Source organism: Nyctereutes procyonoides, unplaced genomic scaffold (genome assembly GCF_905146905.1).
Source record: "Nyctereutes procyonoides isolate TBG_1078 unplaced genomic scaffold, NYPRO_anot_genome, whole genome shotgun sequence".
NCBI lineage: Eukaryota > Metazoa > Chordata > Mammalia > Carnivora > Canidae > Nyctereutes > Nyctereutes procyonoides.
In genome coordinates this window covers 8435388-8507476 of record NW_026575041.1, presented here as the reverse complement: position 1 = coordinate 8507476, position 72089 = coordinate 8435388, and the positions used below count along the sequence as shown (strand labels likewise).

Sequence of the window (72089 nt, the reverse complement as noted above, 5' to 3'; positions counted from 1 at the left end):
CTTTTCCTTTGTGAATAAATGAATAACTCACAAACTAGTTCAATCAGACATTCTCAAATTCCAACTCAAGGATCTATTTCATGCCCAGTTAGGCATGAGTTTTATTATGATTCTGTATAGACTTCAGAACCCTTTCTGGCTTAACTGAGGCAACCAAACACAAAGTAACCTTGTGGTGCATTTGTAATTGTTGGAATATCTGCCATGGGTTCTGGCATATGGCTGCTGTCTTTCATCCATTCTCCTGCTTGCCAGTGGGGCCAGACATGAAGAGAGAGGTCCCATGAAAAGGTTTACATCTGATCAGACTCATCTTTGAGGGGGAGTGTGCTGCTCTTCACATCTGTTCCTTTGGCCGGAGTCATTGGCAGTGACCAAAGGATGGAAAATCCACTCATCTGCCTTGGCAGCCAAGCGGACAGGGAGAGAGCAGCCTTCCAACCAGAATGTGCAGCCAGTTGGCAGAAGGCTTCATTTCTCCTCTTCAGGATACCAAGTTATACCTGGCAGGTGAACAATTCTCAGAGCACTGCTAAAACTAACAGCATGTTTTTCTTCTTTTCAAATACTCTTGAACGGTGTTGTAGAGGAGGCTACTTGGATCAAATGTCTCAGATGAACTTGTGATTGTGTTATTTATATTAAAAATTAATAGCTAAAATTATTAGGTGCTTACTATGCAGTGTACTGGTGCTGAGCACTTCAGTTACTGTATCCTGTTTAATCCTCCCAATAATGAGGGACTATAATTACTGTACCCATTATTTGGATGAGAAAATAGACTTAAAGAGGTGAAATGGATTGCCTTGGTGTTTTTCTCAAATGATGTGTATATTTTTTAAAGAATTTATTTATTTATTCATGTGAGATACACACACACAGAGAGGCAGAGACATAGGCAGAGGGAGAATCAGGCTCCATGCAGGGAGCCCAATGCAAGACTCAATTCTGGATCCCGGGATCAGGACCTGAGCCAAAGGCAGATGCTCAACTGCTGAGCCATCCAGGCATCCCGATGTGTATATTTTTTAATCATTATAGCATTCTAGTAGATGCTGAAAGAGCTATGGAATTATGTAGGAGCCCTATAAAACCGTCAAGGCAGATGCTGATATATATCCTATATTCTGATGAGGAAACTGAAACTCAAAATATGTGAGTTACTTGCCCCAGATTTCACTGCTAGGAAGTCTTGGAGCTGAATTCATACCAGGTCTTCCGATTTTGAATGCATTTTTCACCCAGTATAGCTAAGCTGCTGGAACTTTCAAAGCCTTTCTAAGGTGAAAGGTAAAAAATCCATGACCAGACTGCCTGTGTTAGAAGGAACATGGATTAGTTTTGAGTCAGCTGCATTTACCTCTCTGAACCAGAGTTTCTTCATCTTAAGAAACAATTAAATAAAACAGGGATAAAAATGCTTGTAAAGCCCTGATGGGGATTAGCAGTGGTTTATCAAAGTTTTTATCCCTATTTCTGGTATATTATGGACACTCAAAAAGTAGGAACTTCTTTCATGTTTAATCTAAGTGAAAAAAGTCAGAAATGATATGGATGCACTATTGATGACAAAGCTTTATTTGTTCACTTGCTTATTGATTATAAGTGGAGTGGTAGTAGGATCTTACTTACCATAGATCCATTCCCATTTCTTCCAGAGTTCATATTTATTTTGTGGAAGAACGAGGTAAGATTTTGAAAACACCTTCCTCTCTCACTGCAAGAGAACTACAAGACAGGTTCTCTGGCAAACGTGTTTTAACAAGTAGGGTCTATTACTCAATATATCACTCAAGATTAAGTATAGAAAACAGATGTTGCACTAGATATTTTAAGTGAGAATGGATTTTTTTTTTTTTTTTTTAGAGAGAGAAAATCAGAGGCTTACAAACTCATTGCATAGTGTAAAGGAATGCAATCTAACCTGGATCTCTAAGGACTCCCAAATAATAAAACTAACCCAGAAGGAGGCTACCACCCCCAGGCTACCCCTGGAGCTCTCATACACTCTAACGTTGCCATCACTGCCATCCCCATTGCAGACACTCGACTATGGAGACAGTACAACTGTATCTACACACCAGGGAATGAGAAGTCAGGTGCAGGAGCATCTGCCCACCAGGGTTGCCCTTGCTTTTTCTAGCCACCAAGAAAGCTGAGCATGAGGTGCTGCTTCAGAGAAACTTCATGTTCCCACTGTACATACACTTTCACAGAGACAGCCAAAAGAGAGAAGAAAACATACCTTGTGTCTCAAATCTGTCTTCAGATTTCAGGCAAATATGTCCAATACAACTCTACATCCAGGACACTAGATAAAGAGGTCTAACAAATGTTTGAGCCTTGCTTTTTAAACTTCTGAGAGAAGTGCCTGGCTGGCTCATTCAGTAGAGCATGAGACTGTTGATCTCAGGGTTGTGAGTTCAAGCCCCCTGTTAGGCATGAAGCCTACTTATAATAATAATAATAATAATAATAATAATAATAATAATAATAAATACATTTTAAAAATAATAAGAAACTGAACTTCTGAGAGAAAGAATTTGGGATGGAGGTTGAGTGACCATCCACATACTCAATGCCTTACTGTAGTTTTGTGAATGGCCCTTTTCTGGACCAGAGCCTGGTATGTATAATCATATGGAGGAATCACTTCATGATCCTGGGAGAGTGATTTCACATAACTAACCATCAGGTTATACTCATTTGCTTCTTTTTTTGAGATTTTTATTTATTTATTCATGAGAGAGAGAGAGAGGCAGAGACATAGGCAGAGGGAGAAACAGACTCCCCACAGGGAGCCTGATGTGGGACTCGATCCCGAGACTCCAGAATCATGACCTACAAAGGCTGACACTGAACTGCCCAGGTGCCACAGGTTACTTATTTCTAATGAGGGATTAGAATCTGGAGTTTTTATTGTGAAGATGACATGGGATTATGTATAAATTACCTAATGTAGAGCTTGGTATATCATATATCCTCAATAGATGGTAACCTTATATGAAATATAACATATATACAGAACTTAATACAGTAAAAATATGTATTGAAATTATGGATTGAATTATTTTGGAGTAAATTATGTTCCAGGATTTACCAGCTTTCCCAAATGTTTTGCAGGATTTATTCTAAATGCTTTTTTTTTTTAACCTTGTTTCATTTAATCTTCTATGAGTTAGGTCCTGTTTTAATTTGGTTTAAGGAAGATATGTAATCTTATGTGAAGATACAGAAGAAGTCTCAGCAATTTCCTGAGTATTCGATATTCCTCATAGCATTTTGAGGTGACTCACATATACATGAGCATGTGATTGCAAACATAGAACTTTCAAGTTGCATGCTGGCTGTTGCTGGGACATCAATCCACCCAAAAAGAGAGAAATACTCTACCTTTGTTAAAATAAGCTGTTCAGGGCATGAGGTTCAAACATGCCTAATCTATCTGAGGGCTCACTTTGAGCCTATCAAATAATTTATATAACTTAGAGAAAGTGGGCAGTAGATTTGAACAGCAACAAAAATTTCTAATATGTCTATTGGTGGGAACTTCCAGAAGCCAGCCCATCTACCTATACTTTGTAAGATTTGTAAATTGGGACATTAATGAAGCCATTTCTAGATTCATTTGCTAAGTCTTACAACTTTGATGGGTTAAGATTAATAGGAAAAACTGCATCTGTATACTTTCTATGAGAATTGGAGAAGCTGAGCTCTAATGTGCCTTTTTAACACAGGAATATGTAACTAAATTTATTAGTCAGACTCAAGAGCTCATACCAGATACCTAGTTAATACCCAACCATAACATTGTCCAGTGTAGTGGAATGTTCCCCTCTGTGAGCTCAGCATGGCATAGGAAACAGTGAGAAAGTAATGACTTTGGTTTTATATGGACCTAAAGTATTTCTTCCTTCCCCACTTCTTTGTGATCTGACATCTCACATCCTCAATGTCCTCCTATGCAAAATGGCAATATTTATATACTAAGCTGTTATAAAGATTAGCATTTTTAATGTTTATAAGATGAGTGTATGATAAAGAGTACGTACTTAACAATGTTGCTGTTGTTATTTTTATCAATAAAATGATGCAGTAAGTTTATTGAAATTATTTTTTCCTGTTTCAGTTAGGATTATATTCAATATTTAGTTAGATTTTTAGGCAAATGGCAGAAAATTCTCCTTTCAAGAAACTCTGGGTACATTTTTTTTTGAGAATGTTTAGCTTGACAATGATGGAGAAAAAATACTCAAAAATCGGCATGCACTATTCAGAATATAGTAACTAAATGAAAAACTTTATTTTCATTTTCCAGAGTATTTATCTGGAAACAGTTTCCTATTTCATATTGGCAAAATATCCTACCTCAGTGACATTTTAAGAGAAGGTGGGTGGTCCTATTTGGGATGTATCATCTCCTTAGTGAAGTCCCCTACTTCCACCTCCAAACTGTCAAATCAGAATTAATGTATCCTTCCGGCTCTCTGAAAAATGCAAGAGTATCTAGAGAGGGATCCTATTCTGGTGGAAATAAGATAGAATTTAGAACCATAACACATCAGGTCTACTTTGTGCTTGAGAATAACCTTGAAAATCCTTAAACCCCTTTGAGCCGGTTTCTTTGCCTATGATATGGTGATGAAATAAAAGCTGGTTTATAGATTTTCTGTGAGAATTAGATACAAGCCAGTGTCTCTCACAATGATGCAAGTGGTTGAAGTGCAGCCTCTGGAGTCCAGCAGCCAGAGTTTGATCTCTACTTCACAACTGACCAACTGATACACCTTGGACAAGCTACCTAACTGCTCTGTAGCCTACTTCCTCATATGAAAGAAGAAAAGAGGAGGGACAAGATTTATAATCCATAAAATATTAAGAGGATTGTTAAGGGGATAAAGGATCGAATGAGAAGATACACATTAGTTACTTAAAGCACTTACCCAGGAAGTAGGCAATAAATATGAAGTATTGCTATAATTGTTTTAATAAACTGTTGATTTCATTATGACCCTCCTCACATTGTGCTAAATGATAATTTGCTTCCATGTCTGTCATACTAGCTAGATGACAAATTCCTTGAGGACAGATGCCATGCCATATATATCTCTGTTACGCCAGTATCCAGCATGATATCTTGCACAAAATAGGGACTTAGAAATACTTAATAAATAAATGAATGATTTTTGGATCATTTTACAAAGGATTCAGAGTGAGTAAATGTTGCATTCACTGCACTTTAGCATTTGTTATTGATGCTCTGTGATGCATCCATCTCTGTGTCACATGCTGTTAAGATATAGAAAGATTGAGTGTAACTATGTACTTGGCTTGAAAATGCTTATAGTCTTTAATTGGAAGCTAGCAAGGAAAGAGATCATTAAAATGTGTGAAAGCTCAATGTTATCTTAAGGTACTTTTCATATCTACAATTGCTATTTAGGAGCTCATAAGTGTGATCTCCAGTAGCACATGTATCTCTTCTTCCATGTAAAAGTAAACCAGGAAGGGATTAAAAGGCATTGATTCTCATCTCTAATAGCCACATATTTGCTGTATAACCTTTAGTAAAATAATCAGCTTCCTTTGGATTAAATTATTTATATGTAAAACAATCTGTGACTTTATATCTTTAGTCTTTGTAAATGTCATTCATTTCAAATGCCTTCACTTAGATATCTCAGAATACTTTTCCAATGTGCTTTATTGTAATGCATATTCAAGAATTAAATATTAGGTTCTATCTTGACATTTTCTACTTAAAACCCTCCAATTGTTTTTCTTATGCCCTTAGAATAAAATCCAAATTCATATCTAGGCCTACAAATTGGTGCATGATCTAACCCTACTGGCTACCACTCTCCCCTCTGTTCACTGCTCCCCCGTTATACCAGTATTCCCTCTGTTCTTTCCGGCCCCACAAACTCTGCTTAATCTTTTCTTCCTGAACAGCTCTATCCCCAGATCCCCACATATCTCACTTTTTCCTTCTTTGAGATCTCTGCTCAAATGACACCTTAAAATTTTCTTCCTTGACCATTTTATTTTATCTATAATTGCTCCCATATTACCCCTTTATACAACTTTATTTTTATTCATGAATCCTTTCCGTTCTGTAATCTATCAATTTTTGTATACATGCATGCATTTACAAATCTGTCTTGAATGGCTGATCTGTTCCTTGTTTTGAGAGGGATCCTGTGGTTGCAATAATAAGCAGATGAGGCAAAGAATCTGTCCTCAAAGAACTGTGCCTAGTGGGAAATACAGAAAAGAAAGGACACTACATTTTGATCATTTAAGAGCTATGATGAAAGTGCAGAAACAGTGCTGTGGAGACAAGAAGTGAGCCCCAGCATCTGGCTGAAGGCTTGAAGAAGATGTCTTAGAATGTGATACCTAAAATGATACTCGAAGGTTGGGCAGGAATTAGCTTACTGAAGAAGATGAGGAGAACACTGAAGACCAGGTTCATAGATTCAGAGAAAGAAAGGGAGTATTGGCACTTTTGAAGAATTGGAAGCTACTCAATGTGGCTAGAATGCTGTGTTTGAAGAGGAAAGAAAGTGAGAAGGAAGAAGTTTCATATGGCTTGAGATGAACCATATTGTTGAGTTTGATGTGTTATTAGGAATAGTAGAAATCATTGAAGAATTTTAAAGGGAATGGCTTGATAAGATTTGCTTTTTTGTTGTTATAGGATGTTAAATGGACTAGAAGGGATACTGTTCAGTTAAGATGCTGCTGCAATGGTATGGGAGGGAAACAATAACAGTCACAATAAGGAAAGTAGTGGTGAGAATGGAGAGAAGCAAATATGTCTGAGAAGGAGGCACACAGTGGCTGCTCAGAATTGAGGCATGAGAGAAAGGCAGGGATCACCCAGGACACCAGCATTTCTGGTTGAATTCATGAGAATCACTTATCGAGGTGCAAAACACAGGAAGATAGGTGAGTTTGGGTGGGAAGATGATGAGTTATATTCTGACATTCCTGTAAGACTTCCAAAAGAAGATAGGCTAGATATCTCTAGTTTCTCGCTCCAGTTACAGATTATTACATCTTTTTTAAATGCTGAAGATGGAGCTGCTTTATGTCTTGAGCAAATCTTCCTCTGTGCATAAACTTTTATCATTAGTGCACTGAGTATTTTATAATTTCTTCATTTGCAGGCGTTTCCACTGAATATTTGAGCTGTCCTGAAATTTAGAAGCTTGTAAGTTAAACAGTCTTATATATATATATATATATATATATATATATATATATATATTACATCAATAAGACACCTAACCTTGCTAGCCTTCAAGGATCTAATGTAAAATACAATAAAAACAGACATGACGGAATTTGGGGCAAGTAGAAATTCATATAGAGCCCAGTTTAAATACCTACTAGTACTGTAGTTAAGGATAGTGGGACATGTACCCAAAAACTGCCTTCGTATCCAGCAAGTAGATTAAGGAGCTGTTATCATCATCTCAAATATTCTACTCTATTTTCCCAGTGAATGTATTCATCTTCGCCATTATGCCTGCCATCATTATAACTAACAATTATGGAGCAAATATGTCAGGCATTATGCATTATCTCTTTAAATAATCAAAATACTGTTACGAGTAAGCACTATGTCATGCCCACTTCAGAGATGAGAAATCTGAGACTTGGAAAGTATATTGTATACGATCAAAGATAATAAGCCGTATATGGTGACAGGTGGTAACTAGACTTATTGTAGGCATTATTTTATAATGTGTGTTTGAAAAAGGTAGTAAGTTGTAACATCTGAACTTAAATCATGTTTATCATGATTATTTTGTATTAAATTATTTTGTATTAAAATTGTCATAGCCCATGTAAATGATGTTACAAAGAAGCTATTAAATCTAATAATGTATAACATGTTTGATTACATAGCCTCTTCCATATATACTTAATATTTAATTCTACATGTGAGGCAGACCTGTAAATCAGGAAGGAAACAATTTTTACCTCAGACTTGTTAATATTAAACAATTTTATAAATAAAAGGAGTCAGGCATTGACTGGTATAGTAAACACCATCATCATAATTCTAAATTTTCATATTAACAAAGGAAAACAAGCTAAGTAACTTGCTCAAGATCACACAATCAGTGATGATGGTGGAGCCAGGATTTAATCTTAAATATATGGTTAAACGATCTTTACGTGGAGCCTCATCTAATGAAATTGGTTTCCTGGGCAATAAATGGCTTACATTTGGTGGTTGTCAACAAATGACAAAATCCAAATTTTATTATTGTTTTTTACTTCCTTGATGATCACCACATAATAGAGCTAAAAAATTGTGTTAAATATATTTGAATACGTATCCATTTTGCTATACACTCCAACTCAGAAGTCTAAGTAGCATGTAATTCACTGAATGATTTAAACACACACACACACAGAGTAAAAAGTCCACTTATGAATCTGAAATGCAATTTACAAAGAAAGTTCACAAAGGTGAGCTTTATGAGAAAGAGCAGGCATCTGTCTTATATATAATTGGAATTCACAACACAGTAGAGTATAGTTGTCATGCATCTGTTAAAGGCCAAAAATTTATTAGAGCAAATTAAAAATTACAGACATTGCTTTTGGATAAAGGAATCCCTCAGTAATTTGCAACATCACTGGGAGAAAACTGTTCAAGAAAGAATACTGAGGGCAGATCACAGGCAGTGATAGATCTTTATGCTCATGCAATGCTCAATATTGTTTGAGAATAATTTTATTACTTTGCCCTTTTATTCAATAAATATCTCTTAGTGGAACGCCTGGGTGGCTCAGTGGTTTAGTGCCTGCCGTCAGCCCAGGGCATGATCCTGGAGTCCCGGGATCGAGTCCCACATCGGGCTTTCTGCGTGGAGCCTGCTTCTCCCTCTGCCTGTGTCTCTGCCTCTCTCTGTGTGTCTCTCATGAATAAATAAATAAAATCTGAAAACAAATATTTCTTAGTTCTTACTACATGCTAGGCAGTCTTGTATGTAATGGAAATAAAATACACACACACACACAATTAAAGTCCCTGTCTTCACAGAGTTTACATTTTAGTACTTACTAAACAACCTTATTACTTCACTTATTATTGACATCCTTAAAATGGGAATAATACATTTTTTTTTGGAATAATACATTTGACTCTGTGGAGCTTCCTTTTTTTTTTCCTGTGGAGCTTTTGAATAGTATCTAAGGACACCCATGTGTAAAACCTCCATATACACTTGTAAAGTGTTATATAAGCATAATGCATGTGCTTTCTGGTCTGTAATATGGAGAGAAACTTATTTTCTCAAGCTACCTTATAGGTTAATGGTTAGGATAAAATATGTATGTGACAATATTACTACCAGTTAACAGTTAATAAGTTGCAGATGTTATGCCACATACTTTGGAATGTGTTAAATCTTAAAACCTGCCCATTAATAGGTGCTGTTATCCTTCCCACTATCTCAATAAGTGACAGTCGACCTTTGAATTCAGACCTATGTCATTTTATCCTGTACTCTTCCTCACTCTATTATACTCATTTATGTAAAAGCAAAACCACTTTGGAATAAATGATATTAACATAACTACACAAAAATGACATCATAACCTTCTTTCTTTGTGGCGGGAGTTCTTTAAGCTAGTGTGTATAGAGGTTGAGGACAAGATAACATAGTCTGCTAGTGAGACCACACTGCTGAATCAAAGGCTGCATCAGGCACTCTCATTTCTAGTTATGGTTACAACTAACTTCTTGGGGAACCATGGGCATGCCACATTGGTTGAATATCCTACCAACCCCCAAAGCTACCAACCTGAGTCCTCTTTTTGTAAAATTAAAGATATTTTCTTCTAACACTGACAGTCTATGATTCCATTAAAAACAACAACAACAACAACAACAACAACAACAACAACAACAACAAGGGCAGCCTGAGTGGCTCAGCAGTTTAGTGCTGCCTTCAGCCCAGGGCATGATCCTGGAGACTTGGGATCGAGTCCCATATCTGGCTCCTTGCATGGAGACTGCTTCTCCCTCTGCCTGCATCTCTGCCTCTCTCCCTCTTTGTGTCTCTCATGAATAAATAAATAAAATCTTTAAAAATAAAAACAATAATGCATAGTTTGAGGTGGATGGTATAAAGGTTTTTACTGTAGTGGGCTCAGCTCTTCCGTACCCTGAGCCTTCCTGTGCAGGAATTGTGGTACAAGAGGATGAGTACAGTCAAGTGGAATCCAAACGGAGGCAATCGTGGGGAAGTATGGTGGGACCAGCAAGCCAAATGTTTGTGTGAAAAGAGCTCATCAAGCAAAGGCTTGAGCTAGGCCAGCGCCCCATCCCAAAGAAGCCCCATCTTGATCTTCAACATAGTAGAGTCAACGGAAGTTCTGGGTAACCTGCCTGGCTTGGAACTGGATCACAAGCAGTTACTAGAGACCCAGTTGCTAGAATTTAGTCCCTGGGGAATAAAGACTGTCAAGGTGAGCTGGTTTCTGGGAATTTTTGTAGAGTAGTAATCCTAATGGAAGAGCTGAAAAACATGATCAGAGTCTGACTTGTAAAGTCAATTTGTAGAAGAGCCACAATAGCAAATGTTGGTGGAACAATGAAATCCTGAACAGTTCTGAATAACTTATTACTACCAACAAGCAAGAAATTCTAGCCCCCAAGTGCTCGAAGGGCTGATAATCCACCTACACTACTATTGAGACCCATACTTAGAATCTTAATAAGATTAGGACTATTGGCTTCACCCATGCATTCAATTCAATTTATGAATCTGTGCTTTGGCACCAGATGGCCTAAATTCAAACCTTAATTCTGCCATGAATAACTGTCTGTGGATGATATATTTAACCTCTCTAGGCCTTAGTTTCCTCATCTGTAAAATGAGATTAATAATAATAAAAACAATTAAAATAATACCTATTTCGGTAACTTTCCCTTCATTAATAAATTAATCATGTAGTCTGAATACTTAGCTACATAGCTCTCAAAAACTTCCAGCTCTTTATTTTCATTCTGTTTAGTAAATCAATGAACAGAAAAGTGAAAGAAACTAATAGTGTTCATAAATATTTCCTGGAAGCAGTAATTATTCACATGGATTTTTTGGGGGGCCAGGGAGGTGGATAGATAGGGATGTTGCATTATAAGAAGAGTTAGTAAATGCTCTGGGGGGCCAGGGAGGAGGATAGATAGGGATGTTGCATTATAAGAAGAGTTGGTAAATTCAGAGATCTGAATCAGTTTATTATTTTTCATTCCTTCCCTTATACACCATGGCATCAATGAAACGATCATTTACTGAGCAGCTACTTTATTTTAGACCATGTATTATGATGTTACATAACACACTATCTGTATGGATTGCTTTAGGCATTTACCAAAGTGTGTGCTTGGGAGGGTGTGTTCTTGGTGCTTGGGCACATGAGTGAACACAACAGGCAAAAAACCCTGCCATGGTGGAATTCTCATTCTAGTGTGCATGCCCACAGATTAATAAGGTAAGGATTCGTGTAAAAAAATAAGTTACATTGTCATTTGGCAAAAGATGCATGTATAAAAGAATACAAAGGAGTGAGAGATTTACTCTGTGGTTGGAAAATGGCCTGGAGAGAATTGGTTCCTGATGAAAGTGCCATTAGAGATAGGCTTTGAAGGGTGTGTAGAACTTCACCAGGTAGTCTAGAGAGAGGGACAGGCCTTTTTTGGAGTAGAGCAAGTACCATGTGTGAAGTCACAATTACTTGAGAGTCTACACAAAGTCAGAGCACGTGATCAAAGAAAAGGAACCAGGAAGGGTAGTCAAGAAGAGAAGGAGACCAACAGGGAGAATTAGGAAGAGAGGAGAGAAGAGAAAAAATAAAGTAATAAATTGAGTATTGGATAACCTTGAAGGTCAACTCAAAAGAAGTCATTTTAAATTGATTTAAAAGGCAATGTAGAGCCAATGGAGCAAGTGTGGCAGGAATTGGGCAGCCACTATCAAAAAAGCTATCAAAGTGTTTGGACATGATTTGTTCTTAATAAACCTGTGGTACTCTCAGCCTGTGATTCCATTGTCCTCGGAACGGTCATAGATTTTGTTGGTTGGTAATTTTCCATTAGCTCCCTAATTACTGATGCACTCCAAGAGACATTCTCTTAGACAGATAAAGGCCTGATTATGGGAGACTGGGGCTGATTTACAGTGTTTATGAATGTCCTCTGCTTCCATTCCTTCCCTAACACATTTGGGACTTTTTTTTTTTTTTTTTTGCAAATTGTAAGAAAAATATTAGAAAAGCTGGCATTTGTAATAAGTTTCATTTTAGAAACATCTCGTTTTTTCTTTAGAGTTAGGTTTTGCATTCATTTCAGGCTGCAGTGTTCCATGCTTTTGTGGATGCCTTTCAGCAAAGTATCTTGACTGTTTGAAATCCTCATCTTGAAGGATTTTGAAACTAAATGACCTGTTCCAAATTTTAATGTAAACTGCCACATTCATTTGTCCATTCATCATTCCACAAGAAGCTTTTGAGTGCCTACTAAGTTCTGGACTCTCTTATATACTCAGGAAACTGATAGAAGATAGAGTATTTTAAAAAGATCTGCAGTTTTGTGGGAAGGGAGGCCAGGAAACCTGATATCATATGTGCTGTAAGAGATATGGTGCAATGTGTTGTGAAAGCACAGATGTAGGCACCTCTCCTAGAATGAAGGCTGTGAGGAAATTGCTTTGGAGGAGGTGAAATCTCAGTTTTTGCCAGGTGTTGAGGCAGAAGATGGGCATTCTGAGTGTTCTGGGCCTAAAGGGTGAAGAAATTCACATGAAAGTTCTAGCTAATAAGACTGAACTAGGGTATAATAGAGGAAGGAATAAAAATAGGCTCAAGAGGAAAGTAAGAATGAGATACTCAAGAAAATCACATTCCACCCTGAGGAGTTGAGTTTTATCCAAAAGGAAATGAGAAACCGTTGAATTATTCTGGCAGGGAAGTACAGCGTAGAGCTGGGCATTAGGACAGTCCATCATTCCAGCTTCTCTACTTTTCCTCTGATCAACCTGTATTTTCCTGTCCATACCTGTTGTCGGCTGCCAAAGCTGGATCTCCCAGAGGACAAGGGCTTAGTCTCTTTGCATTCCAGTTCCAGGGACTTTTCTACCAAACCTCAGCTTCCTTCTTAGTGAGAGGCTTCTGAACCCCTGCTGATTGTAGAGCCTAGGAGATTCTGAGCTGCTGATTGATTTGATTTCATTCTACTGTAGTGCATGTAATTTCATGCTTCCAAATCAAAGACATTTTCTGAAAATTCTCCAATCTCCTCAAATTACTTAACTTTATATATTTATTCCTGGCCTCATTGGACTCTAAATAACCCAGTTTGGGAGAAAATGCTTGGCATGGGAAGCTCTGGTCATCAAGATTCACCAATTACTTTGATGAGCTCTCTCAGACTGTTAGAAGCTGTCCTAGTAGAAAGAAAAAAATTAAAGTTGGGGCATGTTTTCAGACCAAAAAAAAAAAAAAGCCAGTTTTCTGGTGATACCTATATACTTCTCTGCAAAGAAAGAAAGGATTGATTCTTCTTAACAATAAAGAAAAATACACTTTAGGAATAAAGTGGCAGGATGCCTCCAAGAATTTGATAGATAGATGACAGATGATAAGCTTTTCAATATAATAGTATATACTTCAATAACATTTTAAAGTCATCAAAATAGAATAAAAATAATTTAAGAAAATGTTTTCCCAAATCATATCATTGTTAATATTTTCAAGAACATTCTTTAAGATATCTATTTACATATAATCAATGACATAGTTTTAGAGTGACAAAAAATTATAAAGATCGTACAGAACATTCCTACACACCCCACATTTAGTAGTCCCTATTATTAAATCTGATTTTTAGTGTGATGCATTTGCCACAATATTAATGAACCAGTATGGTATATAATTAACTGAAGTCCATATTTTATTCAGGTTGACTTAATGTGGCTCTTTTTTGTTTGTTTATCTATTTCAGAATGCCATCTAAAATACATTATGTTTATATTCATCACGTTTCTTTAGACTGCTTTTGGCTAAAAGGTTTCTCAAACGTTGGGAAACCTTGATAGTTTTGAGGAGTTCTGGTAAGGTATTTTGTGGAGTGTCCCTCAATTGGGATTTGTCTAATTCTTTTTCTAATGATTACACTGGGGTTATGGATTTTGAGGAGAGAACCCTAGAAGTAAAATGCCATTTTCCTCCTATCCTATCCTATCCTATCCTATCCTATCCTATCCTATCCTATCCTATCCAGAATACCTACTAACAACATGGTTCATTACTGTTGATGTTGAGTTTGATCACCTGGTTGAAGCAGTATTTGTCAAGTTTCTCTTTTGTAAAGTTACTCACCCTCCCCCACTGTTCCCATCCCTGATCCATACTGTAGTCTTCAGGCTACTGCATAGCCTGGACAGTTAAAGAATAAAGAGATATGTTCCACCTCCTTGAGGGTAAAATATCCACATAAATTATTTGGTATTGGGCAGATTTATTTTTTCTTTCTCATTACTCAACTGTTTATATTAGTATGTGCTTATGGATATTTCTTTTATATATCCAGGGCTACTTTATTTCAGTTTTGTTGTTCAGATTGTTTCAGCTTTGGCCATCAAAAACTGTGTCACTTGTTTCCCGTAACCTTTTGAACTATTCCTATCAGTGTGTGTGTGTGAGTGTGTGTGTACGTGCGCGCGCGCATCTGTTTTAGCACTTTCTTACTCTCTGGCATTACAAGATGCTCCAGGTTCATTTTGTGTATTTCTATCCCCAGTCCTAGAATTGATCCTTTCCCTAAAAACCCTGGTTTCCTTACTGGAGAATGATGTTATAAACTAACTTCTGAGCAGTGTATGTGCCTGCTGCTACTGGGGTATTATTGCTTCTGGGCCCTCCCAGCTAATAGAGCAAGGAATTATATAATAATCCATGTGTGTACACATAGCTGTAAATATCTCTATACATAACCATCTGTATTAGCTATATTAAGCTAAACATGAGTTCATACTGATGTTCCCAACTCTAATCTGTTACCACAAAGGACTTCCTAGACTCCTCCTCTTGCTCATTTGTTGCCCTCCCACTCTAATGGTGGAAAACCCAACTCTTATTTTCTTCTGTCCATTTTCTCAATTGTTCAACTCCAGTATACACATGGAATGGTTTCAGAACTGTTAACCCCCAACCTCATGTAGAAGAAACTTTATCAACTGGAGTACAGTGCTTAGGTACAATTCTCTGCTGTTTCCATAATCTGTTATTTCTTAAATTAAAATAAGTAGTTGAAAATATTCTTTCAAGACAATAAATAGAGCCCTAAAATATAATTCCAGTATTTATGTGTAGGCTGCATTTGAGTAGGTTGTGTCATGTTTTGTAAGGTATTATAAGACTTTTGGCATTTTCTCTAAATGAAATAAAAAGCAACAGGGGAAGGAGAGTCCTCTAACTCTTTAAGATAAATCTGGTTATTATATTTTAAATTGAAGTCAGAAGACTAGGAGAGGGCTGTTGCCTGTAGCCAAGAGATGATGGTGTCATGGGCCAGGGTGGTAGCAGTAGATTTTTGGAATGAGGCCATATTTTAAAAATCAATAGGATCTGCTGATAGATTGATTGTGGATACGAGAGAAATAAAATTAAGGAAAACTTTTATCTTATTTACTAAAAGATAGGGAGATCAGCTGCTGACATGGGGCTAACCACAGTGGCAGGAGGGTTATGTTTGTTTTATGTTGGTGGGAGGTGGTGATAACCAAGAAATATGTATGTGTCATGTTAAATTTGAGATGGTATAATTATATTCAGGAAGGGATGATCATTGATTGGTGAATGGCCACCAGGTAGATGAGATCAAATAATGTATTTATACTAGCTAAAAACAGATTAGTGGGCCACGGAGTAGGTCTTTGGAGCCAGAATGTTCCTCATATCCAAGTTCAAGAAACCAAGTCCACCCCTTCCTCTTCAGCATCATTTCCCCTGTGTGTAAAATCCTCCCATTCCTTTCCAGAGTATCCCTCAAGGTAGACCCAACCAGGGCCTGTCGCTCAGTGGCTTGTCTTGTGATAAAACAATGAGCTGGAGTCCCATAACTGAAGCATCTGTAGTGGTACTGATACAGCTCAGCCTTATGAGTTGATTCCCTCCTCTGTTTTTGGCTTACCTCATTCCGTCAGATCCTCTTGCATTTTATCTGTTTATATGTCACAGACTTAACACATGCTGCCTTTACTAACATAGATCTTTTCCCACTTCTGAAATTTGCCTTCAGATCTGTTTTGCCTAAGCCATATTTGATGTATTTAAACTGGAGGATAGATAGAGTTATTTTTTTAAATTATCTATTTAATATTTAACACTTGTTAACTTTGGACATGCCTTTTGAACTATCTGGCCTCAGGGTTCTCATTTGTAAGATGGGACTGATGACACCTGGTCTGCCAAAGTACTAAGAGTCCTAGTAGCAATTGATATTTTATTTCAGTGTTTTCAGATGATTTCATATCCATCACTTGGCTTTCACTCTAATTCTGTGTGGCAGGTATAAATCCCTATTTAAGAGTAAGAAAAAGGTAGCTCAGAGAGATTTAGAGACTTACACAAGGCAATTCAGCTATTCAATCAACAAACATGTGCTTCATGCATATTAATAGACTAAGAGCTATTCCAGTTGCCAGTGATAAGAAATAATGGTAGAGGCACTCCCACAGCCAAGTTTACCTATGGTAAAAGAGAGAGGTACAGGGATGCCTGAGCGGCTTAGTCAATTAAGCATCTGACTTCAGCTCAGGTCATGATCTCAGGATCCTGGAATTGAGCACCCACATTGGGGTCTTCGCTCATTGAGGAGTCTGCTTGTCCCTCTTTCCCTCTTCCCCTGCTCATGCTTGTGTACTCTATCTCAAATAAATAAAATCTTTAAAAGAAAAGACACAGGTACATATAGAACATTGTCAAATGCAATATGAAAGCCATCAAACATTTCACCTCACAGATATTCTGCAAAAATTGGAGATGTAGCAAAAAGCCCTTGCACAGGTCAAGTAGCAGATATTCAATAAATGTCAACCAGTACAAGTGTCATTTGAGCAGTGGCATTTGAGGTAAGCATAATTATATTAATTGTTATTTATAGAGTGTCTACTGTGTTCTATCAGTATTTTAAAATATTCTTTTCATTAGAATCCTTTCATTGCAAACAATAGACACCAACGAGCTGGCTTATGCAGGGAAGAGGAGAACTTATCATAACAGATACAGAGCTATCTCGTGGAACCAGCTCAAGGACAGGCAGGCAGCCAAGCCTCACAAAGGAAGTAGAACCAGAAGTTGAGAAAGTTACAAGGAACCTACGGACTTTCCTCTCTAATTCAGTCTCAGCTTCTCTCTGCACATCTGTACCAGTTTTATTTTTCCACATATCAGTTTTCTCTGCTAGCTGCTCCAAATCCTGTAAAATGTCCACTCTCTGCCTCTTCAATTTTAGCTTTGGTTTTTGTTGCTGCTATTGTTGCAGTTTGTGGTGGAGTTTTTGTTTTCTGTGTTTTTTGTTTCTCCTTTTGTTTTTCATATATCCCTCCACTCACAGATAAGTCTATTTAAAAAAATATATGTTATTTATTTATTCACGAGAGATGCACAGAGAGAAGCAGAGATGTAGGCAGAGGGAGAAGCAGGATCCCTGCAGGAGCCTGATGTGGGACTTGATCCCAGGACCCCAGGATCACACCTGGAGTCAAAGGCAGATGCTCAACCACAGAGCCACTCAGGAATCCCTCAAAGATAAGTCTAGAATGAATTAACATCTCACAGGCTGAAGTCCAAACTTCTGGTGATTGGCTCAGTTTGAGGTCCACCCAACTGTGGTCTGGGGTCACAAGTAAATATTGAAAATGTACCTCAATGAAAACCTATTTTATCGAGAGAAGGAGGTTATAATTTCCAGAGTAGAAGGATGTATCTTTGTGAGTAGAATGTGTACCTTGAAAGGGTATATTGCTTTTCCAAGCCCCATAGACCCCTGCAAGTTAGAAAGGTAGAAGTCATTTCCCTTTACACAGTTGTGCAAAATGAGAATCTTGAATTCATTCCCTCAACAAATTTATATTGAATGCTGACTGAATACCAGGCATGGAGCTAAGTGCTAGGAAACAACAGTTTTTAATTGTAAAGATTACTTTTTATCAGGGATTACAGTTGTCAGATAAATTATTATATAACACATATGCAACCTAGTTTTAATAGGGGCTATGCAGAAGTGCAGGTTCTATGAGAGCGTATAGCAGAGGAAATGGACCTATCCTGGAAGTAGCAAGGATGGCATGAAAATATTACCCTATGGAAGTGAATTTGAGTTGAGCTCTACAAGATGAGTATCGACTAGTTAATGAATAAAGGATGTGTCAGGGAGATTTCCAGGCAGATGGAACAACATGAGAAGTCAGAAAATTCAACATACCCAGTGTAGGCAGAGTCCTAAAAAGAAGATGGGAAGAATGGTAAACAATTAGTAGTTGAGGTGGGAAAGGGCAGAAACATAAGTAGCTTAAGACATCTGTTCTTTAGTGCAATTGAGCACCTTTAAATCTTTAAATCAGAAAAATAACATGATGAAATTTTGTGTTCTATAAAGTTATGTGGGCTACTGTGGGGAAAATTCATTGAAAGAGGACATGAGTAGATGTGGGGAAATAATTCAGAGGCTACTTCAGTGGCCCAGGAGAGAAATGGGAGCTAGGACAATGGGAATAAGTAGTAAGGAGACAGAATGACACAGACTATCTTCTTTATCCTAATTTGACTTTGTAGAAGTAGCTCATTATAATAGGCCAAGGAAAAGCCACTGAGATACAGGAGCAAAAAATTGAACTGGAATTTAAATCTAAGTCACCTGACTCCAAGTTTTATCCCATTCTATATGACAGGATATGCCTGAAAATAATGACCATTTTTTTATTATTTATTATCATAGGATGATATGGAGCCAGTGAAAAGGCAAGTCATACACAGCACAGTATGTAACAACAGTGAATCAAGAAGGAAAGAAAAATTATCTCCTGAGACACACAATGTTGAATTCAAATTCAAAAAGGCAAGGTGTTTTGCATTCCCTCAATGTTTTTTTTCCCCCTTTGCTGCTGTATTTACTTTACCATGACACATTATGTATACATACAGATTCTTCATAAAAGAGATACCACTTTTTTTTCTACTTAAAGAAAGCTTTCTCTCCAATTTTTAAAAGAAAAGTGAAGATGAAAGACAGGGGAAAAAATTATTTGCCAACCGACAGGAAGCCCAGGAGCAGGCTGATGCAGGAGCACGCACTGTACCTTTTATTTTGTAGAGATAGCCAAGGTTTTCATCTCTGCAGGGATCTGCTCAGAAATTCCCCTCATCTCTAATGAAAGCATTCCCACTGCTGAGGCTGCTATCAGAAGAAAGCTGATGAAGGGGAAACTGCGGCTCCAAGGAATCAAGAAGTGGGAACCCTAACTTTGCCCAAAAGTCCATCCTTCCCTTAGAAGGTGGTGGTACTTTTAGGTTATGTGACTTTGGGCAAATTACTTAAGCTCTTGGTGTGTGAGTTTTCTTATCTATGAAAATGAGCATACAAATAGCACTTTCATTATAGGGTTGTATTAAAAATAGAATGGGGACCAAATGAATGATTATTGAGATGGTGATAAAAAAAAGCATTAGTTTTTGGTTCTGGATTATTTTACAGTTCATAAAACGATGGAGGGAAATATGCTGTCTCAGAGAGAAGCCCCTGGTCTCCAAGATGAATGTGTAGTCATGCATAACTCATAATCCACATAATTCAGTACATATAATGTAGCTACAACCCCAAGAAAAAAGAGATGATTTAGACGTGGTCACTAGTCTCCTCTTCTCATTCCCTCTGAACTCATTTCAGTCAGATATCCATCTCTACTCTTCCATTAAAGTAGATCCAAACAGTGTCACTGATAACTGCAGTGTTGATAAACCCAGAGGTCAATCCTTGGTCCTTGCCTTACTTGTTTTATCAACAGCATTTGACACAGGCCACAAATCTCTGTTCTTTGGAACATTTCCTTCACTCCTCTTGTTAGGACATCAATCTTTCTTCTTCTCTTCATTCATGTTCTTCTTTGCTGGCTCATCACCATCCCCTACATCTCCAAATGTTGGAAGGTTTGGGGGCTCATTTCTCAGATTTCTTCTACTTTCTATCCATGGTTACCCCTACCTGATGTCATTCAGTTAGAGAGTTTTAAAAATTACCTGCAGTACTTTGTGGTTTTTACATTTCCAGGTCAGATGTGTCCTCTTCAGACTTGTGTGTGCATCCAACTGCCTATCTGACCTCACTACTCAGCTGTCTGACAGATATCCAAAATTAAGAGCTCCAACACTGAATTTCTTATTCCCATCATTTCATAATCTCTTTCCACAGTCTATCCCCTCTTAGAAAATTTCAACTCTGTCCTTCCAGTAGATCAACAAAATCTCTAAAGTCATTCTTGATTATTCTTCTCTTTCTCTCATACTCTGCATCCAATCCACCAGCCATTAATGGTGTTCCTGTCTATAAAATATATTTGCTCCTCACCAGCTTTATCTCTATCACTCTGGACCAAGACAGTATCATCTTTAGCTTTGATCAATGGAAGAGGCTCTTAACCTGGTTCACTGCTTCCTATTTTGCCTCCTTCTGTCTATTTTCAACACAATCTAGTAATTTCTTAAAATGTAAATTTAATTATGCAGTCTTCTGCCCAAATTTCTCTAGTGGGTTTCCATTTCTCTTACAGTGAACCCCAATGCCTTATATAAAGCCTGTGAGGCTCTCTGCCGTGTCACTTGTCATACTCTATCTCGTCCTCATCTGTCTCTGTTCATTCTGTTTCAACCATACTGGTCTCCGTGGGCTACCTTTACATCAGGGCACTGAGTTCCCTCTTCTCCATAAAATCTACTCCAACCCCGGCCTCATATCTCTGATAAAATTTCCCAATATAGCCTTCTCCAACCCTGTATAAAATTTTACTTACCCCCTTAACTGGCTGACCTATCCCTGATTTATTTTTCCCCAGTATCTTTTACCATTTCATATGTTACATATTCATTGGCTTGTTTTCTCTTCTTACTAGAATGCAACCTCTAAGGGCTGAGATTATGCTTGTTACCTCTGCCTGTAGCCACCAGACTGGTGCCTGGCATAAGAATAACACACAGATAAATATTTGTTAAATAAACAAATGAATTAAGTGTTCTTTCTGCCCTTTTAGACCTCACAGGTTTTGTTCAATAAGTTCAACTGATATTTTGGGCACCTAATCAGTGCCAGACCTGGCTCTGAGGTTGGGAATGTGTAACACGTTAGGAAATGTGGCTTCTTTCTTTGGAGAGCTGACAACCTGGTAGATGAGTTGGATAGGAGTGTTGGACTGGGTGCCCCTCTCTCCTCTAGCACCACCAATACTTCAGGGCATGAGAAAGGGCCAGTATGTAGGTAGCTAACTTGTGAAATGATTCAGAGATGAGAAGAACACTGAAAAGAGTGAAAGAGGGAGGGTGCAAAAGCTAATGTGAATGTATGGTGCCAAGTTGGACATCCTATGGGAACTGGAGTTCAAACCCACTATGCTTCTCTGAGATGTATGATAGACTGTGTCTCAGAATTATGGACCACCAGCTCCCAATCCCCACTACTTGAGGGATGCCCACGGTGTGGTAGCTCCCTCATTCTTCTAGGCTACGTATGCATGAGTGCCAGAGGTGTTGCAGGAGCTCCCAGGAGAAGTGAGAGATGCCCCTGCAGATTAACAAGGTACTATTGGGCTCACATCTGAGTGCCTCTAGGCCACACCAATGGGCAGAGCACATGAGGCATCCAAAACAGTATGTAAAATAAGCAAGAGTGCAAGAGGTGCTGTAATATGTGCTTAAGATAAGTAAAAATAGGGTGTTATTCTGTATGTTGGCAAATTGCACACCAATAAAAAATAAATTTATTATTAAAAAAAAGATAAGTAAAAATAAAATGCAGTTAAAGAATAGGCAAGAAGAGATTGATCACAGCTTGGGACATAAGGGGATAGTAGCATAATTTTAGCAGGGAGCAGGAAAGATGGGTAGAAGTTAGACTGTGAATTCATTTCCATGCTTTTCATGAAGAAAAATCATGGGAAGAAGGGAATAACCCATTCATTTCAATCATTGCAATTCAACTCATTCTATAAAGTTGATCTCACATGCCTGGGCATAGTAGGAGCTTAAAAATGTTTGATGAGTGATTATAAACCATAATATGGCACAAACTACGAAGGATAGAAGAGTTAGAAGAAAGGGGGATAAAAGTCCCATTTCTTTGCATTTACAGTCCAGATGGGGGAATCAATTTTTACATGTATTTTTATCGAAATGACACCATTAAATAATTGCATGCTGCTTGTTAATTATATGTCTTTCTTCTCTACACCCTAGTTTTTAAACTCCAGGTGCTATTTACAGAGTGACCCAGTAGAACTTCAGGATACCCTTTCTAAAAATTGGTATGATGTTAGCGCTGAAGTAGATGGCTTGTGCATGTTCTCAATACCTAATTGCAACAGATATACACATCCATGTTCTACTCATAAATTGGACTACTATCACAATTACCATAGACTAGGTATCTAAAACAATGGATATTTATTTCTTATGGTTCTGTGGGCTAGAAGTCTGGGATCAGAGTATCAGCATGGTCAGGTTTTTGGTGAAGCCCCCCTTCCTGGTTATGTTTTACATGGCCTTTCCTTGCTGTGTGCATGCAAAGAGAGCTCTCCAGTCTCTTCCTCTGTTTAGAAGAGCATTAATCGCATCATAGGAATTCTCCCTTCATGTTCTCATTTAAACTCAATTACCTCCCAAAGTTCCCTCCAAATACCATCACACTGGGGGCAAAGATTTCAATATATGAATGGGGGGGTGCAAACATTTAGTCTATAGCAAAGTCTTTACCAACGTCTTCTTGTATTTCTTATCAGATTGCAAAGCTGGAATCTAAATACAACTTAAAAATGGTAGTGCATAGAAACAGCCCTCAGAAAGTGGGAATTTGGGGCAGCCCAGGTGGCTCAGCAGTTTAGCGCCACCTTCAGCCCAGGGCATGATCCTGGAGACCCAGGATCGAGTCCCACGTCAGGCTCCCTGCATGGAGCCTGCTTCTCCCTCTGCCTATGTCTCTGCGCCTCTCTCTTTCTTTCTCTCTCTCTGACTGTCTCTCATGAATAAATAAATAAAATCTATTTTAAAGAAAAGAAAGTGAGAATTTGGACTATAATAGCAGGAAAGGGATTCCAGACAATTCGACTTATAGACATAGCTTAGGAAGGGAAGAAAGATTAAGTTCAGAAGACCAGAGAACAACACTGTATAAATGCCCTTTATCCCCAGACACAGTGATGGGCACAAAGGTGCAAACATGAGCAAATGACAGCTCCTAACCACAAGGAATGTGACATCTAAAGTAAGCATGTTGTTAAGTAAACAATTGAGTATTGAGATGAGGACATTGATGTATTTTGGTCCCATAAAAAACTTTATCCCCTTCATTTTTGCTTAAAGTATTGACCAAACAATATAAACAAACAAACAAACAAATAAGCAAACAAACTGATTTTATAAATATATACTGATAGATCGCTATCACATGTAGGTACAGTTCCACCATAACCTGGATTTGTAATACAAATAGGTTTTTGTTAAATTAACATGTACACCACTTTTTTTTTTAATTCAAAGTGTTTGATTTGAGTACTAGGTAGACCTATCTTTGTTGATAGATGGATGGAAAGATAAATAGGTAGATGGATGGATGGATGGTTAGATGGATAAATAGATGATAAACAATCCTCAGCTTCAAGATGTCCCCACTCTCAACACAGAAGCAAGCTTGCTAGTCTAAACCTAACTCTTGCACCTGCCCTGATTAGCAAGAAAGTGAACGTTGTGGAGCAGGAAAAGATTGACAAACTGATGATCGAGATGGACGGGACAGAGAATAAATCTAAATTTGGTGCAAACACCATTCTGGGAGTGTCCCTGGCTGTCTGCAAGGCGGGGGCTATCGAGAAGGGGCCCCCAGTACTGCCACATTGCTGACTTGGCTGGCAATTCTGAAGTTATCCTGCCAGTTCCGGCTTTCAATGTCATCAACGGTGGTTCCCATGCAGGCAACAAGCTGGCCGTGCAGGAGTTCATGATCCTTCCCGTTGGTGCAGCTAACTTCAAGGAGGCCATGTGCATCGGAGCAGAGGTTTATCACAACCTGAAGAATGTCATCAAGGAGAAATACGGAAAAGATGCCACCAATGTGGGCGATGAAGGCGGATTTGCTCCTAATATCCTGGAGAACAAAGAAGCTCTGGAACTGCTGAAGAATGCCATCGGGAAGGCCGGCTACACTGATAAGGTGGTCACCGCGTGGAGGTAGCTGCTTCCGAGTTCTTCAGGTCTGGGAAGTATGACCTGGACTTCAAGTCCCCTGATGACCCCAGAAGGTACATCACGCCTGACCGGCTGGCTGACCTCTACAAGTCCTTCATCAGGGGCTACCCACTGGTGTCCCCTTGGACCAGGATGACTGGGAAGCTTGGCAGAAGTTCACTGCCAGCGCTGGAATCCAGGTGGGGGACGATCTCACCGTGACCAACCCGAAGCGGATTTCTGAGGCTGTGGGCGAGAAATCGTGCAACTGCCTCCTGCTTAAAGTGAACCAGATTGGCTCTGTGACCGAGTCTCTTCAGGCGTGCAAGCTGGCCCAGTCCAATGGGTGGGGCGTCATGGTGTCGCATCGCTCCGGGGAGATCGAAGATACCTTCATCGCTGACCTGGTGGTGGGACTCTGCACTGGGCAGATCAAGACGGGTGCACCATGCAGATCCGAGCGCTTGGCCAAGGACAACCAGATCCTCAGAATTGAAGAGGAACTGGGTAGCAAGGCCAAGTTCGCCGGCAGAAGCTTCAGAAACCCCCTGGCCAAGTAAGGTCCAGGTGGCCTACCCTGTGGTCCTGAGTCGGCTGTTAGACCTCTGCTCCCCTGGGCAGCTCGAGACCCCCAGCCCAAAGTGGCAGGGCCCTGTGCTAGTTAGCTGCCCTCTCCCCTCCCTGTGATGTTCTCAAAGCTTCCTTAGAATTGCTACAGAAGCCAGACTTGACCATCTGGAACCCTGCTGGGAACCCTAGCTCTGTAAACATGTGATTGGTCCAAATCATTGCTTTCTCACCTCACTTCTAGCAAGCATCTGGAGACAGGTCTGTCTACGTAATAATCTCAAGGTGTCCACAGGCAAGATCCCCAGTGGTTTTATGTGCAGAATAAAAAGGCCTCAGTGACCCATAGGAAAAAAATAATAGTAATATAGCAATTGTCTAGTAAAGATACACATAATATTTAAGTGTAAAAGAGGGAGCTACAATTTTCTGCTTGAAACTGTGAGGTATGGATCTAGAACATTCTTGTTACAGGAAATGACTTTTGGGTTCGTTCTTTCAAGGGAAGAGTTCCAACATATGAAGGATGGACATTTCAAGCAGAGGAACAGCAGAATCAAAGGACAAGTGTGAGTTTGCTTTGCGGTATGCTGAGGATCCTAGTAGGGGCTTGGCAGGAGCTTGGCAGTGCCAGCAGAGGCAAGACTATAGAGGCCTCCGAGGCTATGGAGCCTGATGTTGGGCTACAATCCCCAGTTCTCACAAGGTGCTCCTTAGGACATGTGCCAAAGACATGTAACTTGTGAAAAAAGCCTTTGTCCTGGGACATGTTGCACATTAGCATATTAAATCTGCTAAAAAGTAAAGCTGTTTAATTTACTTTAATTCCAGCATTTTCCAAAAATCCCTAAAACACACAAATATTTCTTTCTTCACCCTTCAACATCCATTTGAATCCTGTAGAACACTCAGGGGACTGTTTGGAATGGAAAGGTGCAAACAAGGCTTTATTCCGTGCTGACATCAATTTTGCCTTTTTAGATGTCACTCCAGCTACAGTGAGGGGCATGGAGAGGAAGCCTTCATTTTGGCAACAAGGAGATGACAAAGAAGCTGTCAGCACTTTAACTGGAGAATTGAAGTGGGATTTGGGTCCTGGTGACAGACGTGGGTAAAGATGCATATGGGCAAGTTTTAAGAGGTGATTTGTTGAGATCTGGTCACTTATGGGCTTTGGGGACACGGCGTGAAATTGTGTCTCGTGTTCTGACTTGTGGAATGGGTGAATGAATGAGCTGCTGGCAGGGAGAGGGTCATCTTGAGGCCCTCTGAGTTAAAGGTCTCTATAGAAAAAGACACACTAGAATACTAAGAACCTTCCATCTTTCTAAGAAAATTCCTCCTGTTTCCTCCTCTGGCCAGCCCCAGAAGGCTGGCCCTGCCTTACCTCCTTCTGCATTGCTCTCCACATCTCACTGTCCTGCTGTCCTGAGCTTGTTCTCCAACTATGCCATGCACATTCACAGCACACATTTGCTTCCATGGTTCTCTCGGTCTAGAATGATCTTCCTGACCTTATGAGTTAGGGATTGTCTTTAACTGGTAGTAATGGAGGCCCAATTACAGTGGCTTAAAAATGTGCAAATTTATTGTCTCATGTTTAAAAAAAAAGTCCAGATGATGAATAGGCTAGAGAGTGTTTTTGACCTCACAAATTTAGCAGGAATGCCACTTTTTCTATCTTTCTATCCATAGTTCTTAGCAAGAGACTTTTGTCCTCAAGGACACAGAGTGGTTGGTGGAGTTCTAGTCATCACATACATGTCAGGCAGAAAGTAGAGGGAAGAGAGACACAAATGTAATAATCTACATACTCTGTAACTGTATCCATTCAAGGATTCCCCAGTGAACTACCTAACAGTTTACCTTTGTGTCTCATTGACCGTCTCTAGATATAAGGTGACTAGGAAATGAAATCTAGTCTTTCCCTGTGATACATTGCTAACAACAACAACAACAAAAAATGCAAAAGGGCAGGGTTTTTTGTTAGAAAGAAAGAAGAAAATGCATACAGAAGAGAAGTCTTTATAGTATTAAATGCCACATTTTATAACTCTGCTCTATTGATCTAGTTTCAAATCTCCCCCCAGGTCTTTGAGAAGAACTTCTTAAAATTGCCCTTCTGCCCTTCTGCATGCATATTGCCTTCCACTCAGCGCTTATTTGTGTTACGCTTGTCTCATCCTTTCTCATTTGTTTGGCTTATTTCCGCCAGCTCATGGTGACCAAGATCCACTTTTTATTAGTCCCTGTGTCATCTTTTGATCTCTCTGAACCTGTATCTGACACCATCCCTGGCCCCTTGTAGGAACTTAGGAGAAACTGAGTGTAACCCATGGTTCTCTTGCATCAGGATGTCAGAATCACCTGGAAGGCACATAAAAATACAGATGGGTGGAGTGCCTGGGTGGCTTAGTTGGTGAAGCGTCTGCCTTTGGCTCAGGTCATGATCCCAGGGTCCCTGCTTTCTCCCTCTCCCTCTTCCCTGTGCTCCCTCTCGCTCTCACTCAAATAAATAAATAAAATCTTAAAAAACAAATATAGGTGGTTGGACCCCATCTCAGTTTCTGATTCAGGTCTTGGTCTATGACCTGAGATCATGCCTTTCTAACAAGTTTGCAAATGCTGCTCTTGCTGCTGCTACTACTGCTGCTGCTACTACTGCATCAGATCTTGTATTTTGGGCATCTTTGTTGTAAAGATCTCCTACCAAATCTTGACTCTCACCAGATCCCATGATCCATGGTACTTTCTTAGTCCCAGGCTGGCCAGCTATACATCTACCTTCTTCCCCACAGTCCCCATACTTTCTTCTTCTCTGCATTCTGACCTTTTCCCTCTCAGTAAAAGCATCCCAAATAAGTTGATGGTTTGTTGGCTGAGGGAGCCTTTTGTTGTAAATGGGAGACGGGCTGATGAAAGTCAAGAATGTAGTCCGAGTTAATCGTACTACACGTAGTCACTCAGCCTCCCAGGTTTCAGCCTCTGCCACCATGACCTTCACCTACTACGTTCTTTCTTCCTTCTTTTGGCAGTATGTTCAAAGAGTCCCATGTACACTCCCCTGTCAGCCCTCGGAGTGTTAATTTTCCTTGGGGAGGTTGTGTTAGCCCTGAGAAAGGCTGCTTGTTGCTGGGAGAACAGCTAACCCCACACAAATCCTCCCAGTGATGTTTAATGAAATATTTCAGTTAAACTAAGAGATGTTCTCCAGGCCCGTAATTATTGTCATTAACATTTAGATAAGTTGGCTGTTCCCTGCTCTGTATCACTCCGTGCTTCCATTCTCTCATAATGGAGTAAGATGGAGAGGACTGGGGAATCTCAACCCAAATGTTCTTTGCTAATAAGGCCCACTGCCTCATTGAGGATGGTTCCTGTATTCCACACAGCTAGTATCAGTCAGTCTTCCTCCTCCTGCTCCACCATATTCCTCTGCTTGGGTCCATGATGGTCCTGAACCCTCTTGCTTCTCATACATTCTCAGCCAAAAGAAGGTTCAGCTCTCTTCCTTCTTGTGAACAAAAATGAACTCAGTTGGGGCTCCCGACCTAAGTGGGTGTCTTCTGTTGCTCCCTGACTCATACCCCAGGTTCCATCTCTTACAATTGGGTAAGGAGTCGGGGACCCCAGTTTTGAGATTTGAGCACTCAAAGCACAGCAAACCTAAATCTCCTTCTAGACTTCTCAAATACCAGTACCTGTATTCTATGTCTACCACTTAGCTTCCCCACCCCCACCTCAAGTAGTTACCCATGCTTAGATATAATTCTAGCCAGTGTGTTCTTATCACAAAGCCTTAATCTAGTGGTAAATAATAGGCTTTGGAGTCAGATAAAATGAGTTTCAATGTTATATGTTAGGTGCAGCAGGTTAAGAAACTGAATTGGATTCAAGCCTGCAAAGTGGAGATGACAGTGTATAGGCTTTAGTGGCCGGCAGGTATCAAAGGGAGCATACCCTTGCAAGAAAGTAGCATTACTTGTGCAGCTCTTTTGGGTCAGACACTTTAGAGATGAGATTTGCAGGCGGGCCTACCAGTCTGTATCAAGAGCAGTCTCCTTAACTTTTAATTACCCACCTTAGAATGGGTGGCCCATCCCATGGCTGACTCCATGGGCCAACTCCAAGCAATTCTATCCACGTTACAGTTTTAGTTATTTATTTTTGGTTTTCATTTTGAAAGTATTCAAATTAACAAAAAATTTGAAAATGAAATAGTACCTTTCTTTTGTTTACCTTGTGCCTTTTTTTTTTTTAACCTTTCACCAATCATGAATATCTTGACATACTGGCTTTGAACATCTCGCTTGACTCCTAACTCTGGGAAATGAACAAGGGGTAGTGGAAAGGGAGGTGGGTCGGGGACTGGGGTGACTCAGTAACAGGCACTGAGGGGAGCACTTGACGGGATGAGCACTGGGTGTTATACTATATGTTGGCAAATCAAACTCCAATAAGAAAATGTACAAAAAATAATAAAAAAATAAACATCTCTCTCTATTTCTCTCTCTATTTCTCTCACTGTCTCTCTCTGTCTACAGACCACACACACACACACACACACATACACACACATACACACATACATGCAAACACGTTTTTGTTTTTTCTAAACAATTTGAAAGAAGTTGTAGAGTTCAAATCAGGTTAATCCCCTCCTCTGAAAACTTACCATTGAAATGAATCATTAGCTACACCAAAAAAAAAAAAAACATTTTCATGGCCTGATGTGAAAACATTTTCCTGGCCCATGGACTTAAGGGGAAGTGGCTGGGAAATGTTTCCTGTAGTTTGGGGTCTATGTCTGTAGGCCAGTCTGACATCTCCATCACTCCTTCTAAAACTTAGGAGAGATTCACAAAAGTAATGTCTGCAGAGGTAGTTGGGCAAGCAAATAATTAGTCACCCACACTGGGATACTTTTAAAAATGAATACTGAAAAAGATTGCCCCTGGTTAATGGAGAAGGAAGATCACCTTCAGGCCGCAGCACTTTTTGAGGCCCCAGAGCAGTAGGGTCAGAAGCCAGGAGATGTGTGGGTTTATGTTTAACTCATCATGTATTAGTTTGTGACCCTGACCACATTAGGCCTGGTTTCTCTGCAGTGATGCAGACAAAAACATACTTCTCACCATATTTTGAACAGGGTGAAACACTAAACAAATGTTTAGGAGGCTTATCCATGGATATTCATGCATTAATCAGCAAGGCAGCCTGATTCTATTTTAGTTTAATATATGCTCTAATGTCAAGCACAGTGGCTAGGACTTTACCATTTTCATAGAAATCCCTGCCCTTTCCCACCTCTTCACCATTTCATATGCCATTTCCTCTTCTGAAATGCCTTTATTCCTGTCATTGTCTCAGAAACTACCTGTTCCAACATCCTGCTGAATTATCACTTCCTCTAGGAAGCCTTCCTAGATTTTTACTCACAGAAAAGCAGAAAAGAGATTTTTTTACTACTCCAAACACCCATGGCACCATGGTTCTCTCCTGTCTTTGAGAACCTCTGGTTACAGGTATTTTTCTGCATGAGGAATCTTCCACAGGAAACTTGATAGTACTTGAAAGCAATAATTGCACCTTTTTTGTCTTACTTTATCTTACTTGGAAAAAATTAGACTACAGATGTCTTTCAATTATCTTTTAGCTTTAAGTAAAAGAAACTAGGCTCAAAATGCTTTAAATCACAAGGAAGTTTATTATCTCATGCAAGCAGAAGCAGAACGTGAGGAAAGCTCCTAGTGAAGACCCATCAATCAGGGCTCCCGCTTTGACCTCCTTTCATTGAAGACCACTGAGATTGCCAACAGAAACTAGATACATACATTTCCTTGTTTAATTTAGCCTACACAGAAAGAAAAAGGAAATCTCTCCCCTAAATAAGGATTATTGTCCTGTCTTTCAATCAGATTGGGTCAGTTTAGCTGAACTGTGCATGCAGACCAATAGCAGTTGCTACAAAAATGTCATGCTCCTGAAAGAAAATTCTGAAAAAATGGGCATAGAATTTTCATGACTGGAGCACATGGGTATCTCAGTAGGTTAACCATCCGACTCTTGATTTCAGCTCTTGATTTCAGTAGGTCATGATCTCAGGATCCTGGATCCAGCCTGCCATAGGACTTTGAGCTCAGTGGGAAGTCTACTTGAAGATTCTCTCCCTCTCCTTCAGCCCCTCCCCCTGTTCTCTGTCTTTCTCTCGCTCAAATAAATAAATATTAAAAAACTAAAAAAGAATTGCCATAATTGATTTAGACTTTCAGTAATGGCTGATAGGACTTTTTGCACTGGCCAGCATAGCAGCCACTGGCCACATGTGGCTCTTAGGTACTGGAAGCCTACAGGCACAATTGAGAAAATAAAGGTTTTATTTTAATTAATTTTAATTAACTTAAATAGCTAGTGGGCACCATATTGGACCAAACAGGAGAGTGATCAAGATACAGTCTGGAGCTGGAGACAGAGTCAGATTGTCCTGAGTCACATGGGCTGTAGTGGGCAAAGAGGCCCACATGGGCTGTAGTGGGCAAAGAGCCATGAGTGAAAATGAGGTTCTGTTCAGGAAGGAACAGAGGGAAATGGGCTCTGATTGGACAAGCACACCCTCTATCCTGGGGCTGCTCAGAGTGTGGTCCATAGATCAGAAGCATAGAAAGCAGCTGGTAGTTTGCTAAAAGAGCAGAACCTTAATCAGATCAATGAATCATAATCTGTATGCTCGGCATATAGCTCATGGTTTGGCATAAAAGCTCACTGTCTAAAGGACCTGGATTCCCAGCCTGACTCTGCCATTCATCAACTGTTAGTTAGGCAGCTCCCTTAAGCTAGGTCCCAGTTTCCCCATCTCTAAAAATTGTGTAACAAAATTTGCCTCACAAGGTCATTGTGATTTTTGAAAATGAAGTGTTCATGAAATGCTTGGCATAGCAGAGAATATCCTTATATGTTCATTAAATCATGGTTTTGCTGGCCTGTCCTCTAGAAGAAAGTCTGTCTTATGCATGGAGAAATCGTCAGTCGTTGCCAAGACTGTACATAATAGATGTTCAATAATGTGGGTCGAAATACTAACAGCATGAATGACTGATTGAGTGAATGATTAGATAATCCAGTGCCTCCCAACTCACAGATGGGTCAATAGTATAAAAAATTATTTTTTGTAATAAATATAATTAACTTCACATGTAATATCAGATCAATATTTGATTTTTCTATTTTGATTGAAATAATTTCTTACCTTGATTCTCTTGCCTAGAACTTCATTCTTAAGCGGAGCAAAAGTGCATTTTTAATTTTTTTATAAGATCTATGTTGCCAGGCTCTTATCTTACAGATCATTGCAAATGCCCTCTACATGCATGCCCCTGCTATCTTTGGAAGCATTTGTAAAAAGGGAAGGCACTCATGTCCATACTATAAATTAGGCATTTAGCCATGTACTCCCTAGTGGCAGCCTTCACATCCCTGGCTTTTGGGCTTGCTTAAGTATTCAGGCATTTGACCTCATCGCCCCCCATAGACTCTGATCTTCCCAGTTTTCCACAGCCAGATTAGAAGCTTGTCCAGCACATCCTTTGCCCCTCCACCTTGTGAGACAGATGCCATTCTGCTGTGAGATAATGTACTGTATACATTCTTGTTAAGCCCAGTAAGCTGAGAACTACTGTGAATGGCCTGGTGTTAAGAAAGAGAACAGATCCTGCTCTAGATGACCAGAGTTCGAAGAAGGCTTTGCCAGTAATCTGGGATATGATCTATTATCTTGAGTGACTTATAGTGTCTTCAATCCTCCATGTTCTTATCTGTAAAAGGGGCCAAGAAAAGAAACAAACAACCCCCCCCAAAAAAAAAACATTTCGCAATGTATAAAACTTAAAATATTATAAAAATGTTAGACATTTTCTATTTCTATTCCTTACTGTACCTATCTAGCATTCATTTATTCCTACAATCAATTATTTACACATATTTATTATCTATCTACTATGTAGATGATTCTATACAATGTATCAGAGTTACCAAAGTAACAAAAGACATGGTCCCTGACCTCAATTAATTAAAAGTCTAGGATAAGACTTAAGAGGATGGTGAGCACAAAGATGGAATTAATCAGGGAAACATGAAGTGGTCAATAAATGCTTTCTGAAAAAGCAGATCTCTAAGGTGATTCTTGAGAGATGAGTAGAGATTAGCCAGACAAATAAGGGTGGAATGATATACCAGACTGGAGGAACAACAAATATTGCTTTTATTTTGCTTTGTTTAAAGAGAATTATAAAACATTTTGTCTACTTTAAATAAAAATCTAAAGATTTTTAATTCCAGAGGGGCTGTTTGTCTGTAACACGGTCTCCTTTGTTTACCTGACACCTGATAGAAGTGAAATTCAGAAAAATGCACAGGCATCTTCAAGGCCACACAGGCTGTTAGTGGTTAGCCTGACAACTACCAACACCTGATCCTCACCTCTCTCTCTCTCTTACATCATTCTGCTTCTCCAGCCCGGGGGCCAGGTGACAAGTTAGCATTCCTAGTCGCATAGACTCTCTGTCAACACCAAACACAAGTGAACAACCAATACTCCTCAGCCGCATCCAGGTCATTTGTCAACAGAATCCGTGTAATGGATGTTTGCTATAAGGAAGAATTTTAAAAATTAGATCTGGGAGTTCTTAGCATATTCCCACCTGGCACTGCATTCACTTACCTTCCCAGAACTCTTAAGCTTAAGAAAAGCTTAATTAAAATCAAGTCAATGGAGAACTGTCTGAGGAACTAACAAGACAACCCAGAAATAAATTAAGCTTTTTATCTTCCTCTGCCTTTTTGTTGTTCTGTCATTCTCAACCCAACCTTTGATTCATGTATACCATATGTACATATGTACATGTGTATATATGTACATATATATATACCTTATTTCCATGAATTAAATAAATAAGCTTCATCTTTCTTTGTATGCATATTTCATTTTCCTTCTAGTCACAGACCTACCATAGTCTGATTTCAGAAGCTCATGTTTAAGTCTGAGGCATCTGGGTGGTTCAGTAGGTTAAGTATCTGACTCTTGATTTTGGCTCAGGTCATGATCTCAGGGTCATGAGATCAAGCTCCCTGTTAGGCTCTGTACTGAACGTGGAGCCTACTTAAGATTCCCTCTCCCTCTCCCCCCTCTCTCCCTCTCCCTCTCTCTCTCCCTCTCTTTCTTCCTCTTCTCTCTTGCTTACAAGTGTTCTCTCTCTGTAAATAAACAAATAAGGGATGCCTGGTTGGCTTAGTGGTAGAGCATCTGCCTTTGGCTCAGGGTGTGATCCTTGGGTTCCAGGATCAAGTGCCACATCGGGCTCCCTGCATGGAACCTGCTTCTCCCTCTGCCTGTGTCTGTACCTCTCTCTCTCTCTCTCTCTCTCTGTCTCTCATGAATAATTAAATAAAATATTTTTTAAAATAAACAAAATATTTAACAGAAGAAGAAGAAGAAGAAGAAGAAGAAGAAGAAGAAGAAGAAGAAGAAGAAGAAGAAGAAGAAGAAGAAAAGAAGAAAAAGAAGAAGCTCCTGTTCACATCCATGTCAGCTGGCTTCTGACTTCTGAATTACTTTAATTGCAACTCCTGGTCCATGAATCTGTGGGTCAGGTAGGGAGCTTCTCTATGAGTGTATGCCAAGCACCCATATCACAATCCAGAGGTCAGGCAACCCTTCTGGAAGCTCCTGGAGCTGATAACTGGTCTTGGATGTGGATAGCAGGTATTTAGACTCATCTGTCTTGAAAATAACAGTCATAGAAGAAAACACATTTACTTTAGCTGCATTCTCTGTATGTTCTGTGCAGAGGATGCCTGTAAGCCTTGCCTTAGGGGGGAAAACCGGAGAGGTGAGCTGGGAATGTCCCACTCCCACATCTCCATAACTTCTCAAGCATGCTTTGAAGAGGCAATGTTTGCTTTCATCTTACACTCAGAATAAATGCTTGGGGATCTAGTAATATGTGGACTGAGTGATCTTGGCCAATAATCCTGAAGTCTACATGTCTTTCTTCTTTCTCCACCTTCCTTTCTTTTATCCTCTGATTTCTACCTTCTTCTCCCATGCTTTCTCTCCTTCATTCCATTACTCTCTAATTGTTTTCTTTTTCCCTTTTGCTCTTTTTCTTTCCTTCTTTGTCTCTCTTTCAACATGGACACTGACAATTTAGTAGGTCCCAACTAAAAGCCAGAGACTTTTTCTGGGCACAAGAGATACAAACACAAATATCACTTGAATAACTATAGCCACACAAGGAAGAAAATGTCCCATGGTATGTGGTTTTGTGGAAACACAAAGGAAAATGGGTGGATCTTAACTGGAGTATCAGAAAGGATTTGTTTTGGCAGGCAAGGTAACTGAAAGAGGCAGATGAAGAAGTAGCAGATATTTTAGGTCAAAGGAACAGCAGGAACAAAGGTACAGAATGTGAAACACCAAGATTCATAAAGGTGAGGCTGTAAGTAAACAAGTCATGGCTTTTCAAGCCATGCTAAGGAGGATGGGCTTTATAAATGAAGGAATAGAAAGTCACTAAAGAATTTTGAGTGAGGTCATGATATAATCAAATCTCTGTGTTAGAAAACCACTCTCTGGTATGTGGAGTATGGTGTGGAACAGGCCCGTTAGGATTCTATTGTATTCTTGAAATGAGAGTTGATACATATCTCATAAAGCCAATGACATAGTAGATGGCATAGTGACACAGATAAAGAGGATAGAAAGGAAAATATATTAAGATGGCAGAAGCTTTAAAACTTGACATATGCTTAAATGGAAGAATGAGTAAAAGGAAGTGGTACAGTATGATTACAAATTTTCAGACCCTAGAATTTGGTTGGATATTGGAAAAGTTCACGAAAATGGAGATGAGGAATGAGTAGCTTCTATATGGAAGGGTTATAAGCATTTGGGGTTGAAGTACCGGTGGGACATACATTAACAGATAACTATATTGATCTGAAACTCTGGCAGTCTCTGATTTCATATTTGTAATGGAGAGATTGCATTTAGTTGTTGTTTTCATTAGAAATTGTATGTAAATCTCCTAGCAATCTCTTAGCACATAAATTCTTCTAAATATTAATTATTCCTTCCTTCTCCTTATATATGCCTGTATATATGCCGATAGTGCTCTGTTTGTACCTCTTAAGGACCCTAAGGGGCTGCATGTATTCCTTAAGAACTTTTATGAAGGGGTTGCCTCCTGGAGTGAAACCCTAAGATCAGCCACACATAGAAGGTCAGAGCAGAGATAAGTAATTGACACTATCTTGGCTCCTGGGCTGGTCTAATTAAAGGTGAACTTATCTGAAGAGTACTTTGTCATGTTCTTCTTTATCAGTAAACAGGTTTGTTCTGTGAATCCCTTCAGCCATTAATATCAGAAGAAAGGTGAGGGCCGAGGCCACAAAGATAGAGAAGGCTAGTGAAAAGGAGGGACAGAGGACTTTGAGTTCTACTTGTGATGCCAAAAGGAGAGAGATTAGAAGGTGCTTTAGCTTAGGTAAGCTGTCTGACTCCTTCAAAGAGCCCTCACCTAGAAGAGGTTGAGCTGAAAAGACAGCAAAACAGCCCCCAAGAAGCTGTAGGAGAATAGAAGAGACAGGCTGTTCCTCTTCCCTGCTCTAGGTAGCCAAGAGGGGATGGCAGAAAGGAGAGGGAGAAGCCTTCAGCGGGCTAACTCTGCAGAGAGTGCAGATCCAGGGGTTCCCAAGTGACTTGGGGCAGGAGCACCAGAGGTGTGGAGAAAATGATGGACACTCAGAGGTCAGTGGCCAAAATGAGGCAGTTACTCAGTATGGAGTATCTCAAGACAAGAGACTGTCATCCAGCACTATAGATTTTATCAGTAGATGCCAATGCCATGCTTAAAACAAAGACATACATACATAATGCATTTAAAAAATGTTTTACTTTAAAGAAGAAACAGGTGCAGAGGGACCCATTCAAACCTGGAAGATACTAGTAAGGACACGCCCCCAAGCTAGACATCCTCCCATTGCTGCCATGAGGTTGTGTGACCTTCCCCCTGCACCAAAATGCCATGTGAAGGAGAGAGTGGAGGCCAGGAGACCCTTTGGAGGAGAGAAACAGCCAGTGGTTGAATGTTGAATTTGATCAAATAGTTTCTCCAAAGAGAATGTGTTTGGTGGAAATAACCCACAATATCTTAAAGAGGATAATGGTGACTAAAGATCTCACCCTTTGACCCCACTACTTCTGGGAATAAAAGCTTGTAAAATATTTCGATCAGTTCCTTTTCCTAAAAGAACAGCCACATTCTTTTGCACACCTAGGTGGTAATGAATAAATTTTAGGCCCAGCCACACAATAATATAATAATCAAATCCAGCAAAAATGGAAGACTGTGAACCCTGGGAGTGCCGCTGAAGCAGCATTTTGGGTAGCGAACATCCTGGGCCAGTCAAAGCATTGATCTCAAAGGCAAAATGATTTTCAATGTGGAGGGGGGATTATGGCCTTGGAACTTCAAGTATTTCTGATCATCTCTGCTGTGAGAATGTTGGATCCCACCATGTTCCCTGCTACTAACTAGCTTCTGATTCATCTCACTTCTTCGTTCACACTCTACAACCACAGAGCCACTTTCTTGATCATCTCTTGGCTCATCAGGGTTATCTTCAGGAAGTAGTGTTCTGGTCACAGGAGGTTTGGAATCTGTCTTTCATGGTACACTTAGAAGTGGCTTATAATTTGGTTTCCCATGTAGCCTGACTCCAGGAAGAGAATTTGTTGATTGTCCGTCCCAGTGCAAACTTCCTACTCTCAGAAAGTTCTATTTTTCGAACTCCTCCCTGTCTCCACTGCTCCCACTCTAGTCCAAACCACTGTTCAACCCTCACCTAGACAGCTGTACAGCCTCCTGGTCATTGTTTCTGCTTGACCAAATCTTTACAACTGAACTCAGATCATGTGACTTTCCTGCTCAAAACACCCCTGGGCTCACACTCAAAATAAATTCTGAACTCTTCATGTCCCGTGTGGAGGCTGAGACAAATTAAGGCCATCCCACCTAAAGTTTAGCATTAGCACAAGTGCAGTCATCTTAGGCCCCTGTGAATAAGAGCTGAACTTTACAGGAAAAACTGCAGAATGTCCTCGGCAGGGTATCCCATATCAGAAAGACAACAGAACCCACCCCATGGCAGAAAGTTCCATATTAGAATGAGAACAGAGCTCAATGCCCTTGAAAGCCCCATATCAGAATGTAAACAGAACTTGAGAAATTCCTCCACCCCTTCTGAAAATCCCCTAGACCAGCCTATAAAAAACCCAGCTGTAACCCACCTCGGGGTCCAAGTCCCTGCTCCGCTGTGGTGTCGGGTATACTTGGACCCACGCTCGAGCTTGTAAATAAACCCTCATGTGCTTGCATCGGTGTCGGCTCCTTGGTGGTTTCTCAGATTTGCAATCTTGGGCACAACATCCCCCAGGAGGACCTTCAGGTTGTGCCCCTGCCCACCTCTGCATCCTCCCTCCTGCCTCTCTCTCTCATTCATCTCCTCTACCATATTGTCCTTGTCGCCTTGTCCCCACACCTGGATCTTCAAGGCTACGAAACTTTGCCTTTCTCCCTATAGTGTCCTAATCACAGGTGCTCTCCCAACCTTCATGTGTTTCCTCGGGTGTCATCTCATCTTCAGTTCCTGACATAGCCCCCCTTCCCCATTACTTCTGAACATAATATCCGACCTTACTCTTTTTCAAAGCATTTATCACTGCATAAAGGTATATATTACATATTTTTTATTTATTTATTTTTATTTTTTACTCCTCCACTATTGCTCAAAAGCCTAACAAAGATTAAGTTTACTACTGTGAAAAAAAAAAAAAGTTTACGACTGTGCCCTTCACTTCCAAAATAGTACTTGGTGCACAGGAGTTCAATGAATACTGAATGAATGAATGTAGAACAGTATTAGCTTTCTGATTCCACCTATGATCCTCTGTGCATGTTAGATTTCTCTCAACCCTGGGGACTATAGTGAGTCTGTCTCTAGTTTTCTAAGCCTGGAGTAAGATCCTGGAATATAGCTAAGAGAGAAATGTGGTTTCCATCTCTTACTATGAAGTCAAGATGGGTTTGAATGCCAGGACTCTACACAAGACACCCTTGTTGGGCTTCTGATACCACTCCTTATTCCTGGCCACAATTCTCTGGTCATCTCACACTCATCTATTGTGCCTGTTGGACCCAGAGTTTCTTTGAGACAAGACTTGCTTACCAAGCACCAAGCACAATATCTTGACAATAATATGTCTTCAAAGATTAGCTGTTTAAGTGATTGCCCCCTCCCTTATGGTTTACTTCTCACCCCCACTCCTCTCACATGTTCTTCTTATCTTTACCTCTCTCTTTTGCTTATAGTGGCATGCATTTAAATTTCCTCCTGTCTTTACTACTCTATGATCAAGACGATGGGTAATCAGAAAGTTGAGGAAAGGTAGCACACTTAGAGGGTAAACTTTGGACTCAGATCTGAGTTTGAATCACAGCTTCCTAATTTACTATCTGTGTGGCCTTGCACAAAATGGTCAACCTCTCTGGCTCTCTCCTTCGTGTATCAAACATGGATGATGCTAGCTACTTCTCAGGGATGTGAAAGGAATTAAAGATAACACATGCAAAGCACCTAGCAGGTGCCTGTTAACCTGTTTAACTTCCGACCACATTCAGCAATTCCAGGTATGGTTCCATGGATGGTAGACAAGTATATGCTTGGAAGCTTAGACTCTGAAGCCAGATTGACTTGGCTCAAAGCCTGTGCTCATTACTTATGCTCTCCAGTGCACGCCACATAAACTCTCTGTGCCTCAGGTTCCTCATTACTAAATAGGTAATAGCAGTACCTACATCACAGTGTAGGGCTCAGCAATTAGTAGATTCTAAACACACACACACACACACACACACACACACATTTTTGGGTATTAGTGGACATGATGTACCTTTTTAGTTGAAAATGTGTAATAAAAAAATTTAAAAAGCCCATCAGGATATTCTTACCTCTCTACATGCTGGAAATTCAGCTCTCCTCTTTTGACTTTCCCCTCTAAAACCTCTTCATTCCCTCATCTTTCAGCTTATTTTATCTCTTTAATATCTTATTGAAAAGTATGTCTTTCTCCTCGTATTCAGTATTTTTTTGTGTCATTATGAGCTGTAACTAGCGGATCCAGTCTGTGTGAATGATTCTTTATCAAATAAAGCTGAGTTACAATGTACTCTTGGGAGCAAAAGCTGAACTTTGGTGTTTTTTCATCAAATCATATTTATTAAGATCCTGTGTTCCTAGCAATATGCTATTCTTAAAAATATTTCAAATATAAAAATTCCGCAATCCCATATTGAGAGAGGCTTTAGAGACACAAGGAACAAAATGAAAACAACTGTTGTGTTATAGCTATGACCATGTAGGTCATTTAATTAATTTTTAAAATGTCTTCCATATGGTTGCTATGTTATCTGATTAATAAATTGGGGAAAATTAAATTTATATTTCTGTATCTTTTACCTAGCTAGCTCTGGCTCTTCTGAAAGAATAAAGCAAGGTGTCTTTTAATGTCTCATTATCCGAAGTTTTCTCTAAATTTAAATTATTATCAAGTAATATTTATTTGCCAGTTGTTATTTTAAAAGGTCACTGGGATGAATAATTTCTGAAGGAAAATGCTGTTGCAAAATAAACATTGCCCATCACTCTTCTATTAAGTTTATGTTAAATGATTTTTAAAATGTATCCTTGCAGTAAGCCCCCTGCAAACCTTGATTCCCATAAAAATAGTTATCTCTAGCTTATCTCTTGGAAGGGAATTACAAACAGTTATCTATATGCACAGAAATTGTTTTCTATCTTTCTATTTGCTTTGTGAGGTAGAGGAAATAATACAACCCTGGGGTCATGGAGTTCTGTCTTTGAATCCTGACTCACCACTCACTTAACTGAGTTGCCTTGGGCACACTCCAAGCTTGATTGTTCCAAGCTTTATGTTATCTGCAAAATGGACAAATAATCCCCTACTTTGTAGGATTGCTGTGAAGATTAAAGATAACGATGTATCTAAAACACCCACCTCACAGAAGATAACCAATAAATGGTAGGGGGTTTTAAGCATTGCATATATTAAATTTTGCATAAAAATGTGAACACCTGCCTGCTTCCCAGGAAACCTCATTTGAGCATACCTCATACAGTACAGCTAATGTGAAATAAATGGAATAGAATATACATGACAGAAAAAGGAAATATTGTAACAAGAACTAAGCGTTCATTCCAGCTCTCTACTTCCAGGCAGCCAAGGCAGTAAGCATAATTCTCATGAAAGAACAGAGGGAAGATGTAAGAGCAAAGAGAGAAAGCAGTGTCCTGGTAAAGTACTCTAAAACATATTTAGCATGAGGATCCTTAAATAGATCATAAAATCATCTCACCAATTAATGCCTGATTTGCAGCTTTATAAGAAACCAAAAGCATTTTTAAAGCATTTCATTTTGCCCATTTTATAGATAAAAGAACTGAGTCTCAAAAGTTTAAGCAGTATGCTCAAGATTACACTTTAATAAGTGGCAGAGGTGTGATTTTGGCCCAGGACTTCTGTCTAGCGTGTGTGTGTGTGTGTGTGTGTGTGTGTGTGTGTGTGTTGTTTTGCCTTTAGGGCTGCACAGAGGGAAAAAAATGTTCACGGACATTGTTGTCAGAGAACTGGCTTTTAGAGAATGAAGCTCAACATAGATTTACCCCTCATTAAGATTCCCAGTTTCATGAAATAGGTCATCTTGTACTAGCAAAGGGATTTTTAAAAAGATAAGTTTATTTATTTGAGAGAGAGAGAGAGAGTGCGTGTGTGTGTGGGGGCTGGGGGGTAAGGCAGAGGGTAAGAATCCACACAGACTCTCTGCTAGACATGAGGCCCAACACCAGCTCAGTCTCATGACTCATGGGATTATGACCTGAGCCAAAATCATGAGTGGATGATTAACTGAGCCACTCAGGTTCCTCCAGAAGGATTTGTTTTTAAAGATCTAAATGGCAACTTTTAACTGGGGGATGATCCTTCTGTTTGTAATATTATATATGGCATGGGATCCTTTTCAGTTTGCTTTATGTGTTTCCTGAAAAATATGATGCAAATAAGTGACTATGTACAAAACTTAGTTCTGCAGGAATAGTTCACTGTACTAGAACATGTCCATAAATATCAGACATTCATGTAGATATAGCTTTCATTCCCTCATTTAAAATACATATATTGAGAACCTGTTAAGTAGCATTCACTGTTATGAACCCAAAAGGAGACACAGTGATGAATTAAACACAGCAAACCCTTTTGAGGACATCACAGTCTAGTCAGAAAGACTGATGTATAAACAGGTATAAAGCATTGTGATTAATGCCAGCTGATCATAGTTTAAACCGTATGTTTATTGCTAACTTAACAGAATATAGGTGGCCCATGGTTAGTTCAGCAAAACAAAATAGCCATCAGGGACATGAGGTTGGATTGCCCAAGAAGCAGACTCTGAGATTGATTTTAGCTTGCAAGAGCTTATTGAAGAGTGCTACCGGGATCAACATTATAGAAGGAAAGGGGAGGAGGAAGCGTTAGGCAGAGAGAGAAATCAAGTTGTTACGAAGGCCCAAGGACAACATCAACAGACCCCAAAGAGGAGGCCTGCAACCAGCCACAGCTGTCTTCCATTGGGATGAGAAGGCTGGGATTTGTAGCCTCTGAACTCATAAGTCATGGAGTCACCATAGGAAAGGGATGTGGCCTTAGGCAAGGTAACTGTGCAGCTGAGACAATCCCCAAGTGACTGAAAGCTGAAGGTCACCTGCTAAAAACCTTCCCAGCAGCAGGGACAATTGTGTTTGGGCCCTGTAGTGACATCTGGATGGCACAACCCAGCATCCACCACAGGGACTTGGGCCCTGCATCCTCCCCTTACACCATCCTCAGTATGTTGGGGTTGTTTTGTCCTCAAAAGATCTCTTTTTGGGTTGCGTGGGTGGCTTAGTCAGTCAAGCATCTGTCTTACACTCAGGTCATGATCTCAGGGTCCTGGGACCGAGCCCCAAGTTGGGGCTTCTCTCTTTTCTGTTCCCCCCGCTTCTTGTGCTCTCTTTCTCTCTCTCATTCTCTCTCTCTCTCAGTCAAATAAATAAATAAAATCTAAACAAAATTTTAAAATCCCTTATTGCTCATAAGATCCTACCTGCATTCAAGTATGACATTCCCACACAAGAGCATACAAGATAGGGAGGAAGCAAAGGGACCATTAGCTCATACTACTCTCTCTTCAGAGAATAATCTTTTCCAAAGGGTCACCAGAAGGATTCTGTCTACATGTCATTGGCCACAACTGCTGCCAGGAGACAGATAAGTTTTGCTATCCAGGAAGACAGAAAATGGTCATTGGGTAGTGTTATGGACTGGATGCCGTGTCCTCCAAATTTTATATATTGAAATCTAATCCCCAGTGTGGTGATATTTGAAGGTAAGGCCTTTGGGAGGGTGATTAGGTTATAGCATGGAGCCTTTGTGAATGGAATTAGTGTCCTTAGAAACGAGGCTCTTAAGATATCCCTCACCCCTTCCTCCATGTTTGGACACAGGGAAAAGATGGCTACTTGTGAACCAGGAAGCAGGCTTTCACCAAACCCTAAATCTGCCAGCACCTTGATATTGAACCTCCCAGCCTCCAGAACTATGAGGCATGAATGTTTAAACCACCCAGTTTATAACAGTTTGTTAGAGCAGAACCGCTGTCCTAGGTAGCTGGGTTGGAACTGACCCTGGTGCTATAGTGGGATGTCCGAATTGCATGGGTGATTCAAGGGTGGAGGTCCCTTGCAGTCCACTGCAGAGCCAAAGAGGGTAATCACGTGGCATCCATCTGAGGCTACCTTGCTCAGATTTATTCCCAGGGTTGTAGTTCTGAGGCAGGCAATTCTGTGAAAGCTAACATCACTCAGCCTCAGTTTCTTCATCTGCAAATGGGAAATAACCATTTTTTTAAAAGGCAGTTATAGCAGTTATGGGAGATAATGGAGTCGAAAGCATGCTACAAACCTAAGGAATTAAGAAACTGGTAGGTAGGAATAGTGAGTAATATTAATAATACCACCTACTGAAATTCATTAGTGTAAACCCACAAAAACAAGAAGAACTTAATACAGACAGATTTCAATAAAACATGCCATTAATTTAAAGACAGGATTAAAAAAAAACCTTAATACTTTTTGTGCAATGATCTTTATCAAGCAAATTTGATCCTGTTTTCTTTCTGGCTTAAATGTTTTTAAACAATCCCCAAGTCAATGTTAAGCTTGTTCAATGTTAAGCTCTTCACATTAGCAGACAGAGGTTTCCTGGTGATGCCCTGTTTTCCTCTTAGTTCCATATCTCCTAGACCCTCAATCTCCTCTAGCCGCAAAGTCCCATAGTTCCCCACACACATCAAATCTCTTCTCACATGTTGTCTTTCTCTCTCAGATGCCTGTTCCACACCTATTCACCTGCTGCCTCTCCATCCTTAACACTGCCGAGCCCTCTCTTCATTTCTCATGCCTCCTCAATTTTCCCTCAGATTGAGAGGCCATTTCTGGAGCTTGCCCTGGGAACATCACTGTCATAGCACACTCTTCACTTTGTCATTTTCATTTTTGTATCCTTAACATGAAACTCTGATCTCGATAGCAGGAGTTATCTGACGACAGGGGTCTGATTTGTCTCTGTCCACCGAGTATGTACTGTGTTCTCAGTACATGTGTGTGTGTATTGAATGAAGGCACTGCATGCCATGTCTTAATATAGTTTGTAGATGTCCAGTGTTATTAATATCATGGAATATTAGAGTCAGACTGCTTCAGTTTGATCTTGAATCTACCATTTTCAAGCTATATGGCCTTTAGCAGAGAGTTAACCTTTCTGTAAAAGTAAAAAACAAATAAGAATAAGTATGAAAGACACCTAAGAGTGCCAGGCACAAACACTCAATAAATGTAGTCACTATGACAATGATGATGATAATAGGAAGAAATCCCATGGGTAAACATCAAGCCCCTCATCTCCTCTGCTGTTAGATGTCAAATATTACTTTGAATTATTCTTTGACTCCAAGAATGTGTATGGGATTCTTTATATTATGTTAGACATATAACAGGAGACCAAAGACTATAGATTGGTAATAATAGTTAATATATATGTGGCACTTGCTATGTGCCCAATAATGTTCTACAGGTTTCCATATACATTAACTGATTAATTCTCATCAATCCTTTGGTAGCTGCCGTTGTTATTCCCATTTTTGTAGATAATGAAACTGAGACACATAGAGGTCAAATGACTTACCCTGGTGGTAAGTGGCAGTCCATATTCAGAATCTGTTCTCTTTATTATTATAATATCATAAATGAGTAAGTGAACGAATATATCTCATCAGTTAAACAATTCAGCAAAAGGATCTCTACATCCTGTTTTCAAATCCAATATAACTTAAATTTATCAATCTCCTTTTTTTCATAAAAATGATTTTCATGTAAAACCAACATTTTACATTACTTCTGCTTTCAGTTTTCCCACAGATCTACTACGAAGTGGAAGTGAATCACATAGAATGTGATGCTAGAACTGAAAAGGTCAACATGTCTGCATCTCTGTTTAACAATTAAGAACATATAGATTAGCATATTAGATCAAACTGGTCTTGCTGTCTGGGGCCCACTTTCTAGCTAAGCGCCACTACCAACATCCCCATTTATGAGCTTCTGTATGACCCTGGACCAGGCTAATTAGGTGAAACATTTAACTACATCAGCCAATAGCAGCAAATTAAAGAGTAAATTTGAAATATGGTAGGGATCAAAAGCCAAAGAATAAGTTGGCAAAGGAGTAAAAAGAAGGATAAAGTGTAGTCAGATATGGGAAATGAGTCAGGTGCTGGAAAGCCATAATAATCCACAATAGATTGTGAAGTGAACGGAAGCAGGTCGAAGTAAGTGGTACCATTGAGACTGCTGTGGTGATTCTTTTATAATGTCTAATTAAGACATTGGGGAAATTTCCAAACATCCCAGTTACCCTTAATAACCCCTTACAAATCTGTTGTCAGTGAATTTACCTAAATCACAACTTAAAATGTTAACAAATTTAGCCAGAAACTGAATGTTGAAAGAGAAGAGAACTTACAAATCATCTAGTCATCTTTTTCATTTTAAAATAAGTCAACTCAGCCAAGAAGTTGGTCTATAATAACTCAAAGTAATATATTTTATAAGATTGTAGCTGATGTAGAAAGTGATATTTCCTCTTATTCATTCTAAACTTAGTGTTTTTAATTTTCAAAGCTATCCCCCCACCCAAATCTACTTTGGGAATACTATAATTGAGTAATAAGTCAAAACTCCCATACAGTTATAAACTCCAGTCTTGCATGTAAAAGTCCTTAATTTATGAAAAATGATTTTCACCATTTCATAAAGGAGCCATCCACTCAAATGAATGATTGAATGTACATAATGAATTTCAGTTGAATGAATGCAGAGTGGCACCATCATTACAGTTTCTTTCAGATTTCTAATACAGGACTTTGAAATGTGTGTTGCAAGTAGAGACAGTGCCAGGAATTGGGGTTGTATTGTTCCCTTCAGAATTTCAAGCTCTTTCTTAGAGATAAAGAGATTGAACAAGTTGGCATCATGAGCTTCCCAGTGTGATGCCCTGAGGACAGATACTACTTATGTAATGTTCAGGAAAAAATGCTTAACCTGAATCTAATCATGGCAAAATAAGCAAGTCATATAAAGGTATATTCTGCAAAATAAATGGAGTCTAAAAGTTAAAAAACAAAAAAAGTTCGATGAACTTTAACATTGAAGGAGAATACTGACATGATGACCAAATCCACTGTGATTTGTGATTGAAGCTTGCATTAGGAGAAAAGCTATAGGGGCATCTGGGTGGCTCAGTGGTTGAGCTTCTGCCTTTGGCTCAGGTCATGATCCTGGGGTCCTGGGATTGAGTCTCCCCACATCAGGCTCCCCACAGGAGCTGGCTTCTCCCTCTGCCTATGTCTCTGCCTCTCTCTGTGTGTGTCTCATGAATAAATAAATTAAAAGGAGAGAGAAAAGCTATAAATTACATTATTGAGAAAATTAGATAAATTTAAATATTGAAGGTACATTAATTAATGAAAGTGTATTAATGATAAATTTTCTGAATATGATCATTGTATTGTGGTTATACAGAGCCTCCTTGTTCTATGGAAATACATGCTGAAGTGTTTGGAGGCAAAGTTTCTTAATGTCAGGTATTAACTGGTATTAACTCTAAAATGGTGGGCCAAAAAAGTGATGTATGTATGTACAAATGTGTATGAATGTACATACACACACACACACAAATGTACTTACATATACAGTAAAAACAAATGTAGCAAAAACAACGGTTGAGTCTAAGTGAAAAGAATGTGGTTGTTCACTGTACTACTTTTGTAATATTTATTTACACTTGAAACTATTTAAGATAAATAGGAGGAGAAAAGAGGGTTTAATACTCTAAGCCAGGTAGAAAACATGAAACCTGTACAAAATAAGCAGTTAAACAATGTGTCAAATGAAGAATAAAAGGATGAACATTTTAGGGATACTCTTCATGACCACCTTCATATTTCTCACCCTCATCTTTAAGAGCCACAAAAATCATCATTAATAACTTCTTTGGATTAAGACCTTATCTTATTCAAAATGTCTAGTTAAGATGAAAATATTATTGGAAAGATCAACAACATATATTGCCCCTTATTTTCCAGATAAACCAATTATTTTCTTGCCACAGTCCTTAGGAAAATTACTTACTATTTTCATTCTTCAATTTTCTAACCTATGAAATCAGGAAAATAACATACTTTTTGCTGTAAATCAAATAATTCTGAGGATCAGTTAGGATAATTTATTAAAATGCTCACAATTAGCACTTAATGAATGCTAGATATGATGATGATGATGATGATGATGATGATGGTGATGTACAAATTCTGTTTGCTTTCCTGGCACATTTAAAGGCTATTTCCTGGCCATGCTTTCCATATTACTTTCCAGTATAATCATAATATGACAATTATGGCTGAAAAAAATAGTAGGAATGTTCTTGTGCCCAACAGTGTCATAAATGTTTCACTACATGCTAGAATTTTATTCTTGCAAACTTCCTGCAGGTTGTATCTATTATGAACACTTTTTTTGATGAGGAAACCAAGATTCAGAGTAGTTAAGAAACTTGCTTAAGTTTAAATACCTAGTAGGTGAAGGAGCTAAGATTGAATCCCAGTCTACCTGACTCCACACCAAAGCCTTTAACCAATGCAGCATTTTGGCTGTGAATCTCTGTTCATTTTAGCTAGGTAAGACTCCACTTTGAACCTCTCTTAATGTACATATTTATTATGCCCATTATAGCAACTCTATTTAAGTCATTTTCCCACAGTAGATTGTAAATATAGATGATAGAGGATGTTGGAAAAAAATAGATGATCTAAGAGGATGGACTTCGATTGAGGAAAAGAAATTTCAAATGCAAGTTTGGACTCCATCCCCTTCAAATGCGTAGCTTTGAAAAAGCCAAGTATGTATTTTAAGCTCTAGTTTCTTATGTATAAAATAAAGCAACAACAAAAAAATCTTATTTACTAACTACTGCATGAGTATGGGATAGGGAAGGGTTTAGTGAAAATCATACAAAATAATGGTTATAACAGCAAATATGAATCTCAATAGGGAAAAACTGAAAGCCTTTCCTGTAAGATCAGAAACATGACAGGGATGTCCACTCTCACCACTGCTATTCAACATAGTACTAGAAGTCCTAGCCTCAGCAATCAGACAACAACAAAAAATAAATAAATAAAAGGCATTCAAATTGGCATAGAAGAAGTCAAATTCTCTCTCTTTGCAGATGACGTGATACTGTACATAGAAAACCCAAAAGCCTCCACCCCAAGATTGCTAGAACTCATACAGCAATTCTGTAGTGTGGCAGGATACAAGATCAATGCCCAGAAGTCAGTGGCATTCCCATACACTAACAATGAGACTGAAGGAAGAGAAATTAAGCAGTCAGTACCATTTACAATTGCACCCAAAAGCATAAGATACCTAGGAATAAACCTAACCAAAGAGGTAAAGAATCTATACCCTAAAAACTACAAAACACCTCTGAAAGAAATTGAGGAAGACACAAAGAGATGGAAAAATATTTCATGCTAATGGATTGGAAGAACTAATATTGTGAAAATGTCTATGCTACTCAGGGCAATTGACACGTTCGAAGCAATCCCTATCAGAATACCATGGACTTTCTTCAGAGAGTTGGAACAAATAATCTTCAGATTTGTGTGGAATCAGAAAAGACTCTGAATAGCCAGGGGAATATTGAAAAAGAAAACCAGAGCCAGGGGCATCACAATGCCAGATTTCAAGTTGTACTACAAACTGTGATCATCAAGACGATATGGTACTGGCACAAAAAACAGACAGATAGATCAATGGAACAGAATAGAGAACCCAGAAATGGGCCCTCAATTTTATGTCAACTAATATTCGATAAAGGAGGAAAGACTATCCACTGGAAGAAAGACAATCCCTTCCATAAATGGTGCTGGGAAAATTGGTCATCCACATGCAGAAGAATGAAACTAGACCACTCTCTTGCACCATACACAAAGATAAACTCAAAATGGATGAAAGATCTAAATGTGAGACAAGATTCCATCAAAATCCTAGAGGAGAACACAGGCAACACCCTTTTTGAACTCGGCCACAGTAACTTCTTGCAAGATACATACATAAAGGCAAGAGAAACAAAAGCAAAAATGAATTATTGGGACTTCATCAAGATAAAAAAGCTTCTGCACAACAAAAGAAACAAACAAAACTAAAAGACAACCTACAGAATGGGAGAAGATATTTGCAAATGATCTATCAGATAAAGGGCTAGTATCCAAGATCTATAAAGAACTTATTAAACTCAACAGCAAAGAAACAAACAATCCAATCATGAAATGGGCAAAAGACATGAACAGAAATCTCACAGAGGAAGACATAGACATGGCCAACAAGCACATGAGAAAATGCTCCACATCACTGGCCATCAGGAAAATACAAATCAAAACTACAATGAGATACCACCTCACACCAGTGAGAATGGGGAAAATTAACAAGGCAGGAAACCACAAATGTTGGAGAGGATGTGGAGAAAGGGGAACCCTCTTGCACTGTTAGTGGGAATGTGAACTGGTGCAGCCACTCTGGAAAACTGTGTGGAGGTTCCTCAAAGAGTTAAAAGAGCTACCCTAGTACCCAGCAATTGCACTACTGGGGATTTACCCCAAAGATACAGATGCAGTGAAAAGCCGGGACACCTGCACCCCATGTTGATAGCAGCAATGTCCACAATAGCCAGACTGTGGAAGGAGCCTCGGTGTCCATCGAAAGATGAATGGATAAAGAAGATGTGGTCTAAAAAAAAAAAAAGATGTGGTCTATGTGTACAATGGAATATTCTTCAGCCATTAGAAACGACGAATACCCACCATTTGCTTCGACGTGGATGGAACTGGGGGGTATTTTGCTGAGTAAAGTAAGCCAATCGGAGAAGGACAAACATTATATGGGTCCACTCATACGGGGAATATAAAAAATAGTGAAAGGGATTATAGGGGAAAGGAGAGAAAATGAGTGGGAAAAATCAGAAAGGGTGACAAACCATGAGAGACACCTAACTCTGAGAAACAAACAAGGGGTAGTATAAGGGGAGGTGGGCGGGAGGATGGGGTGACTGGGTGACGGGCACTGAGGGGGGCAGTTGACAGGATGAGCACTGGGTGTTATACTATATGTTGGCAAATCAAACTCCAATAAAAAATATACAAAAATGGTTATGAACAACCTTATAAACTATAAATTAGGAGGTGCCTGGCTGGCTCATTTGGTAGAGCATGAAGCTCTTGATCTCACAGTTATAAGTTTGAGCCCCACACTGGATTAGAGATTAACAAAAAATCCTTAGGCTATAAATAATTAGATAATACTAATAACAAAATATTTACCAAAGATAAAAAAATCCACTGAAACTAAAACAGTATGCAGCATATATGATAACAATGTATATATATATATATATTATATATATGCCTACATTTAATTTCATTTATGCTATAATGCACACTTATATAAAAAGATATATAGAAGGATGTATGTATGGATTGACAGATAAATAAAATCAATATATTTCTGGGATGGTAGTAGATTATCCTTCTATATTTCTTACTCATTGAGGTTCAGTATTCTCAGTGGTATAATGTGAATTATATCTCAGAGATAGCTGAATTAAGAATTAACAATAAGAATTAAATCCACTGGGCAGCCCTGGTGGCTCAGTGGTTTAGCGCCACCTTCAGCCCAGGGCATGATCCTGTAGTCCGGGGATCAAGTCCCACATGGGGCTCCCTGCATGGAGCCTGCTCCTCCCTCTCCCTGTGTCTCTGCCTCTCTCCCTCTCTCTCTGTGTGTCTCTCATGAATAAATAAATAAAATCTTAAAAAAAAAAAAAAGAATTAAATCCACAAAAGCAGCCAACAGTGTTTAGCAAAGTTTCAAAAAATCATTATTGGCCCAAATAAATGTTAGGTTAATCTGTGTCAAATCTATTCATACTTTGTCAATGTTATAAATGTATAAAGTTATATAAATATATTTCTTACTGTTTACCATAATATATATTGGTCTCCTGGATACATGCAGGATTTGTCTCTCAGGAATGGGTCATTTGCAAGTAAATTCTGAAGGTGGTCAAGGACATAGATGGAATGGCAGTCCGGGGACAAGTAAAATGATGTTAGCCTTTCATCAAAACAAAAACAAAAACTTTTTAACTATTTTCTGGGGAAGTCTAAACATCTAGATGTTCAGTGGGAATCTGTATTGCTATCACTCAAAATGTGAGGGCAGCTGTGGTTTCCATTTTTAGCAAATTTCAGTTTACATATTATTCCACAGAGTGACGGAGGAAGCTTTTCAAACAGACCCACGTTAACAGTCATCAAAGGGCTGAGATTCCAAGCTTATAGGCTGGGACTTCAAGCAACTTGAATGCATTGAATGGGCTTTTCCTCTGGGTCTTTCCTTACCATTTTCCCAGTTGCAAGAAGAGATCTTCTCACTGGAACAGTTAAGGTCAGGCATCTACTCCAAAACCAATCGACTCTGGCCAGGAATGGAGGACAGATGCTTAGCAAAGTATCACCCCTATACACTAAAGGTCTAATGATCCTAGAGCAGAGGAAGTGTGCAAATCATGCAAATGCTACTATACTACTGCTAGCCACTATGGCTTCTAAAAAAAAAAAGAAAGAAGAAGAAAAAGTAAAACAATTAAATAAATTAATTTTAATAGAAGAAATTATTATTTCGGAAATTGCTGACAGATTAAGAATTGAAATTTCCTATGCTTTATAAATACGCCTGTGTATGTGTGTGCTCACGTGTGTGTACAAGTGTGCTTCAATGAGTATAAAATGGTAGAGTATAGTAGAATTACAGCTTATAAATAAATCTAAGCTATGATTGACTTGATCAGTGTCAGTGTTATTTCCTTGCAGATAGTTTCCATTTGCCAGAAATTAATGGGAACAGAATGTACTATTGTGGATGATGAGTTTCCAAAGATAGCTTTTATGCCACTTGGCCAATCGGACACCCCACCTTGGCCCTGTTGGGCTTATTACTGCCATTCAGACATCTGAAAATCTCTTGACAATTCTCCTCCATACCAAACGGAGCCAGCACTTTCAAATGGATCTCATTAGACTTCTTATAAAACCACTACACACTAGAAGAGTTTCCATCCCAGAAGGGTTTCTTCATTCGAACTTATCAAGCCTCTATACAGTTCTGTTCCTGATTAGCAATTTGTTCTCCTAAGAGCTTTAAAGATACACCTTTATATCTCTGTAATTTCAGCCCTTTCCCATTTTCCCTTTATCAGCACATTCAAATGTATTTTACTCTTATCTTGAATCTGTCACTCAGCATATGTCAACTTTAAGAGCACTGGACTATAGCGGTGACTGTCAGTAATGTTTCAGCTTAAAAAAAAAGGGGAAGGGGGGAAAAAAGTCAGAACACATGCATCAGATCTCAGAAAGCTGCCCGCCTTGATATATGGCATCCTAGTATGCTATTCTAAATTATTTCCATCAGACAAGCAAATGTCAATCTGCACTCTTGTCTGGGAGGAACACAGAAATTTTCTTTGACCATATGCTATCAAATACCATGTCTAATCTAGCCATACCATGTTTTGCTTTTAATACTTCTAAAGCTTTCATGTAGGGTTCTTCTTTTTTTCTAACTCTTCCTCCCAAAAACGCACACACTAAGCCGTACATTTTTTCTGTGAGATTTCCTTACAACCATGCTTTCTGTCTGAGGTATCCAACCATCCATTCCCTTTATGTTCAGTCCCTGGGCAAACCTTGATCATATCCTTTCCACATTTCTCTGAAGGTTCTAAACTTGCAACTGGCTCCCAAACTCGACTGTAAGCCCTCTATGGGCAGAGACTGCAATTTGCTGTCTGCGCCAGGGTCTAACGCATGTGTAAATAGCCCAGACTGTGGTCCTCAAATTTTCCCTGTTAAATTGATAGTTGCATGAGTAGAAAGCTGGATGAATGGATTGATGGATAGAAAATAAATAACTATTTTGTTTTTTTTCTTTTATTATGTATATTTTTCATTGGCGTTCAATTTGCCAACATATACTATAACACCCAGTGCTCATCCCGTCAAGTGTCCCCCTCAGTGCCCGTCACCCAGTCACCCCATCCTCCCACCCACCTCCCCTTCCACTACTCCTTGTTCGTTTCCCAGAGTTAGGTGTCTCTCATGTTTTGTCACCCTTTCTGATTTTTCCCACTCATTTTCTCTCCTTTCCCCTATAATCCCTTTCACAGTTTTTTATATTCCCTGTATGAGTGAAACCTTATAATGTTTTTTTGGCTTTTTCTAAGGGCACAGGGGGGATCCCTGGGTGGCGCAGCGGTTTGGCGCCTGCCTTTGGCCCAGGGCGTGATCCTGGAGACCCAGGATCGAGTCCCACGTCGGGCTCCCGGTGCATGGAGCCTGCTTCTCCCTCTGCCTGTGTCTCTGCCTCTCTCTCTCTCTCTCTCTCTCTCTCTCTCTCTCTCTCTGTGACTATCATAAATAAAATAATAATAATAATAAAAAATAAAGCCTTGAGGTGTAATTTAAAAAAATAAAAATAAAAAAAGGCACAGGGGAAGATGCCTACACATAGTAGGAACTGAAGAAGTTAAAAAAAAAAAAAAAGTAGGCACTTAGTAAACTTGAGTTAAACTGATATCCCAAATGTGAGGCAAAGTAAGTTAAATAGAGAAATATAAAAGTCTTTCAAAAGATTACCTATTTGGTCATTTAAAAAGTAGTAAGTAGAAGCTATAAATAATAATATGTGAATTAATACATTTCAGAGGATTTGAGAATATCTATTTACATCTCATTCAGCAGAGAAGGAATTGAACTTTGACTCATATAAAGTAAAATTAGCTTTTCTAAACCTGTAGTCACGGTGACAGAAAATAGTATTTTGTTTATTCTGTGATCACTTTTAAAGGAAAGCTTGAGATATGTTGGATCACATCATATTCAGTCTGTTAATTGATAGCTTTTCTCTACCTTACTTGTGGATTTGGAGTGGCTTTACTACCATCTAACTGTGTGTCTAAAACTATATTGAATGTAAACATTAAATGATCAAATACTTATTGAGTGCCCAATATGTGGCAAACAACATAAAAATTTATTGATTTTTTTTTATAGTTGAAGGAGAGGGTTTTTTTTTTTCAAGTTTTTATTTAAATTCCAGTTAACATGCAGTATAATACTAGTTTCAGGTGTGAAAAAAATATACTAGTTCAGGTGTGGAATTTAGTGATTCATCACTTACATACAACACAGTATTCCTCTCAAGTGCCTCATTAATCCCCATCATCCATTTAACTCATCCCCCCTCCCATCTCCCCTCCAGCAATCCTCAGTTTGTTTTCTATAGTTAAAAGTCTGTTTTCTGGTTTGCCTCTCTCTTTTTTTCTCCCCTATGTTCATCTGGTTTCTTAAATTTCACATATGAGTGAAATTATATGGTGTTAGTCTTTCTCTGACTGACTTATTTTGCTTAGTATAATATTCTCCAGCTCCATCCACATCACTGCAGATGTGATCTTGGCAAGTTTCCTAACCAGTCTATGCTTCAGTTTTATCGTCTCTAATGTGGGGAGAATGTATCTTCCTCAGGTGGTTGTAAGAATCAGTGAATTTGTGGCTGAGTAGTATTCCATTTTATACTTGTCATCGCCGGCTACCATATTAGTTTCCTATTGTTACTATAGCAGATTAGCACAAACTTGGTAGCTTAAAACAGCATACATTTATTATCTCATAGCTCTGGAGGCCAGAAGGCTGCAATTCATTTCTGTAGGCTCAAGTCAGGATGCTAACAGGGCTGGTTCCTTCTGGAGATTCAAGAGGAGAATGTGTCTCCTTGGTTTTCTAGCTGCTAGAGGCACCAGCATACCTTGGTTCATGGGCCCTTCCTTGCACCCTTCAAACTCTTGTTTCCAATATTACATCTACTTTCTCTTCCATGTCAAAACTCCTTCTGTATCCTTCCTATGAGGACAGTCATGATTATGTTTAGGACCCACCTGTATAATCCAGAATAATGTCCCCATCTCAAGATCTTTAATTTAAGCACATCTGTGAAGTCCTTTTTGCCATGTAAGGTAAGGTTCCAATGATTCGGATCTGGGTATATTTAGAAGACACTATTTGGCCTACCATAGCCATTGAGCTGGAACTAGGATTTCAAGAATTCTGGCATTATCGATAGCCAGTCATTTCATTAGTGTGCCATGCTGCCCCAGATAATGGGTGCAGCTTCTCATACAACAAGAATTACAAGAAAGGATAACCTATTCAGTGTAGCCTAATGAACGTAGGGTAAAGTGCCTAATGGAACCTGAGGGAAAGGTGCAGTGGAACCTCAGGAAAGTCCCAAGTACATTGACAAGGAGACCTTAGGATATATATTTTGGGGTTTATCTGCATATCTCACCTGTTTTTCTCTCTTTCTTTCTTACCTTTCTCTGCTTTCTGCAATCCCTATGGCAGGAAACTGTCACAACATAGTTTTACATGTTTACATTCTGTCCACACCACAAAACACAAATGTGTCCTTTCTCCTTTTCTTGTAAGTGACCACAGTTCTGAGGGCTGGATCACATAGTATAAATATGGGTTCCCAGGGAAGTGAGATCAGAGCTTGATCCAATGATCACAGAACATTTTTTTTTAAGAGCTGAAGCTTGAAAGCTGAGCAGCATCCAAAAGTAACTTCCACAACTTTCATCTGTAAAAGCTCCCTGGAAGCAGTGACTGTAGATTCTACTTTGTGTTGACATCCAGGAGAAATGTGACAGCATTTATTTGATCTAAGTCTATAAGAAAGTATGGCAAAATTATAAAAGCAACAGGTCCCAAGATAGAAAGGGAGAGGTCCCAAGAGATTTTATCTAATGACTTCCAAAATAGCTATTACATTTATTTCCTTCTTTCACTCCTTCCTGCTTTCCTTCTGTCCTTCTGCTTCCTTTCTTCCTCCTTTCCTTCTTTCTCTCCCTCCTTCCTTCTTTCATTATTCATTTTTGTCTTTTAGCCCATTGAGGAGAAAAAGTTATAAAACCAAAGAAAGGAACTAAGGTTCTTCCCAGAGACTTCCATGAAGGCTTCAAATGCTCCTCCTGGGAGCCTGGGTTGGTGGTGAAGGGGTCACCCTGGCTGAGCACACAGCTGAGGATGTGTATCAGCTGATACAGGGGATCTGAAATCACCCATAAAGAATCAGGGCACAATTCAAGGCCTCGAGACATGTTAGGACACCATAATCATAAGCATTGGTAGCATAACAGCAGATAATTTGAAGTGGGGTGGGTACTTGAATCAGATTTTCAACCCATGTAGTCATAGTGACTAAAGTTACAGACATTTAAAAGGCTAAGTTTGGGTGGGCAGTTTCTATATGACATCTATTGACAAAGCTAATAATCTTAGAGGCAAAGCAGACAAGACTATTATTGTCCCTGTCATGCACTGATCAGGAGTCATGGAATGTCACTTTTTCAGGTTCAAAGACATTCCTAAACATTGAGTATTAAACAAATAAGGATGTTCTTAGAACTCACAGTAAGGACATTACACAAGAATGAGAGTTAAAATACAAATTACCTGGAACTGAAGTAAAAAGGGCAACAGAGCCTGCTGAAAGAGTACAAGTTGTGGAGTGGTTAAGGCTTTGAATCCTGTCTCCCTCACTTTCTAGCTCTGTGGTTTTGGGCAAGATATTTTACTTTTTTGAGACTCCCTTATGAAGTTATACTTGCTTTGGAGGGATATTTAAAGCATTAAATTAGTTAATGTAATAAGAACTCAACCAAAATCCTTTCATTCCTCCTTTTTCTTCTGCCTCAATCACTTTTTACTGGACTCATATTCACATCCCTCTGAAGACTAGCTCATGTTAACCGGCTACCATTAATCCACCTATTCTCAGTGGACCCAAAGTTACCATTCACATAGGTTTTGTTGCTTAAAAAGCAAGTTAAACCATCATCAAATGTTTAATGCAAATCCCTTCATTGTCCATATGTTCTGAAAGCCATTGACCCGATTCCTCAGACTATTGGCAGGAAGTGCAGATCTCAATTTTAGATGGAATTTGTGTATCCCAGAAAACATCCAAATGGCTTACTCTTAACACAAGCCATCACAGGCAACAGAGACCATAACTATAAGGAAATTATGAAATTATGTTTTCTGCCCCACAAGGTGACTGGAAGGAAGCCCATAATCAGAGATAGAAGGATGGTGAGAGTGAATCTGACTTTAATGAGGACACAGATTGGGGACATGGGAGATGGAAGCCAAGAGAGACTCAGTGGGGTTACAAGGCAGCCAGAGATGGGAGGAATAGTCACTGGCATGGAAGAAACAAGGGAAATAGCTAAATGATATTTTCCAGCAACTGTGGCAGGATTGCAGAAATGCAGACATGAAGCATGGTTTGATTGTATTATAAAAAGCATAGCATATGTTCTATAGTTAATGAATCCAATTCAAAATTTTAAAATATACTTGCATAATATCTGAAACCAGAGTACACTAAATGACATCTTATTGAGTAGGTGTATTTACATAATAATAATAAATGCCACCTATTTATTATATACCCTCAATACCTGCCATTTTATAAAAACAAATTCAGATGAATTAGAAAATAAGGAGCCAAGATAGGCATAAAATGATATATTAGAAAACAGAAAAACAATAAAACTGACAAGTAAATTTAAGAATTGCTCTCTTTGAGAAGCAAGGAATCCAAAATTGCAGAAACTGCAGTGAACCTGAAAAATACAAAGAAAGAAAGTGCAAATATATAACATTTGTAATGGAAAGGATGGGGAGTGGTATCACAGATGTCAAGGAAATAAAAATAATCATAGAAGAGTTATTTGCAAGACTAAATAATACATTTCAACATCTGGATGAAATGAATGATTCTCTAAGAAAATGTTGACTCCTTAAGGGACAATCTAAGCAGTTGACAAAATTGAGAAAGTTATCAAAGATCAATGACCATCAGCGTGCTGGGGCTGATTAGCACTGATTTCTTTCTTTTTTTTTTTTTAAGATTTTATTTATTAATTTATTCATGAGAGACACACACACACACAGAGAGAGAGAGAAGCAGAGACACAGGCAGAGGGAGAAGCAGGCTCCATGCAGGGAGCCCGACGTGGGACTCAATCCCAGGTCTCCAGGATCAGGCCCTGGCTGAAGGCAGCGCTAAACCACTGAACCACCCGGGCTGCCCTAGCACTGATTTCTGAAAGACAACTGTGCACATCTCTTCCCCACCTCCAAACTCAATGACATCATGAGAATGCACTTGAAAGCAGCCATCGTGGGAGTATTTACACTATGGAAATCAGCAAATACTACAAAGAAGAACCACTTAAAAAAAAAACATTTGCTACTAGCACACCACGAGTTGCAGTCCTAAAAAATATCAGGAGGAGATGAACTGACCCAAACTTTTAAGGACCAGACATTTCAGTAATTTGCAAATGTTCCAGAGCAGAAAAGAAAAAGCTTCCCAAATCCTTATCTAATGAGCCTTACACTGATAACAAAAAAATGCAGAAAACTATAGATTAATTGCTTCCTGTATATTAATGCAAAACAAAAAGAGAAATAAAAAAAAAAGTAAAAATAATTCCACAGCTTATTATAGACTAACGTACCACAGCCAACTGGGATTCTTTCCTGGAAGGCAAGAGTGGTTCTGTAGTAGGAACAGGAACTCCATTAATTCAATGCACACTAATAAATAGGTCAATTGACAAAGTGTGAGGTCTGTCCTCATGTGACTGAGGTGAGGAGATGAAGAAACAAATAAATTATTTAAAATATAATTAAAAAGGAAAGAAAAATTGTGCAACTACAGAGGGAATGCTGAATTATGTTCACTGGAAACATTTAAGTTGCTACTTTCTACTGATTCAGCTACCCATATATATGCAAATATGAACAAGTATAGAAGCCCCCTCTTTGTTTTAATTTGGAGACATATATGATGTATGTCTTAGAATCTTTCCATTAATTTAAATTTTAGATAATGATTATAATAAAAGAAAAAAGGGGAAGAGAAAAAAAGAGATTGAGGAAGCAGGATGAAAAGCAGTAGTAGGAAGATGAATGGAAGAAGAGGAAGAGAAGAAGATTAATAGAAAGCAAGGGAGTGATGAAGAAGAGAACAAGGGTAAGAAGGAAGGAAACCGCATTCAACCTTTCTTCCCCTCCTTCCTGGTTTAAAAACTCCATAAGGAACATCATCAATTTTGGTTCCTTGGAAAACAGCATCTCCCTCGCACTCGGACAAGTGCATTAAAGCACAAAAGCTCTTGCTGCCCAGGGAGGAGGCAGATAATGAAGGGGATGAAAGACCCCAGCTCTGAGGTTTGTGGTGGGGTGGCCAAATTCTTGTCAAGTCAGTCAGGACCACCAGGGTCACAAGTGCCTGAACTCACCAGCCAGTGGAATGTGCCTGCTGTGCTTCTGAATGCAGCTGGTAATTGTCCCAGAGGAGTCCGGAGAAGAAAGGAAGGTAGGCCTCTTCAAAGTAGCTTAGCAGCTCTGAGTTGGCCAAACCTTCCCAAGGGGGCTGGAAACCAAAGTGAATAATCTTTCTTAAACCAAACAAGTCTAAACCAAAGGAGGAATGAGGAAGGGGGAGGGGGCGGGGCTCGAGTTCTCCTGATTTGTGTTTCTCTTACTCAATTGACAGAGCAAGTACTAATATCTTTGACTATAATATTCAGGCAATATTAGATATTGTGCAGATATTGTGTTCTGGATGTTGTACTTCTCATAGGAGGAGGGAGAGAGGAGGAAAGTAAGTAGAGAGGTGGTAGTAGTTACAATAGGTGGTTGTATAATAATAGTAGTGCTGATGGTCATAGGTCATGTTGTGGTTGTAGTTACTGCAAATCATCCATTCAAACCTATTTTGACTAAATACTTCAGGTACTAAGCAACAAAAACAAATGTGATAGAGCTATAATTTGTGTGTAAGACAAAGAGAAAAGATGTAAAAACTTTCTAGAATGATCTCAAATCTTCTCAAAAGCTTTTGAGAGGAACTCTTAGGAAACTAAAGAGACAAGAAAAAGAGGAAGAGAAGCAATACAAAAGAATACTATGAGAGCTTACAAATTGTGAACACTTTTTCTAGGTGCTTGTTATGGACTGAACATACCCTCCCCAAATTCATATGTTGAATCCCTAACCCCTAGCAGGTCAGAATGTATGGAGATGTCATTAAGTTAAAATGATGCCAGGGTGGGCCCTCATCCAATCTAATTGGTATCCTTATAAGAAGAACTTAGGACATACTAAAAAGTTATCAAGGATGCATGCACACAGAAAAAAAAAAAAAAGAAAAAAATTAAAAAACCCTGTGAGGACATAGCATGAAGGTGTCCACCTACCAGCCAAGGAAAGAGGCCTCAAAAAAGAAAACAACAACCACAACCACAACAACAACAACAACAAAAACTACTGACACCTTAACCTTGGACTTCTAGTGTCCTAAACTGTGAGAAAATTAAGGTGTCTTATTTTAGTCATTCAGTCTGTAGTATTTTGTTACAACAGCACTAGTAAACTAATACTGTGTGCAATAAAAATTTGTATAAGGGGGGAAGGAGTCAGGGTTAGATGGAAGAAGCGAGGGAGGAAGGAAGGAAGGGATGGAGGAAAGAAGGGAGGAAGGAAAGAAGAAAGGAAGGAAAAGAGGAAAAAAGAAAGAAAGGAAAGAGGGGAAAGAGGGAGGGAGGAAGGAAAGAAGAAAGGAAGGGAACAAAGGGGGAGACAGAGCAAATCTTATATGTCCTTACTTTATCAAGGTGGTAATAGCACAATTTATTTCTAACTATCGTACATCATTTCCTAAGCCAGTATTTCTGAATGTGGTCAAAAGTAATAAAATTAGGGGGTGGGGTGAGGAGATACATTCCAGAATGTGCTTAATTTTGGAGGTTTAAATTAAACCAATTTTTCATTCTTGTGTTTCTGTCTTCTTACATAAAAGATTATTTGGTGTTGTGGTATTTGTAAGAAGTCAGGGGCTACCTTGTTGATTCACATGTTATTTGCTTCTCCCTGCATTTATCCATATTTTCATACAGTCACACACACACAGAGGATATTACAAGATATATGAATAATCCTCAGGATTAGTATACTGACTGTTTACTAAAACCTGGATGATTTAGCAATTTTTCCATTTACCTTTTCATTTCTCTGTTCTCTTTTCTAAGGGGAAAAAAGTAAGATTGCAATAATATTAGTTGGTTAAAAACATTTCCACTTGGCAAATTAAAAGGAAGATTAAAAAATCATGAAAGCATTAACATGCTGGCTATGTATATGCTGAGCATTTGGGAGCAAATCAGGAAACATAAAGATGCCCCAATGATTAAGGTTGAATGATAGGTTGCTAAGTGTAAAGACTCATCCAAACCATGACTTCAAGGGCTCATTCACTCACCAGTGCATTGCTCTGAAGAACTCAGCAGTGAAAATGGAGTGACTTCCTAAGAGGAGAGACAGCCAGAAATAGAACCAAGAAAAATGAAGAGGCACTAAATCAAAATGGAGTTGCAGGGGGGGACCTCTGGCTACCAGAATCTGACCCATCCTTCGATGTCCCACTCAAGTGAAAAAGCCAGGTCTCCCAATCACAAGACTTTTTACATTTTTGAGCCTCATTTTCTATTCTATAAAATGGGGATCATCATATTTGTTTCACAGGATGTTCATTTAGATACTGTAGGGGAGGAAAAATAATTTTCTTCTATCCTAAGTTCTTGGCTAAGCCCCTCCTGCGATAAAAAGACAGATTCACAGGAGAAAAAAATGTATATATATAATATCTATCTATCTATATATCTATCTATCTATATATATATATATACACATATACATATATATATAGCAGTCCTATGAAGATATGTGGGATTTAGAAAGCCGCCAAATGATTGAGGTTTATTATATACCACCCTGAGCTGAGGAAGGGGATAGGGGCCTGGGCTTTCCAATGGGGATGCAGCAATTTACTAGAAGCCAGAAGAGGATGTTTGGTGCACAAAGGTTGCCCTGCCAGCAGATAAGTCTCTCAGGTAAAAAAGTGATCTCTAGTAACAGCTCTCTTCCTGGTACAGGCCCCCTTTCTAATGCAAATTTTCCTTACAAAAGGGTAACTTCTACTCTGCTTTCAGAGCTTCTCCTGCATCTGCAATTTCTCAAAATAATCAGCTCAAAATAATCCTTATGCCAAAGAGACATATTTTGGGGTGATATATTCTGCTACCCTTCAATACAGATGTGATAGGGACTAGAAAAGCACTTTTTATTAAAGTGTAAAGTGCTGTGCATGCAGGAGACAGTGGTGGTGTTGATGACGGGGAAGAAAACTTGATGGGATTGGTGGCATTATCTTCAGAAATCTGAGTCATCATCACTTCAGGAGTTGTCTCTACTCTTCCTGCCCCCACACATTCCCAGCTCCAGCACTTTCCAAAAGGAAGTGTTGTCAACTTTTTCCAGCCCCCATACCTCTGGCCCTTCAACCACACAAACAAGGTATTTCTCTTTTGCTGTTCCCAGTAGGACTTCAGGCTTTATTGATTTCAGGCCTCCGCACCCGCCTTTCCTGCTTTCAGAAATACTTCCTTCTTGAAGTATTCTTCAGATCCTCAGCTTTCACATCATAGCAGTGAACAGTTTCAGACTCAGTGACTCCCATTATCTCTTGTTGCAAAGCAGAGAAATGAAACCCTGGGCATTAGTGATAAGGAAGATCTACTCACTGAGCCATTGTATCTCTCGTTCACGGCCACAGGCCCTCCATACGGCCAGCATTTAAGGGAAAACATGACAGAAGGGAACCTGTTCCTATGGACTGAATGTTTCTGTCCCTCCACAAATGCATATGTTGAAACCTAACCCCTAGCATGATGGTATTGGAGGCAGGGTTTTGAGGAGGTGATTAGGTCATAAGGATGGAACCTTCATAAATGCGATTAGTACCTTGATGGAAGAGACCCTAAAAAATTCCCGAGCTCCTTTAATCATGTGAGGACACAGCAGAAAGACAGCTTCTATGAACCAGGAAGCGGGTTCTCACCAGACACCAAACCTGCAAGCACCTTGATCTTGGACTTCCCAACCTCCAGAGCTATAAATTTCTGTTGTTTATAAGCTACCCAGTCTATGATATTTTTTTTTATTGTTATAGCAGCCTGAATGGACTAAGACACCTGTGAATGCACCATCATCCACACATGTTCCCAGAGCACTGACTGTATGCCTGGCTCTGCACTGGTACTGGGGAAGGCAGGTAGATGCATATGACTAGATATGGGAATGTAAATATTCATGGGGAAATGGGAATTATATGATACAGCTTCAATTTGGGGCTCCAATTATGGGAGAGAAAGATAGGGGCAAAGTGTTTCTGAGCCACTAAGGAGGGAAGGGGATCTCTCTGCTGTGTTCATGGCAGGTGTGGATTATTAGAAGTGAGCCTTGAGATTGGGGAACATTTAGAATTGGTGATAGCAGGTGAAAAGGTACATTTCAGTTGGGATGAGAAACTTGGACACAAATTCCAGGTCATGTCTGTGCTGGGATTTAAGAAACCAGAGGCCATAATAATAAGCATATTCTTTTGACTAATGCTAGTCATTATTCTAAAAACTTAGTGTATGTTTACTGTAATCTTTGTAACAGCTCTATGAAATAGACATCATTATTAGAAAGAGGCAGAATGAGGAAATAGAGAGGGTGGAGTAGAATTCTGGATCAGCATGTGCAAAAGTTAACACAAACACAAGATTTAAGGTGAATAGTAGAAATTTCAGAACAGTTTAAGTATGAGGATAAGTAGTAAATGGCAAAACAAGAGATGGACTATAGGGACATGCACAGTCCATCACAAAAAGCTCCATATGCCATGTTCCAGAGTTCAGCCTTAATTCTCAAGGCAATGGAATTTTTTTAAAAGGTCCAAAAAGGTTTAAAAAAGGTCTAAAAAGGAGCCAATAGGATGGCAATGAGGAAATAGATTCCAGAGACATCTAAGGAGTTAAATGGTTGGGACTCAGTAAATACTTAGATGGGTGAAGGGGAAGAAGGGATAAAGTTGAGGATGACTGTGACTCTAAGGCATCTAGCCCTGAAGACTAGATAAAAGAACTACCATTCAAGTTAGGAAATTTCAGTGACAATGGTAATAATCATAGACTCTTAATGTGTCTCATTATCTCCAATCTTTTTCTGTTTCAGTTCATTTTTTATATCGTCTGGCTTAGCAAACTATTTTTGATGATACTGCAATTATCGTTATAAAGTCCACTGTTTCTTTAAAAACCTGGCTTTGCAGAGAGGGAAAGAGAGAAGTAAAGAGAGGGAGTAAGGAAGAAAGAAAAGAAAGGAATGTTCAAATCCAATTTCAAGCAAGAGATCGATGCTTCTTATTTCAATCTATATTTTGCTACTACTTGAAAGTAATAGTAAAAATAATAACTCATAGTTATTGCAACCCTATTAATAGCCAAGATTATTAGACCCTTTTCACAAATTATTTCATTTAACCCTCATAATGATTCTCTTAACCAATTTATCATATAATTATCCCCATTTTTCAGATGAGGTTAAGTAATTTGGTTAAAGACAGATATATAGTAAATGGTAATTCTAGAATTTGAGCAAGGTATTTTGGTGCTCTAAGATCTTCATTCTTCCACTGTGTCATGACAAATGTATTTTATAGACACACTCAAAGGACAAAAAGTTTATGTATGTCTAAGTGTGGAACTGATTTACAGAGAAACTAGAGAGAAAATGTGCCCTAGTATTCTCTTCATAACTCATGGTCTAACTTTGACAAGGTATGAGGACTGATTGATTTTCATATGTTGACTGCTTGCTCTCCAGCTGTACAAATACAATTTCTGGAACCCTAGGAGTAGCCCTAAATAGGTTCCATTTTTCATTTTGTAAAACAGGAACTTGGTGACTGCTGAATAGTAAATGTTGACAGTTGGGCAGCAGAATCTTGGAGGAACAGCACAGAAAAACCCAATTGGTATTCTCAAAATGACACTGGACCACAGAGAGCCTACCAAGACTGAGGCAACTCCTTCTGGCCAGAGAAGCCATTTGGTGGCTGACTTCCTAAATGCCTACTCTCCTTATTTTGTTTCTTTTCCATTGTCATCAATGTGAAATTCTGTTGCTGGCTTGGTCTTGATGCCTTCTTCTCTTCATTTGACTTATAGCAGCTCCCAGTGATAGCCCTGAACACACTCTCCTCTTGGACCACTAGCACTATTCCAGTACCCAGGCACTCTTTTCCTGGCACTGACCACTGGCATGTGCTTCCCATTCGATACTGTGCTAACCCAATGCACCAGAATACAACTTTGCTGGTGTGGCTATATACTGGGAGAAAATGTGGTGAGAACAGAGATGCATTGCCTAATACATCTTTAGTGAATGTGTAGATAAAGCTACAAATATTCAACAACAACTATGACTACTACCATCACCACTACTATTACTGAAATAATTCTAACAAAAATTACTGGCTTTTTTGAAAGCTACAATGTACCAGGCACTTTACATACATTATTTCATTTAATCCTCCATCTTCTGATTACCTGATCCAAGAGCCTAGTCTCTTACCCAACAAGAGATACTGCCTGCCACAATCCTCCCAGGTCTTGGACAGGATGAAGCACTATATCATATTTGGGAATGAAAAGAAAGTACAGATAAGTGTAATGAACAATGGGAATTAAGGCCCTAACAGGAAAAAGCTTGTGGCACAAAAGAAATCATAAAATATTTCATTAGAGTAACTTAAAAAATAAATCCGGTAAAAGCATGTATATAAGCACACATGCATAGACTCTATTCTGGGGTCTGTAATTTCTTCAGTTTTAATTAATCTGGTTCATGGTTTGTGTCTCAGAATCAGACCTCATTTTAAATCTCAGCTTTACCACTTCCTGGTAGAAGGACTCCCCACAGTTATTCAACCTCTTCAAACCTTAATTTCCTCATGTGCACAAAGTGCTCAATTATGTCTCCTTCCAAGAATGCTGTGAAGATTGAATTGAAGTATTAAACATGCCTGTCAGAGAGCTTGGCACATAGTAGAAACTCAACAAATGTAAAATGTCAAAAATGCTACCTACTCTGAGGTTTATCCTGAAGCTTATATATCACCTAGGAGTGGGGCTGACAAGATGTTGAGACTCAGTAAATGTAGACTTCCTTTGTCCTCTGGGGATACAATGTCAAGGAGGCAGGTAAGAGCTCTCAGGAGCAGCTGTGGCATATATGAGACTCCCCGAGGATTCACATGCCTCCAAAAGTGCCCAGGTGTTGCCCAGGTGCCATCCTGCTGGGAGACTGCAAGAGCAGAATGGCCCTGGAGCTTCCAGTGCTCCACTCTCCATCTGGATGCCCTTCCCCCAACACAACTAAGATGAGGAAGGAGGACCAGCTCATGCTTTCCAAAGTTTGGCATAAACCTCTTTCTTCTGAATGCAAATATTATGTGTCCCCTGTATGTGCATACTTGGCAAGGTTCTTTTTTAGTCTTTCTTTCTTTCATTTTTCCTTTCTTTCATTCTTTCTCTTTCTCTCTCTCTTTCTCTCTCTTCCCTGTAATTAACTTAATATATTCAAGCTTGGGATTGAAGATAGTTGGAAATGTCCTTTGTACCTCACTTTACTTGGAAATAAGGACAAAGAAAAATGAGTCTCTGTGCTCTCAGTTTACATGTGCTTCTTTTTTTTTAATTTTTTTAAAATTTTTATTTATTTATGATAGTCACAGAGAGAGAGGCAGAGGGAGAAGCAGGCTCCATGCACCGGGTGCCCGATGTGGGATTCGATCCCGGGTCTCCAGGATCGCGCCCTGGGCCAAAGGCAGGTGCCAAACCGCTGCGCCACCCAGGGATCCCCTACGTGTGCTTCACTCAGTCTATATGTCGTTAGCTAGGATCTGCTTAGTATAACTATAGCAGAATAGGGAAGAGAGAAAACATGAATTTCTGGAATGCCCACATGTGTTGGGCTCCAGGATAGGTCTCCCCACCGTTTATTTAATTCTTACAAAAACTCTTTAGATAGATAGGTCAGATTTAAGTAGCTTCTTCAAAACCATATACCTAGTAGGAGGCAGAGCAAGAATTTCAAAACCAGGCCTTTCTAGTTCCAGTCTCCATGCAATAGCCACTATGAGGCTTTATATAAGCTACTTAATTTTATAAATGAGGAAACTGAGTCCCAGGAAAACAATGTACCCTGTAGCTAATGACAAAGTTAGCATTCAAACATTGAATTCCTGACTCCTCTCCAAAGTAATTCATTTTTATGTCTGCTTACTCTCTTCTCAAGTTTTCTTATTTTTATAAATACTACTTTACCTCTACTGGTCTTGAAGAACAAAATCTGGGGAGAAAATAGTACTACATAAATGAGAAAAACAAAAGTTTTAAAGCAATGAGTGCCCTTAGAAAGTTACAAAGTTTTTTTTAGAGGAAACACCAATGAAAATATACCAGACAGGTCTACTTTATATTAGGTAATCAGGGAAGGCTCTTTGAGGAAGTGATATTTAAACTGAGACCTGAAATGCCAGGGGGAAAACTGGTGCAATAGTTCTAGAGCCCAGTGAGTAAAAAGCACAGGCAGATGAATTCAAAGAGGCTAATCAAAGAACAGATATTAGATATCATTAGAAGCAAAATGGGAAACCCTTGAGGCAACATAAGTGGGATTTTCACAAGGCTATTCTGCTGCCATGTAGGGAATGAATTATAAATGGGCAAACTTGGAAGTGAAGGGAAGAGAAAGGAGGACAGTGTAGTTATCCCCATGAAAGAGGATGTTGATGTAGAGTGGAGTGGAGATGGAGAACAACAAGCAGATTTGGAATTTATTTTCAAGGAAGAGTCAAAGACAAATATGTAATCTTAATGAGGGTAAGAATTTTTTTTATTGTTGTTGTTCTGTTAATATCTGTATTAGTGCCTAGAATAATGACTAGCACACAGAAGGTACTCAGAAAATATTGGCTGAAAAATTAATGAATTAATAGGAACCAAGATGTGACTTGGTTTGGGCTGCCATTACCAAATACCATACCCTGGTAGGTTCACACAGTGCATTTATTTCTCACAGTTCCAGAGCCTGGGAAATCCAGGATCAAGGTACTGGCAGATTCCATGTCTAGTGACAGCTCTCTTCCTGGTTTGTAGTTGATTGCCTTCTTGCTGTATCTTCACACAGAAGAGAAGAAGAGAGATAGCCTATCCCATCCTCATTTTATAAGGGCATTAATCCCATCATAGGGGCTCCATCCTCACGACTTTATCTAACCCTAAATACCTCTCAGAGCCCCCCTCCAAATGCCATTGCACTGGGGATCAGAACTTCAACATATACATTTTGAGGGGACACAAACATCTGGCTTATAATACGGAGAGAAAGGGAAAGTGTGGTATCAAGGACAACCCAGGTTTTGGTTTAATCAGGTAGATGGATGGTTGTACCATTTATTAAGGATTTAGAAAAAGGTGGGGGCACCTGCAAGAATTTTGGCAGTTCTATAAAGTCTATGATGCATTTTAGATATTCAGGTGAAGATATCAAGTAAACTTCCAGTTTATGAGTCTGATCCTCAGGAGAGAATACTAGAAGCTATTATCAAGTAGAGATTATTTAAATCCTTGGCTTGTCTGAGACAACCCAGGGAGACAGTATGGACAGAGAAGAGTAGGATTCCCTGGGACTGAGCCTGAAGCTTTCTATTTGCAAGTGAAGTAGAAGAGGAACTAGGAAAGGTTAGATTGCAGGGGAAGTGTTCTCTATTATTTGAGATGGTGTTTAGTGGTCAAGTAAGGTAGGGATCCTAATATTACTACTATCCTAGTATCAGTAGTAGTATTCATCATTATCATCATCATCATCATCATCATCATCAGCCAACATTAACTGAGTGCTTACTCTGTATCTGGCATGCAATTCAAATGCTGTATGTACTTACACATTTACTTCTCATAAATCTAAAAGGTATGTAGAATGGTTAGGCTCATTTTTCAGGTAAGAAAATTAAGACACTGAAAGATTAAGTAACTTTTTGAAGGTCACATGACTGTTAAGTTAGCAACACGGGGACTTAAGCCCAGGACTATGTCTCCAGAGCCCACCGTCTTAACCTTTATCCTATATTATACAGAAAGATGGAGAAGTGACCTTAAGATTTGGCAGCTTGAAGGTCACTGGTAATATGACAAAAACCTTGAGGGAAAAACCAGACTGGAATGGGCTGAGAAAAGAAAGCAAAGCTACGTAGTAAGAACAGTGCCTGTGGACAACTCTTTGAAGAAGTTTTGCTGTGAAGGGGAACTTAAAGATGAGGCAGTGATTCAAGGGGAGTATAGGGTCATGAAAAAGTTTTGTTGGTTTGTCTTATTTTTTAGAGAGAAGATAGTAGAGCATGTTTGTATATTGCTAGAAATGATCCAGTGGAGAAATAGAAATTGATGTTCAGGAACACAGGGCATAATTGTAGGAGCAGATTCCCTGAGAGAGTGAGAGGGGTTAGGATACAGGCCTCAAGTGGAGAGTTGGTCTTAGATGAGAGAAGGGACCATCCTTTCACACAAGAAGAGAAAACAGTTTGGTAATAATATAGCATGAGTATCAGTAGATATGGTGATACAAGGATAAAGCCAAGTCAGAGAGGCCCTCGTATATTTGTTCATCTTCTGTATTCAAATTACCTAAAGCAATGATTGGTGCAAAGTAAGTTAAATATTTGTGGAATGAATGCATCCAAGATGGCTTATTAGAGGAAAGCCTAATTGCCTCCATTTTCTATGTCATGCAGTAGGTAATAAAAGTGAAGGGCGAGAAGTAGATTTGAAGACTAGCAAAAATGCAAAATATTCACCTGCAGAGTGAGAAGACAGATGCAGTATGGAAGGCTATTAGATTAGCTAGGAATTCTGGAATACCCATTGGAATTTGTGGTTATACTCTGAAACTGAAACCAGACAACACAGTCGTGTGTATTTCAAGATGTTTAGTTATTCAGGTGCAGGAACCAAGTTGATGGGTAGTTAGATTTAACTGGGGTTAAGGTTCTGCCAGGAGAACAGGATAGAAGGAAAAGAACAAACTATTATTGTAAAGGAGTGGTTGTAGTGCTGTGTCATGAGACCTCAGGTGGTAAGAAGAAAACTGAGAGAAATGAATGAAATGGATATAAAACAAAAGTGGAAAGATGGAAGATCTTAATGGAGATGAAAGATACTAGAATGGGGATAAAAATGTAAATGAAACAAACATAAAGGAATTGGTGAAAGAATTGTGGAATAGGGTCAAATTATTTGTGTTGACAAAGTTAATAGCATGAACGCACAAATAGGTGTCTGAGTTGTGTGGTGGAAAAATCACTAGAGCCTGTTTTAAAGAATGGAAAGGGTTAAGTGTTGAATGGGTCATCCAAACAAATCTTGAAATCACTAAGAATGGTTACTAGGATAGAGATGAAGAAGAATAGCACAACAGGTGTTAAAATCATCAGTGAATGCAGGGAATTGATGAGGAGGCAGGTCATTCATGATAATAGGGAAAAGGAATAGGTGCTACAGTCGAATGGTACCATTTTCAAAGGAGTTAGGATTTTGAAAAAGGAGGAAAATGAAAATGTTTGGAAGAATGGAAAGAAGGACAGCAAACATTCAGTTCCTGGCCTGGGGAATACAACAAACAGATCCACACTAAAGATAGTTGTAGAAAAAGCAGCACTTGCAGTTGCTGGACAGGTGGGGTGACAGGTGAAAATAATAACTTTGAGACACCAGCCTAGGAATTAGAAGAGCATGGTGCCAGCCAACTGTGGGTTCCAGAATACATAGTGAAAGCACTTAAGTGATTGTAGAACACCATGAGGGTGATGACTGAGGAGGGTGTCTGGGACTAGCAGCTCTACAGAAGGATGGAGGGCAGATCAATGCTGTCTATGACCCTGATAATCTAGACGATGCATAATTGTTTAACATGGAAAACAAGGGACAAATCTGCCCTCCAGCAGCTCATACAGGTGTGACAGCTCAGGAGATGAGCGAAGGCCTATTCTGGAGATAGAACTTTCTAGGGAAAGTGGGAGCATTAGCC

General features: G+C 39.2%; 1 pseudogene; it reads left to right on the top strand.

Moving 5' to 3' along the window:
• Positions 1 to 23991: 23991 nt before the first annotated feature.
• LOC129506767 (alpha-enolase-like) lies at positions 23992 to 25076 on the top strand (annotated as a pseudogene).
• The last annotated feature ends 47013 nt before the right edge of the window (positions 25077 to 72089 follow it).